Source organism: Taudactylus pleione, unplaced genomic scaffold (genome assembly GCF_031769625.1).
Source record: "Taudactylus pleione unplaced genomic scaffold, aTauple2 ptg000329l, whole genome shotgun sequence".
NCBI lineage: Eukaryota > Metazoa > Chordata > Amphibia > Anura > Myobatrachidae > Taudactylus > Taudactylus pleione.
The window spans coordinates 9847486-9919574 of NW_028284730.1; the positions used below are offsets into that span (position 1 = coordinate 9847486).

A 72089-nucleotide genomic window follows, 5' to 3' on the forward strand; every position below is an offset into this window, starting at 1 on the left:
AAGGGGTTAAGTATTATCCCTTGTGTAAATGTTATTGTATCCGTGTTTGTTATTTAAATATTTTGATGTTTAATTGTCTCTGACTTGGTTCCAGTCACTAGTTTAAGATTCATTCCTGATTCTCTGCTAGGAACTCAGGGTTTTAGTTGCTGCTTAGTAACTTAATAATCTGATACAATGTGTCTATTTACTTGGACACAATGTATCTCTATTTTTCTGAGACGGCAGAAGTTTCTTCAAAAATGAACGTGTCTTGTAGAGTATAGACATACAGCTGATTTCTATGTCTGATCACTTGATGTTAGTGTTTTTTTGCAGGTCTTATTTGTGAGAGAGCAATGTCACAGACTATAATGATCAAGTGTCAATCATCTCTGGTGCACAATCAGTTATACACCCTATAAACTAGCTAACAGGTATAATACTTATAGTGTAAATTCAAGGATTATTAGGACACAGGGTGTCTGTGTTCTCCCTGACACAGCAAAGGTTCCTGCAATAACGATCATGTATTATAAGATCGCATAAAAGGTTTATTAACAGATCGCCTGATGTTTCTGCATTTAGTTACTATAATGCTAATAAAGACATAGGAGCAGCAGTTTGTTTGCATCGCAACCTTGATGGTCAGTTCTCAAGAATCCCCAACACACAATCAATTATGCACCCTCGTAGGTCAGATAACGGGAGCTGTTTGTACATGCAATTGCCTGTGATAGGGCTAAAATGATGATAAATGCATGCAGTGATAGATGGCTATATTTTCTACAGTAATCACCACTCGTATTGGCTCAATATTATATCTGATGTACTACAACCTGCCTACTAACACTAGTGCCTGTTCATTCCCTATCATTAGAATGTGGCAAACAGTGGTTGTGCTGCTTGGTATAATATGTGCAATAGCCTAATGTCGCTATTGCACCGATGTGCACTTGTCACTACTTGTATTGTAGTGCTTAATTATGCCTGCTAACAAGTCAACATCCTTGTGAAGGCGCGATAACCAGCATTCTCCGACCACACAGTGCACTGAATTGAATAGCTCTGGGAGCTCGCTCCTGGCGCTATTCAATTTGCGTTGAATTGAATCGCCCCATTGTATCAGATTATTAAGTTACTAAGCAGCAATTAAAACCCTGAGTTCCCAGCAGAGAATCAGGAATACATCTTAAACTAGAGACTGGAACCAAGTGAGAGACAATTAAACATCAGAATATTTAAATAACAAACACGGATACAATAACATTTACATAATGGATAATACTTAACCCCTTATTAACCAGACGATGAGAAATTAATAAACATCTCAAAAGACGTTACCTGACTATAGAGAAACTTTCATAAGGAAAATTACAAATGGGTAACGTGGGGGCACTCCTCCCAAGTGGAAGATTTTAACCACCGTTTATGTTTAATTGGACAGTTATTGTTTTAATATTTCGCTATATTTTAAGAGATAATTTAAATAAAAGATAAGCTTTATTTCTAATATATCCACACATTGGATAAGATATATACTTGTATGTTATCAGGAGATAAGTGCACTAAATAAGTGAACCCCTTTCTTTTTCCCTTTTTTGTCTCTGAAGTAACTATTAAACCGGCATTTGTGGCACTCCTTAACAACAGGATCCATCAAAGGTATAATAAAAAATAAACTACATAAAATGACAGAATATCCCCGCAACACTTATACACTGTAAAGAAAAGAGAGTGACTAGTGCGGGAATACAACTTTACTCTTCAAATTATTACATTTAGCCCCAAGGCTGAAGAACAAACTGTGTTCATAAACTTCACAGATCTCTGAGGAGAGTCTAAGTATGTCCACAAGTGCTGTGTGAGTATGACATTTCTGACACTGTAATTGTAGAGAAGCCTCCTTCCATTTTTTCTGAACCCTCTGCAAATGTGAGGATGAGTAGTAGTAAAAGTAATGATGGTGACATAGAAAATGAAGAAGCTACTTTGGAAGTACAACTGGATGAGGAGATAATTGTGTATCTAACACTAATGATGATGTTGATGATGAATGTGTTGGACAGGAACAAGTTGATAATATTCAGGAGGATAATGTTGTTTGTGTCAAAGTAAGTCAGCCACCAGTGGCAGCAGTTCTTGACAGTTATAAGAAGAAGGACATTGGCATGCTTGTGCATATATCCTAACAACTTTTGTCAAGCCATCTGTAGCATTTGTGAAGCCAAAGTAATTAGAGGTAGGGACGTTAACCATGTAGGCACCACATCCCTGTTACACCATCTATCATCTGCAGCAAGTTCACCCAAATTATTTATCAAAATCTGGAAAATTATGTAAAATAATAACAAGCAGTCCAGCATCAGCCACCAGCAGCATGGATAGATCCCAGCACATGCAATCTCCACTGCCAACACCTTCATTATCAACCTCATTTAATCAACCTGCACCAATTTGCGATGGCAAACCGACTCCTCCTTTATCCAGGAGTCCCACGAAGAATCCTTGTGTGCTAGGGCTGCTACTTATGGGGGTGAATCTTCGTCATAAAAGGGGACCAAGAAACTAGTAGTTTCAAACAGCAATTGACTGTGAAACAATCATTTGCAAGAGGAACCAAGTATGACAGTCACCATCCTGTTGCTCAGAGGATCACTGAAGCCATGATGTCTATGCTAGCATTAGATCTGCGTCCAATATTCACCATCAATTAATCTAGTTTTAGACATTAAGTTGAGGTCATGTGTTCACTACTAAATTAATCCTCAATTGTATTTTACCAGTACAGCAATTCCTCAACTGTACATTAAAAAATAAATATTCTTTGCCTAGAAAATGCCATTGCACCAACTATCCACTTAACTACAGATATTTGCACAAGAGGTATTGGTCAAACTAAAGATTACGTAACCGTCCCAGCTCACTGGGTGGGTGTATTGCCTTTAGCAGATGCAGTATCTAACAAAATCACAGCTCATTCACATTAAGGCTACTTTCTGTATCACTAGCTTCATTGAGAGGCATACCACTGTCAGGAAAGATAAATGGCTTACCCTTGCTAAGACTCTCCTCAGGGTTTGTCCGATAATGCAATTAACTTTGTACGAACATTGCAACTGGGTCAATTTGAATGCGTACCATGTTTTGTGCACACAATAAACTTAATTGTTATTATTATTGCCATATATTTTTATAGCGCACATATATTCTGCAGTGCTTTACAGAGAATATTTGGCCATTCACATCAGTCCCTGCCCCAGTGGAGCTTACAAACTATATTCCCTACCACATGTACACTCACACATCACCTGGAAATTTTTGAAGGCTTGATCCATCTGGATCAAGCCTTGAGGAGCTGAACGCTGTATTATCTGAGAGAAAACTAGAGAACTTGGAGGAAGCCCACACAAACATAGGAAGATTATACAAACCCCATTCAGTTAGGGCCTTGGCGGGAATCAAGCACAAGACCATAGTGCTGTGAGGCAGTAATGCTAACCATTACACCATCCGTGCTGCCCGTTTCAGATTATATTTTTAAATGGATAGGTAAATGCAGGACATACTAAGTGTGGCCCATAAAATTTTTGGTATTCAACAACATAAGATTGCAGCAGCAACAGCAAGAACAGTTCCATTTGCCATGCTACCAGCTGAAGCAAAAGGTAGTAACCAAGTAGAATTCCACCCCTTATATGCTTCAGCAACTACAGGAAAAGCATCAAGCCATCTAAACATACACACAAAGTCATGTCATATGGAGAGTCGGATACAAGTTACCACCTTACTGCAGCTCACTGGAGAATACTCTTGGTTTTATGCAAGACACTGAAACCATTTCACATTGTAACCAATGAAGTGAGTTCAAACACTGCCAGCCTGAGTCAGGTCAGACCCTAATTAAACTACAGGAAAAGCAACTAGAGAAGCTGATAGAGGAGATGAAACAAAGCAAATCCTTCAAGTTCTTTTTTCACTTGACCAGGATCAAAGGGTTTGCAATATCTTGTAATTGGATCAGCACATTTTGATAACCAAGATTGAACCTAGGTTTAAGCCATATATAATGTCTTTTTTTCCAACCCACATAGATCTTAAGAGATGCAAAGAGCTCCTTGTGAGCAAGTTGTCAGTTAAAGTGGCACATGACACAACAGCGTCTCCAGGTTCAGTTTCTCCTGCAAATGCTGCTGCCAGGAAAAAAACTAACCTTTTCTAAGAGACCTACTGATGATGAGGATGAGTAATTTCAGCTCACCAAAATAAAACATTAACATGAAATCTGGTTAGGATTAAAATAATTTCCCACAATTATTGATACCTCTATATATTTTAATTATAATGTATAAATTAGCATATCACACAGTTCCTTTGAATACTTGGTAGAAAAAAAGGCAATTTGGAGCCCCTTGTACAAACTACTGTAGCTATAATTTACTTAAGCTGCCCACCCTCCAGAGTGTTTAGCACAGCCAGTAACATTGTGAGAGATTGGCATAGGAGACTAGTTCCAAAAAATGTGGAAAAACAGATGTTAAAATTCTATGAGGAAGACCTTTGTTCTGTAATGGTGGATTCCAGTAGAGATGATCTACTATTGTGTGATGATATATTAACACTGATGAGGGTGAGGATGATAATGACATCTTTCAAACTGTAGGGATGATTACCAACACTGTTAGCTGCCTTAAGCTCATTGGTAGCTTGCTTGCTGGGGCCCAAACAAACCAAGCACTTCAGCCACAAAAGTAACAGTCACTGTCGCTTTATTAAACTGTGCATGTCCTTTTTATATACAACATAAGCAAGGGTCCGAGGGCCCAAGGATAATTCCATCACGCACCACTTTTCATTATGGACTTTGCCAAGATTGTGTGTGTTTGACAGGCAGCATATATTACTGTACTTTACTTGGGCATTCATGTTCTTTTGTATCTTGTAAGGCCATCCATCACCAGCTTCTCATCCAGGTGTATAGGCACTGTTTCCTGCAGCTTCTCAACAGATACAGAGAAGAATCATCAAATCATATAATAATAATTATCAACTTTGACTAGGTTATTATGCTGTCTTGAATCTTTTGTATTGTCTTGAGGCCTGTGATTTACTGTTTGGATTTTGGAATCTTGTTTTTTTTATATTTTATCAAAGTCTTTGCTTTACTTTTCTTTATAGTTATTAGTATTGTTAATAATCAATCAATCCTTTATCTAGCTTCCACTAAATACTCCACCTCCATTTACCTGTGCTGGCCTAGATCTTAAATAATGAAACATTCTATAGGAACAGCCTTTGACCAATATTGGTGAACTGTGAGTGGGTGGAATGACTGGAAATTAATGTTATTGATTTTAATAATATTGTAGGAACATCAAACAGGACAAAATTACATGATTTTCGCTGTTTTTATAAATGTAAAAAAAAAGTCCAAAACCAACATGATGACGATATTGAACCAAAACATGGGGGTCCATACACATCTCTAATATATATGTCACCATACAATTTATAGTTATTTGTTATCAATAAATTGATGTCCAAATTTAATTCCAACTTTTGTTGTCTGTCTAGTTATATATTAAGCTTAAGGTTGTTATTACACTGTCTTGTAGTACATAGCTGGCATACGCCAATAAGGGTTTTAAGCAACTTATTTGGAACTTGTCATTGGAAACATCAGCTGCAGTATATAAGTGTAAAAAATATACACTGTAATATCAAACAGTGTTATTTGTTTAAGAGAACTGCCTGGTGAAAAATATGTTTTTATTACTTGCTATTAGCACCATTAACTATAGGCTGTTTCTAAGTCAGGCAGATCTCTCTGCACAGGTGCAATTGGTGAGTTTTTGCACACAGGGCCTCAACTACAATACTGTCCACAGCTCTATTTTCCCGGTGATATTCAGGAAAATGGCATATGCGCAAAAGAGAGCAAAAGCTTTACCGTAGTGCCAGAGTCTTTGCTTTTACCACATGGTACCATCTCAAATATATCATTGAGAAGGAGGCACTGCCAGCACTTCGTAGAGCTTGGGCACCGCCACACCCAGAAAGGTAGGCTGCCCTAGGTGCAGGGTTTCCCTGGACCCAGGACCTTGTGTGCAGCACACACCCTACACTCATAATAGATATGTCTATGCATTGGCTAATGCCTCTATAGACCAGTAGTAGTGTCTTCAATTTCCCCAACTCCTCCTCTTTGCCTGTGCAAACTGCTGCTTCTTACAGACAACCTGCTCTATAAATCTCTGCTGCTCAGGCATCAATCTAGGTACACTGTCAGATGAGCAGCAGGTACACAGCTGCCCATACACTGTCTAATGGCCATTGTGCACTTTGGGCCTGATTCAGACCCGCTCGTAAGGGCCGGCCGCTCGCAGCTAATTTTTTATTTATTTTTATTTTTTTTGTCTCCAGGCCACTCGCAAAGCTGTGGGTGTCCACCCACAGCTTGTGCGAGCGGGCTGGAGCCCATCATGTTTATCGCGACCATCGGGCTTGCAACGAGACCCAGGGGTAGGGTCTCGACTGCCGCAAGCCCGTGTGGACTCCCTGCTCTGATAGAGCAGGAAGTCCACTACTGACATCACTAGTGATGTTAGTAAGCCCTCCTACAAATGGCAGGTGTTCCTAAGGGAACGCTTGCAATTGTCCGGTCACCCCACTTACACACCCACAGAACGGGGCGAGCTGTCAATCAACATCGACAGCCATCCCGTCATGTTGCAAGCCCTGGAGCGACTGAACTTCAGTCGCTCTGCGGGGCTCACGCATGTGCACAATGGATGTGGCGCGTGCGCAGGGCTAGAACATCGAGCCGCTTGCGAGCGCTCTGCGCTTACGAGCGGCTCTGAATCGGGCCCTTTGTACAAGACCTCCACATATAGCATAATTTCATGAAGAGCTGTACAAATATCTTTAGACTTTGCGTTTGATAATGTTTTACACAAGAGCCTGGTGCTTATACTTGCTGATAACACTAAGTTATGAAGGACTATTACCACAAAGTAGCATTGTAATGTGTTAAAGAGTGATTTAGGTAAAATAGCAATTATACCAGATGAAAATAAGGCATGTAGTTAATATCCCGATGATCGGGTGCCAGCTGCCAAAATCCCAATCACCGAGAGAACACCGGCGCCGGAATCGCCACTGCTTGGCACTGTAAGGAGTGTTACTACTCTGCTTTCTGCCAAGTAGTATACATAAATCCATTTACATCTCAGTTCTCCCAAAGAGTATTCCTTTTAATTATTACCGTGGTCTCAGTACCTAACCCTACATTTATCTACATTTATTTTTGGAATCAGGGAGAATTGAGATGTAAATGGATTTATGTATACTGCTTGGCAGAAATCTGAGTAGTAACACACCTTACATTGCCAAGCAGAGGCTATAGTAGTTAGTACACTAAGGAGATGTATAGAAATAGGGTTAATTTCAGGTGATAAAAGTATAGTATTTCCATTGCGTAAGATTAATTAGACCACAAAGTGGGATATAAGTGAGGCTAAATTGTGGCCCACTATGTGGGTTTTGTTGGGCTTTCCCTGCTTTAACACCATAAGACAGTAACGAAAATATAGACCTGGGTGGGCCATTATAATGTACAGTGAGTATATAATATTAATGTTATTACTTTCTTTTATTTGTTTTTTTTTGTTTTGTAGTATGTGCAATATTTATTATAAAAATTAAGTATCCTTTTTTACGCAGTGACCTTGACCCCAGATAACTTCATAAATGCTAAAAAGTCTTCCTTATGTTTTTGGAAACCCTATGGTGAAAGAGGGTACTATTCCATCCAATATATACCCTTATGACTGTAAAAGAGCATATTTTCCTACATATGCTCAATATGACGCATTTCACAATATGTCCAGCTTTACAACAAAAGCATATGTGTTGTAAAGAAGTGTCTTGACAGTGTTAGTAGTAAATGGGAATATCGCATTACCCTACATTAAATACTAACATTTGTCATTTTCCTCTTTACAAATCTGCAAACATCCAATTAGTGGCACTGATTGTTACCAACTTTGCATCTATATATTTATATATTAGTCTAACTGAATCAAAATTATGAAAACATACATACCGTAATCAGAATATGTTTGCCTCCCCTTCCATCCGCATTACTCCTGTCCATTCATAAGTGTACTGTAAAAAGGATCTGGATGCACATTGTTTTGGTGGACATGTGAATTACTAAAAAGAGAGATGGGTTCAAATGAGATATACTGTATGTGTTTACTACCGGTGGCCTACATAATTATATATAATTTTGAATGGTCATATTGTTTCAGTTTGCACTGTACATAAAGTATACTGGCAAATTCCATTTTATTTATTGTTTATTTCCTGTGTCAGCAGTTACCTGGTCCTGTTTCACATAGAATGTTGAAGGTGACAAATAGAACACAGTCTGCATATTTTCAGCACCTTGGATAGAGGAAGTCATTAATGATTGCATCATCGGAACGCAACACATGAAAGAACGTCCGTGTTACTAAATGATCACTCCTAAACGTATTGCTATGGTATAAACTAACATTACTAGTCAACACCAATGAGAAAACAAAATCATACAATGTATATGGAGTTTATTTTGGTGGGGTTTTCCAATTTCACTGACCTACAAACTCCATTTGTTTTGTTTTTTATTTTCTCTTATGTTACCACATTGATGGCAAACTTGCTCCTCATCACGGTCATATACCTGAGTCCCTTACAGGAAAGCCCCATGTATTTCTTCCTGTCTAACCTGGCCTGCTTGGACATCCTATACACATCTGTCACTGCTCCAAGGCTAATAAATACATTCATTAATGCCAATAGCACAATCTCCCTCTCAGCTTGCACAACCCAATATACATTTTTTCTTGCTTTTACAGCTACTGAGTATTTCCTACTCACAGCTATGTCTTATGATCGTTATGTTGCTGTCTGTAGACCTCTACATTATTATATGGTCCTCAACAGGAGATTCTGTAGAGTAATATCCATGACTGTCTGGCTGAGCGGGTTTGTTTCTTGTATACCTATCGCTGTAGCTATATCTCAGAATGTCTACTGCTCCTCCAATGTAATTAATCATTTCTTTTGCGATGTTGCCATATTGCTTGACCTGTCTTGCACTAGCACAGCCATAACCCAGGTCACTATATTTGTTGAAGGTGTCTTGTTTCTGACAACCTGTTTCCTGCCCACTGTGATCTCTTACGTGTTTATCATTAAATCTGTTTCCAGAATAACATCTTCAATAGGGAAATATAAAACCTTCTCCACCTGCACCTCACACTTGACCACAGTCAGTCTGTTCTATTCTGTGATTTTTGTCTTGTACATGATTCCAAAATCAGCTGTTACCCAAGACCAGCGCAAAGTGATGAGTGTTCTGTATTGTAATGCCATTCCCATGTTGAACCCACTTGTGTACAGCTTTAGGAATAAAGACGTAAAGAGCGCATTGCGAAGTGTCTTGAGACAGAGAACATTGGAACAGCTAATCAAGTAGCTGATAAAAATGCCTGATCTAAAATATTGAAGATTGTACTATATTGTGCCCTCATCATTAAAATATATATCTATAAATGTTGATAGACACCACAGTTTTAGTGAATAGGGAAAGAAAATGGTGAAATATTAAAAACAAACATGATATTAATTGTTTTGGCACTTTATTATTATTATTACATTTTATTTATTTATAGGGCGCCACAAGTGGTCCGCAGCGCCGTACATACAGTACAGGGTGCACTGAAACTTACTTTACAATACAGTAACCAAAATATAAACAGAACACAAGTAACAATTAGCAACACAATTCTCCATACATAATACAGCTGGGAAGGTGAAGGCTGTCATTGAGTGCTAGAGAAGAGGGCATTGATAGGGATGAGCTTACAATCTGAGAGACAGACAGATGACATGAGGCATGAGTGTGTAGATGGGGACCTGAGTGCAGGAAGTAGGCAAGGTGGAGATGGTTGAGGCAGGAGGGAGAGCGACCACGGTTATGTGGTGGAAGGGTATGCTTTGATGAACAGGTGGGTTTTCAGTGCATGTTTGAAGCTCTGCAAGGTCGGGGAGAGACTGATCAAGTGAGGGAGCTCATTCCAGTGAAGGGGGGCTACATGGGCAAAATCTTGGATACGAGCATGAGATGAAGTAACCAGGGTGGAGGAGAGACAACAGTCATTGGCAGACCGGAGTGGGCGGGAGGGAGTATGTAAGGAGATGAAGTTTGAGATGTAGGGAGCAGTGGAGTTATAAAGGGTCTGGTATGTGAAGATGAGGAGTTTGAAGAGGATTCTGTAGGGGAGTGAGTGCCAGTTCAGGTTTTGGCAGTGGGGAGCAGCAGAAGTGGAATGGCTGGAGAGGAAGATAAGTTTAACTGCAGCATTGAGAACAGATTGGAGGGGAGCAAGATGGTAATGTGGGAGGCCAAAGAGGAGAAGGTTGCAGTAGTCGAGCTGAGAAATGATTAGTGAATGAATAATCAGTTTGGTAGCATTCTGGGAGAGGAAAGGCCTAATGTAAGCGATGTTGCATAGCTGGAACCAACAGGATTGAGCCAGAGATTGAATGTGGGGGGTGAAGGAGAGGGTGGAGTCAAGGGTGATACCCAAGCAGGGAAGTTGGGTGACAGGGGAGATGATGGTGTTGTCAACAGTGATAGCAAGATTGGTTGGAGTGGAGACTTTATTACGGGGAGAAATGAGGAGTTTGGTTTTGTCCATGTTGAGCTTCAGAGAGTGCTCAGATATCCAGGAAGAGATGGTGGAGAGGCAGATGGATACCTGAGAGAGGACAGAAGGGGAGAGTTCAAGAGAGGAGAGGTATAGTTGCATGTCATTGGCATAGATGTGGTATTAGAGGCCGAATGAGCTGATGAGTTCTTCTAGTGTGGAGGTGTACAGGGAAAAGAGCAGGGGGCCCAGGACAGAATCCTGCAGGACACCAACATGAAGGGTGGAAGGGGGGAGGTAGAGCCAGAGGCAGACACAGAAAAGGAGCAGTTGGTGAGGTAAGAGGTGAACCAGGTGTGGACGGTGCTAGAGATGCCTAAGGTCTGAAGGGTGAGGAGGAGGAGAGTATGATCCATGGTGTTGAATGCTGCAGAGAGGTCCAGGAGGATAAGCAGAGTGAAATGGCCCCTGGATTTGGCTGCAAGCAGGTCATTGGTGACTTTGGCCAGGGCAGTTTAAGTGGAGTGATGTGGGTGAAAGCCAGATTGGAGAGATAGCTGGCGAGGCAGCTGTAAACAAGCCACTCAAGTAGTTTGGAAACACAAGAGCAAAATCTACATATATAGAAAAATCTATATATATATACCCTCTGCGCTAATTAAAAATGAACTACAAATATGTGAAGTGACAGATGAACCACAACAACTATTGATGGTATATAAATTGTTCAGGACTCGATCAAAAAATTAATAAAACATTTAATCATACACATATAACCATTAGAAATATATCACATAATACATATGATGAAATCCATTTTGAAATAGCCTACAAATTGATAGCAATTGCTTAATTTTTACAATACACAGCACCTCAAGCGATGATTGTAATAATATTACTCAATTTGTTGTACAATTAATAAAATGTCCTGGCACAGTCCGTATTCCAGCATATAAAAAATATATATATCTCAGTGAGGACTTATTCTGAGTAATATTAGTACAATCATCGCTTGAGGTGCTGTGTATTGTAAAAATTAAGCAATTGCTATCAATTTGTAGGCTATTTCAAAATGGATGTCATCATATGTATTATGTGATATATTTCTAATGGTTATATGTGTATGAATAAATGTTTTATTAATTTTTTGATCGAGTCCTGAACAATTTATATACCATCAATAGTTGTTGTGGTTCATCTGCCACTTCACATATTTGTAGTTCATTTTTAATTAGCGCAGAGGGTAACTATATATATATAGATTTTTCTATATATGTAGATTTTGCTCTTGTGTTTTCAATTAGGGTAAGTTTATTCACAGACTCACCCAATCTTCTGCAGCTGAGGCTTTCATTTAGATTCAAGTATATATATATATATATATATATATTTATTTTTAGTATTAAGCGCCGGAGTAATTTTTTCTGTTTGTTGGTCAAGTAGTTTGGAGGTTTTTTAAGAATAGGTGTGACAAGAGCATGTTTGAATGATGAGAGAGATAAGTTGAAAAGGTGAGCAAGGTGGGAGCAGGCGGTGGTGGAGAGGGAGCGTAGAAGGTGACAAGGGAGGGGGTCAAGGGAGCAGATAGAGGGTGGAGAGGGCAAGATGATGGAGTGGACCTCGTCACCCATGGCAGCACCTGAAGGAGCACAAGGTGGGGTGGTCGAGAGATGCGGATGGTGGGGGAGGTGGGGTTGCAGCAGGGAGATTGGAGGATATAATGTGACTGATTGCCTCCTTTTTCTCTTCTAAAATTGAGGCAAAGTAAAATGCAGTGAAGGATGATGGGAGGGGTGGGTGAAACAGAGTGTTGAAAGTACCAAAGAGGCAGCAGGGATTGGAGGACTGAGAGGAGATGAGCAACTAGAATTAGGATTGCTTGGCGAGGGAGAGGGTTGAGCTGTAGGAAGAGAGGACTAACTTGAAGTGAAGGAAGTCTGCCAGAGAGAGAGATTTCCTCCAGAGGCGCTCGGCGATGCATGAGGATTTTTTGAAAAACTAGGTCAGTTTGGAGTGCCGGGGTTGGGGTTTGGACTGACGGAGGGGTACAGAGGAGATGGGGGCAATGGAATCAATTGCAGAAGTGAGGATGATGTTGTAGAAGGAGGCCACCTGGTTGGGGCAGGCCATGGTTGATAGGGGAGAGAGGAGAGTGTCAAGTGAGGAAGACAGGACAGCAGGGTTGAGAGTCTCAAGATTGCATCTGGTGATGGTGGCTTTGGGTGAGGGGAGGAGGGGAGGAGTTGAGAGAGTGAAGGAGAGTAGATGGTAGTAAGAGAGTGGAAAGGGAGAGTTGGAGAAGTCAGAGAGAGCACATAGATGGGTCAAGGGAGTGGCTGAGACAGTGGGTAGTGGCGGAGGTCCATTGAGAAAGACCAAAGGAGGAGAGGGCCAGAAGATTGGTGGATGCAGAATTCGGGATGTTAAAGTCACCAAGGATTATAGAGGGGAGGTTGAGGAAGTGGGGAAGCCAGGCAGCAAAGTTGTCGAGGAATTGAGTGGGGTAGCCTGGGGGATGGAGAGTAGAAGAGACGGATAGAGTGAACCTCAAAGGTGGAGAAAGAAAGGGAGGGCTCAGGTGGGATAATGCAAAAGATGCAGTTGGGGGATAAGAGGATGCCCACTCTGCCTCCTTAGCGGTTGTCAGGCCTGACAGAGTGGCTGAAGGAAAGGTCCCCATAGGAGAGGGCAGCAGGGGAAGCCCCATAGGAGAGGGCAGCAGGGGAAGCAGTGTCAGAGGAGGAGAGCCAGGTTTCGATGATGGTGAGAAGATTTACAGAGTGGGAAATAAAGAGGTCGTGGATAGCGGGCAGTTTATTGCAGATGGATCTGGTATTTCAGAGGGCACAGGAGAATAGGAAGGAGGGGACGGGGCATATGTGGATGAGATTGGCTGGGTTGTAGGTTAGGGGAGGAGGGCTAAATCTAAGGAGAAGATGTGAGCCAGTGGAGATGGTTGGTATGGGGCAGGGGCGAGAAGACATGGTGGCTGACTCAGGGTGGAGGTAGGAAGGTTAGAGCAAAGGATGGCAAGTGAGCAAATAGGAGGAGGGCAGAAAAGCACAGCAGAGGATGCAGGTATTTAGAGGGGAGGCAGACAATTAGACAGTATAATACATTGGTGGAATAATGGAAATGAGTAGGTAAATAGTGTTGGAGGAATAAAAGTCAAATGAAGAGTAGTAAATAATACACTGGTAAGAAGTACATTTAGATAGGGTAATCAAGTATATAAAAAGAAAAATGACATTGTTTGGGATGTGCATTCAGATGTTTCTCAGAAACTGAAATTTCAACAGCAAGTAGCTGCTGCTGAGGAGAAAAGTTTTGCAGTGTCCAAATCAAGGTGATCAGTGTAGAGTGTGCAGGTTATGCAGTGTCCAAACCAGGGAGATCAGTGTAGAGTGTGCAGGTTATGCAATGTCCAAACCAGGGAGATCAGTGTAGAGTGTGCAGGTTATGCAGTGTCCAAACCAGGGAGATCAGTGTAGAGTGTGCAGTTTATGCAGTGTCCAAACCAGGGAGATCAGTGTAGAGTGTGCAGGTTATGCAGTGTCCAAACCAGTGAGATCAGTGTAGAGTGTGCAGGTTATGCAGACTGCTGGAGTTATTTTTGTTGACTCACTGCGTTGCTTGAGTGTAGTCCATCTGTGTAAGTGTTGGCTTGCAGTTTGTTTCCTTCGGTTTAACGCCAGTATAAAGCTGATATTAATTTTAAATGCGCAATACACTTTAGAAGTAAACATTTCAGATACTAAACGCCCTAACGCCCTAACAGCCTAAACGGCCTAGCAGTCTACTCTGAAGTGAATATCTAAGACTACAATCATGAGTGCATCCTGATTTGGCTGAAATTGTATACAGTAGCTTAAATCAGGAATTAAAAGAGTGGAAATACTGATCAGTAAAAAAGCTAAGCAGATGAAAGAAAATATAGTAGAACAGACAAAATAATGCTAATATTGAGACAGATGCGGGGCTTATTGACAGTAAGCAGTGTACGAGCACAGAGCAGCTCAATGACCCAGGGATCAATGACACAGGCAGGTTCCCATGTGTTTGTTTTTTTCTGCTAAAGCCTTCCAGGAAACCAGGTATTATGTATCTCTCTCCAAATACAAGAGTCTAGATTTGTGTGTACTCTATTATAATAGGAGTGCATGCATTCTGAGACCTTGAAATACAGTTCTGTCAATGCTGCCTATTTCCAGTTGACTGGTTTTAATTTGGCAGAACTAGTTGGAACCATGGATGAGGATCAGGAGTTGAGCTGCAGATTTCAGACTCCTGAGAAGAAACATGAGCACTAGTGCATTCAAAGAAATCTCTACTTTAGCAAACAATAAAAAAGTTATAGGAACAAATAGACTCCTTAGGTGACTGCAAGGTGATAGCAGGAAACAGGAAGGCTGAAATTGTTCACTGTGGCTGATTATCATCGGTGTGGCATTGTGGGGGAGAAACTTTATTGTTTTTTTTAATGCACAATCCCTGCCTGACGGAACCGAAACCCAGGGACAGTGCTATTGGTGCATCAGCTGCAACAGTGCAACAGCTGTCCCAGGGACAGCTGTTGGTGCATCAGGCACCAACAGCTGCAGCTGTCAAAATCGATAGCTGCAGCTGTCGGAACGGTCAGTGCCACAAAATGAAAAGCCATCCTAAGTGGTATAAGTGCATATTTCGAAAGTGTAGTGGGAACGCTACTCCTGTCAAGAAATACACTAACCTCCTAAGGTCCTACATATAGATGGAAGTACCACAATAATATGATATGTAAACCCATGTGTATGATCAAATAGAAGAGCCTAAATTCTAATGGAAATCTAGTTCAATAGTTTTGTAAAGTCCTTCTGGAAGCAATGTATGGAGCGAATGAATCCAATAGGCTTCCCTCATACAGGAGTAGCGTTCCCACTACACTTTCGATATATGCACTTATACCACTTAGGATGGCTTTTGGTGGCTTGCTCCACATGAATAGAAGTAGAATAATATGCCACAAGTTTCATTTTGTGGTATTTTGTATAGGATTACATACTGGCTGTTCAATTCTAAAGTTATGCCACTGTAAATGATTATTACATATTTTCAAATGGTCTCTTTGTACAATTTCAGATATGCATTAATATATGACATGACGTTTTCTTCTACATTCAATGCACATACGTTCATGTCTATATAATACGTTTATTCTAGATGGCATTTTTATATAAATCTAATATATTTGATGCAAAATACATCTTACTCTTTTAAAATGAAACAAACATGTATTTTTTAGGTATTGGAGGATATACATAAGGGAGAAATAAATCTCATTAAATAAACTCAGAAACAAAAGAAAATATACACATTATATTGAATGAGCTTCTATGGAGAATCACTAGAAAAATGTTAGAAACATGCCACTTATTGTTATTATGATATATCTTTCTCTCCTTTTCCTTTTGTACTTTTTGTTGCTTCAACATATTTTAATCTTCTTATATAAACATGCGTTCTATACAACATTCCCTTCTCTGTTTATCTATTTACAAATAAATTGAGTAAATAATGAATTATGCATATTGCTTTAAATAACATTGATACCACTTATACGTAAAACAACATAGAGAAGTACAATTATTTCTAATATTTTATGCTATTTTAGTGAACTGATTAACACAAAGACTCTTTACTTTTAATCTTATTTTTAATTTTATTTTCAATGTAAGTTGTGCACATATAGTATCTTTTGTTAGATACTAATTATATATGTAGAGTAGTGCTATTGAATCTCACTGAAACCTGTTTAACCTACTGTTGGAAATTCACACTAATTAATAGGCAATTAAAGCCCTTTAAGTAGCCGCTACCAGCCAAGTGAGACCCATGCCTTCTGAGGAAACCGGGGTTGCCATTCCCGGAGAAACGCGTCAAGGACGGAGATCCTGATCAGCCCCAACCCTCCAGAATACCTTGCTCATAGACTTACCTGCTTCCACACCTCGGTACTGCTTGGACGGAGACAGTTATACAATGAATTCGCTCAGTGTGACTCCACTGAAGACATCAGTGGTCCCGCTGCTACTCTCTTACTCACCGTGCTATGAGTGACTGCACCAGACCACCCCGGATTGCTAAGAGGACTTAAAAGCCTGTCTGCACTCCCGCCGACGAGCGGTCGAGAGCATGTCTGCATAAGACTTCTATTAGTGAGTACACAATATAAAGCATTTATTTCACACTGTATTTTAAACATAACAAGTGGATCAAGTCCAATACATTGCAATGCATACAGAAGGTTTTCAACTGTCATCTGGGGTCAACATTCTTATTTAAGCGCTTATTGAAGAACAGGTACAAAATCACTTACCATACCCACATGTCAGTAATTGGGTATTTTTTTTGAGCCATCTGTTTAAGAAAGGATTCTGGGGACTGAATATAGAGCTTGATCAGATCACAGCACTGGATTGTTTCATCTTTTATATATTTTTTTTTTTTTATGTTTGTTACTTTATTTTAATAAATATATTGTTTTTATAATTGTGTGGTTATTTAAACCAGTGCTCCACATCCATCTATGTAGGTTGAATATATGCACTATTCTACAATCCAACTCCCCTGCTCTGCAGAGCATTGCAAAATGTCGAGGAGTCTTGGGAAGCAGCAGGAGATCCTTGCACCAGCCCTGGAAATATGGTGTATATACACATTGACCTCCTTATACACAGCATATTGTAGGTAATACAATATTAGCAATTAACACTGGCCAATAGAATAAGTTTTAGGGGAGAGGATCTTAGAAATTTACTTTCTGTATAAAACATATACTGTACATCTCATATAAAAGATATAAGTGGTCAAAAAAAGATTAAATATCCCATAATAAATAATAAATATACATACATAATACAACCAGTAGGAGACACAACTGAGCTTTCTAAGCACACAGGACCTCATTCAGAGTTGGTCGTTGCGGCTGCTCGGTTGTAAGGTAAAAGGGGCCGGATATGCAAATGAAGCGCTCGCAAGTTGCGTCGTTAAGTTGGGATCGTTAGCTGGACAAGCAAGGGAAGGATGCGGCCGTAAGACTAAAAAAACGCCCCCATCTCGTTCACAATACATGTCATCTCCAGGCATATAAGGATTAATCAAGACCATCGGGAACCATCGGAGCTGATCGTAGAGCTTAAGGTAGACCATACCCTCTCTTTAGCACTACGATCAAGTCAGTGTTAAAACCTCCCATGTCACATGTGCCATGACACTACTTAGTTAATTATGCACTCCCATAAAACGCTGTTTGCATAGTCAGGCACGCCTGCGTTCGGATCTCCACTCCCCTGTTCACAAGCACCTTCCCCTGTTACCACCCACAAACGCCTCGTCCTGTCACTCAAACTAACGACCTGGCCAAGTTGAAGGAGAGAGAAATTTGTGATTGTAATAGCTAGTTTGCGCACGCGCATTGCGAATTTTACGCATGCGCAGTTTAGCGAACATCGGTGGCGTACGACCGAGCGGCCGCAACGACCGCCTCTGAATGAGGTCCACAGTCTCCCACTACATTTTAAAATATGTGTCTTTTAATGGCCGGAACTCTCTGCAACACTGAATGAGCACTCAGATCCACAAACAGCAGACTTGCTAGGATAATCTGCTGCCACTGGGAATGTGCAATAGTTCCATTCCGTCCCTTATACTGCATGTTATGGCTTTAGCTATAGTAAAATCATATTATATTACACTGCTATTGTGGTCATGATTTGCTGGCTTGGGTGTGGGGTTCTTGATAACAGAAACACCCCCCCCCCCTGCATTTGCCTATGCAGTTGATCTTCCATTTTCTGTATTTTTAGGTCCTGTAAACATAAAGCCTTATACGCTGTCCTTGCTTTTCGTAGAGTATTTAAAGTATGTTTTCAACTCATTATTGTACACTATGGGCCAATTTCAAAGTTAGGTGCAAATTACAAAAAAAAAGAGCAATATAGCTCATGAATTGCTGCAGGAGCTATCAGTAGTAATGGACAATTGGCAGGTTTAAAGATCTGGGGAAATCTGAAAAGAAAATCTTTATACATCAAACAAATGGAGATCAAAAGGCTCAGAAATCAGTTTAATAGTCTACTGCTACAGACACATACATATAGCATCTATAGTTTTGTTTGCTTACTTACTTTGTATTGGTGAGTTATGCAAGTGATGCAAATAAACTATACTCACAATTAATCCATCATTCCATTGTTATACTTACACAGGCATTGGAATGGGATGCCGGCGTTTGGGATCCCGGCGGTCAAAATCCCGCCACCTCCATCCCAACAGGGTTAGGAGGATACCGACACCCTCCCTCCCCGGTGCCTGAACATAACCTAGAACCTAGTTCCTACACCTAAACTCCCCCTAAACCTAACCCACAAAGCCTAGTGCCTAACCCTTGCCCTAGTGCCTAACTATAACCCTCCCCCTAGTGCCTAACTATAACCCTCCCCCCAAACAACCTTTGGGAGGCCAACAGCCGGGATGCCGGCATTCTGAAAGAAATCAGGATTCCGGCGGCGGTATTCTAAGTGACATCATCCCCTGTGCCGGGATACTGAATCCATCCCCCGACACAAGGAAGTAGAAAAGAAATGTAAATGTTTTCATATTCTATTAAAATGATATGTGTAACACACAATATTTAATAATGTTTATTTCTGCAGGACTAACGATAACACTGGTCCTTACAATGATAATGGACCATAGAAATAACAGCAGGATGGGGGATTTCCTCATTGTTGGGTTCTCAGACTTTCCTGGATTACAGAATCCCACTACTTTTGTGTTTTCTCTGTGTCTATATTTTGACATTATCTGGCAACTTCCTCCTTATTATACTGATATGTTGGAGCCCCTCACTTACCACCCCTATGTACTTCTTCTTTATTGTGAATTATAACACTCATGCAAACTACAATGGTATACAGTATATATGCCCTGTTTGGTTGCAAATGTATTGACTTATTTTTGGACCATCAGCATGAAACAACATTACTCAGGCTTTCCAAATGTGTAGTGCAGAGGTTCCCAACCAGTTCAGGTTTTAGAGCTATCCATGGTTGGGCACAGGTGACTTAATTAGTACCTCAGTCAATGTGATTTAACCACCTGTGCTCAACCATAGATATCTCTAAAACCTGAACTGTTGGGGAGCCTTGGGGACCACATTTGGGAACCTCTGGTGTAGTGAATGCCTGATGTAAAGTTTCATGTGTACAAACCCTTTTTTTTTTTTTTGAACAATGAGCCAAACTCAGCAGGAGCAAAATTCTCCGGAAAAGTTTGATAAATATAATATTCAAGAGAATGTTTCTTTAAAATTCAAAACATCTGTACTGTAGTTCTGGATCATGTAGTGTTTAATATTTTTTTACTTTGTTTTTAATTCATGTGATCAGCTCGCAATAATCAGAAACAGGGTTTCCCGAACTGGGTTCTCAAGGCACCCTAACAGTCCAGGTGTTACAAGGTGTCCATGATTGTGCACAGATGGTATAATCAAACTGACTGAGGTACTAATTAAGTCACCTGTGTTTTAGGATGGATATCCTTAAAACCTGAACTGTTGGGGTGCCTTGAGGATCGAGTCTAGGTACTACTGGCTTAATGGACTACAGCAGGGGTTCCGAAATCCGGTCCTCAAGGCATCCTAACAGTCCAGGTTGTAAGGTTATCCATGATTGTGCACAGATGATACAAACTGACTAAGGTACTAATTAAGTCACCTGTGCTTGAGTATGGATATCCTGAAAACCTGGACTGATAGTGCCTTGGGGATCGAGTTTGGGAACCACTGGACTATAGACATAGACACACACATACTGTATAGACTCTGTAGTTAATCATTATGTTTGCCTCTTACTTTGTATTGGTACTGTAGGTTGTCTTACTGTACTACAAAAGCAGGACACACAAAGCTCATCCATCATCCCATGGCTATACACAGGAGATTAGCCAATAAATGTAAATATTTTCAACACTGGTCCTTACAATGATAATGGACCATAGAAATGACAGCAGGATGGCAGATTTCCTCATTGTTGGGTTCTCAGACTTTCCCGGATTACAGAATCCCCTACTTTGTGTTTCCTCTGTGTCTATATTTTGACATTATCTGGCAACTTCCTCCTTATTACACTGATATGTTGGAGCCCCTCACCACCCCTATGTACTTCTTCTTGTGTAACCTCTCATCCCTGGATATTGTCTACACATCCGTCACTTGCCCCAAGCTGATCAGCCTCTTCACCACCAATGACGGGAGAATTTCCTTTCTGCAATGTATCATTCAACTTTACTTCTTCATCGCGTTTGGAAGCACTGAATATTTCCTGCTCACAGTGATGTCCTATGACCGTTATGTAGCCATTTGCAAACCCTAACATTACACTGTTATCATGAGCCGACAGATGTGAATACATTTAGCCACATGTTGCTGGCTGGGTGGGATTATCGCCTCGATCCCTATTGCTGCCATCACAACCACCCTTGATTATTGCAGATCCAATGTAATTAATCACTTCTTTTGTGATATCATTGCCCTGATTAACCTGGCATGTGGTAACACCACATGCATACATGCTGCAATATTCATTGAGGGAGTGATGCTTGTAATGGCATCTTTCTTCTTCACTCTGATATCGTACAGGAACATTGTGTCTAATATAATGAAGATCCGCACTTCACAGGGGAAATACAAGACCTTCTCCACTTGTGCTTCCCACCTCTCTACCGTCAGTGTTTTCTATATTATGGTTTTCATGTTGTACATGACACCATCAGCTGTGGTTTCATTAAGACTGAGCAAAATACTAACCACACTCTATGTGTACATTATCCCCCTGATGAACCCAATAGTATACAGCTTCAGAAATGAAAATGTGAAAGTGGCTTTGCGACAGTTGTTCAGGGTGTTATTAGGGATTATTATTTCTTAAATTGAGTAATGAAAATTGTTGATAGCAGAAATGTTTCAGTATATAGGTGGGATGTACTAAGCTCAAAGACGTGGTAAAACCTTTCGGGGGGGGGTTTGCTGCATTTTTCATACGTACTAAGCATGGCCCGGTGGGTAATTCCATTAGAAGCCTACGGGATTCTTTTTGGGGCATCCCCTGAGAAAGACACAATCTGATCCCTCCCAGCTCCCCCCGTGGTGTGCGCGTCCTTCTGCACATGCGCAACAGGCAACCAGACGGACTTCTGGGTCAAACACCCGGAGGTCTCACTATCGCAAAGGGCAGCTTTTACCGGGAAAGTTGTCACTTGCAACTTTCTAGGTACATACCGGATATATTATCGGCAGTATGTACCCAAAAATTGGCAGCATGTATAGCATTGTTGATGTGATGCTTAGTACATCCTGCCCTGAAAACCAAGCCCACCTGAACATCATAGATCCAAGTGAATCCGCACGGCGGCTTGGGGTTTCCCGCCTTGGTCGGTGGATTCCAAATCAAGGCAAAACGTCATCATCCCGGTGTCAGATTCTCGCTGATTTTGAATACTATATAGTTCCCTTCTGTGGTTATTCGGGCGCCATTTCACACTGACTCCAGTTTGTGTGCTGAGCTGTGCTGTGTGTGGTAACGTGTCCAGTGCCTGCTGTGCTGGTTCCATCCTTTCCACCTCCAGTGGCTGCTGCAGTGCTGTATCCATCCAGTCCCTGGGTGGGACGTACTAAATGGAAAATGCGACAAAAACCTAATTTCTGGAGTTTTACCGCATTTCTATATGTACCATTGGGTGGCCGCCGGGGCTGGTGTTACCCTATAGAAGCCTATGGGCTTCTACCGCATCGTGCTGGCATGAGGGATCTGATCGGATCCCTCCCAGCATGCCCCGTTGCCGCTGCGTCACTCTGCGCATGCGCAGATGGACTCCCGGGTCATAAACCCAGAAGTCCAGGGAGTAGCGCTAATCGCAAAGGACAGATCTTATCGGAAGAGCTGGCCTTTGCGGAACTGATTGCACATGTTAGTACATGTGTGATCAGTAGGGATGCGGTGACTGGCGGTATGCACTCCGCAAGGTTAGTACAGTACATCCCGCCCCCCCTGTGTCCAGTGACTGCTGTGCTGTATCCATCCTCTCCACCTCCAGTGGCTGCTGCTCTGCTGTGTCCATCCACTCCGTGTCCAGTGGTTGCTGCTGTGTCCATCCACTCTCTTACTAATCTAACTGTCACACAGTGGTGCTGCACTGTGACTCCCCAGGCCATACCACACTGCGATCATATAAGCAGTGTGACTCCACAGCTATTATTTGCGGAAAAAGTAAAAGAATTTTTTTTTTGTTTATAGAACCTGTGTGCGCTGTCCCCCAATGCATTTGTTCACCTACATATAAATGTGCTGTGTCTCTCCACGCAGTGTCAGCTGAGCTGCATATTTATAAAAAGAAGAAAAATATTTTCTTCTATTGTTTGTACTATGTCTGAGCGCTGTCCCCCAGTGCATTTTTTGTTTTGTTCACTTACATATAAGCATTGTGACTGCACGCAGTGTCAGCTGACCTGCATATTTAAAAAAAAAAATAGAAAAAGAAAAATTCTTCTGTTGTTTGTACTACGTCTGTGCTCTGTCCCCCATTTCATGTATATATAAGCACTATGTTTGTACTCAGTGTTAGCTGAACTGCGAATTTAAAAAAGTAGAAACATTTTTTTTCTATTTTTTATACTACATCTGTGCACTGTCCCCCAGTACATTTTTTGTTCATGTACATATACTGCAAGTGCTGTGTCTCCACGCAGTGTAATCTGAGCTGCGAATTTTAAAAAAGTGTGTTGCAGTTGGTGGCCAGTTTTTTTATTTGTCATTTATCAAAATCAAATAAATTTAGGCCATGATACTGAAGGGTTTAGGAACACTAATGGTCAGTAGGTCAACGGCAACTACCTTAATATCTGCACAATGTGTTGCAGTCGGTGGCTAGGTGTTTATATTGGTCTTTTATCAAAATCAAAATAAAAATTATTTTGTGTGTGCCTTATACTCAGACTCTCTGGTGCACCTCATAAATGTGTTACCCTATTAGGTAGGAGGGGGTAATATGGCAGTAGGTCAGCCTCCTCATATATGTTAGTAGGCTGATTTGGAGTTAGCTGCTCTGCAGTGCAACTATTATGTTTCTTGGTTTCTCTTTCAACCCTTGTGAGGAATCCTTGGCTATTGACAAAGTAATCTTTTAGGACTTTAAGTTTAATTTTCTTAATTAATCAATCCTAATTAATTAATCAATGAATCAATCAATTAATTAATGCACCACTTTCATCCATTTTGGGTGCTTGTTTTTTAATAACATTTTCCACTTCACAGGATTGTTTCTTTTTTTTATAGCAGTAATAAAATAATGATTAATCAATCAATCAATTGCCCAATCAATCTTTCTTCCACTACATACTCTACCTCCATTTCCCTGTACTGCTCTTTGGCTTCTGATCTAGTTCTTGATTAATGAAAACAAACTATAGCATCGTATACTTTAGTTTACATTACACTACCATCCTAGCTTATACTGCAGTGCCACTCTGTTTCCTAGATATGCCATGTTTGAAGTTGAACTGCCACGTGTTTGTGCCACCCACTGCTGTCACTTAGCTTAGTCAGCTACAGGTAGCTAGCTCGATGCAACCTTTTGGTCTAAACTGGATGATAACAATATTGTGAGCTGTAAGGTGGTCAGAATTGACTGGAAATGACTGAAAATTAATGATTTGAGGTTAATAATACTGTAGGAACAAATCAGGTCCAAATTATTTGATTTTAGCAGTTTTTATTATTTAAAAAAAAAAAAATACAGATCAAAAACCAAAACACTGGAGTTGGCGCGCATCTCAACTTTTTTTAATCCGAGCAAAATACCATGATCATACAACACAACAGGGTTGAAATTTAACTTAAAAGATGATAAAATACATTTAAGTCCATTAAAATATTATAAATAATGTTTAAAGTATGAAAAGCACACATTGCACTTGCAGAGGCTGCCAGTGACTGACATCATAACTGGACGGGCACATATAAATGCCTTCACAGTTGTGACGTCAGGTACGACACATCGGGCTGAAGATTGGTAAGTGTGTATGCACTTACCAATCATCAGATAGAACTGTGGTCGTCCTAGTATGTACCTAGTTCAAGGATCACTGAAGGGGAACACAGACAAGGGAACAGGTCATTGGTGACATGGTATGTGCTAGGAACAAACAAGAGGGAGGAGGGTCCTGCCTATGAGCGCTCACATGCTAATTTAGGAAGCAAGTGACACCATGGACATAAATTTACTCCTTAGAATATAACAGCCACAAACAAGAAAGCCATCCATAAAAATGTATCATATGAGCTGAAATGGGGCTGCACAGAAGGAAACGCTATGATTCGGCCAGCGGTTCAAAGCCCGACAGTGGAAACCTGGCAGGGGTGAAAATCCCGAAACTACAAAAGGTATCACTAACCTTTTTTTACCCCCTATCCCTCCCTTAGGGGTGCCTAAATCTAACCTCCCCCCAAGTGCCTAACCCTAACCTCCCTCTAAGTTCCTGAAACTAACCCACCCTTCCCCGCAGCCTAACCCTAAATCTCCCGGGGGGGTGGGGGGTGCCTAACCCTAACCCCCCCTTCTCCTAGCCTAACCCTAACCTCCCAGGGTGGTGCCTAACCCTAACCTCCCAGGGTGGTGCCTAACCCTAAGTTCCCCCCGGGAGCCCCTAACCTAACACCCCCCCCCAGCGGCTGTCCGCACCCGGCTTACCTTTGATCAGTAAGCCGAATTTTTCCCGCACAGAAAGAGAAGAAGTTTATGGAAAACACTAATGCTTTAAGAAATGTTTCCGGAGCAGAAGTAAACAGCGATATAATGTAAAGTGACTAATGCTTAGACAACTGCCCTAATCCAGCAGGAGTCCGAAAGGGGGGCAAATTACATACTGTATTAAACTCTCTATCAGTTACTTCCTTTGCATAGGTGTCCACCTTTTAATTAAATAACACTAACCAACCAAAAGAACCATACAAACACAGGAGTTGGCATTTCCAATTAGGTTGGATTTATTTGAAATAAATTGAATAACATTTTCTATCATTGTATAGATGAATGATTAGGGGTAAATTTACTAAAGTGAGAGTTTTTACAAGTGGAGATGTTGCCCATAACAACCAATCATATTCTAGCTATTATCTTCTAGAAGGTGCTAGCTAAATGTTATGTAGATGATTGGTTGCTATGGACAACATCTCCATTTCTAAAAACTCTCACTTTAGTAAATATACCCCTTAGTGACAATATGGAGATGGACCAAGAACAGATGACAAACAATATAATAAAATAACATGAATACCATCATTCAGACAAACCAAGCATTGGTGTTCAACTCTCTGAAATCAAATAGTACACCCAGATGGGATTATGTTAAATTCCCGACTGGAATATTGGATGACTATCATAATCATTGGAGAGCACAGTAATCTAAATAACAATTCAAAAACATGCAGCTGTTCTGCCGCCACCATGCTAACACAGAACAACAAGACCAGGGAGGGAGGGAGGGATTTCCCGTAGAAAAGAGAAGGAGCTGCAACAAACGATTTTGGATACAGTAGTGTGCCATGTTATAGGCAATTCGTAATGCGCTAGTTCTCTCAAAACATGTTTTTCGATATACTGTATATGGAGTATTCAAGAAAATAACATTTTCAATTGCACAAAATTAGTGAAGAATTAGTATAACATTAGCCAGAAAGTAGCATACTATTAGAGAAAAAGTAGCATACCATTAGAGAAAAAGTAGCATACTATTAGAGAAAAAGTAACAAACCATTAGAGAAAAAGTAGCATACCATTAGAGAAAAAGTAGCATACCATTAGAGAAAAAGTAGCATACCATTAGAGAAAAAGTAACATACCATTAGAGTAAAAGTAACAAACCATTAGAGAAAAAGTAGCATACCATTAGAGTAAAAGTAACATACCATTAGAGTAAAAGTAACATACTATTAGAGAAAAAGTAACATACCATTAGAGAAAAAGTAGCATACCATTAGAGAAAAAGTAACATACCATTAGAGAAAAAGTAACATACAATTAGAGAAAAAGTAGCATACAATTAGAGAAAAAGTAACATACAATTAGAGAAAAAGTAGCATACAATTAGAGAAAAAGTAACAAACCATTAGAGAAAAAGTAGCATACCATTAGAGAAAAAGTAGCATACCATTAGAGTAAAAGTAACATACCATTAGAGAAAAAGTAACATACAATTAGAGAAAAAGTAGCATACAATTAGAGAAAAAGTAACAAACCATTAGAGAAAAAGTAGCATACTATTAGAGAAAAAGTAGCATACCATTAGAGAAAAAGTAGCATACCATTAGAGAAAAAGTAACATACCATTAGAGAAAAAGTAGCATACCATTAGAGAAAAAGTAGCATACCATTAGAGAAAAAGTAGCATACCATTAGAGAAAAAGTAGCATACCATTAGAGAAAAAGTAACATACCATTAGAGTAAAAGTAACAAACCATTAGAGAAAAAGTAGCATACCATTAGAGTAAAAGTAACATACCATTAGAGTAAAAGTAACATACTATTAGAGAAAAAGTAACATACCATTAGAGAAAAAGTAGCATACCATTAGAGAAAAAGTAACATACCATTAGAGAAAAAGTAACATACAATTAGAGAAAAAGTAGCATACAATTAGAGAAAAAGTAACATACAATTAGAGAAAAAGTAGCATACAATTAGAGAAAAAGTAACAAACCATTAGAGAAAAAGTAGCATACCATTAGAGAAAAAGTAGCATACCATTAGAGTAAAAGTAACATACCATTAGAGAAAAAGTAACATACAATTAGAGAAAAAGTAGCATACAATTAGAGAAAAAGTAACAAACCATTAGAGAAAAAGTAGCATACTATTAGAGAAAAAGTAGCATACCATTAGAGAAAAAGTAGCATACCATTAGAGAAAAAGTAACATACCATTAGAGAAAAAGTAGCATACCATTAGAGAAAAAGTAGCATACCATTAGAGAAAAAGTAGCATACCATTAGAGAAAAAGTAACATACCATTAGAGAAAAAGTAGCATACCATTAGAGAAAAAGTAACATACCATTAGAGAAAAAGTAGCATACCATTAGTGAAAAAGTAGCATACCATTAGAGAAAAAGTAGCATACCATTAGAGAAAAAGTAGCATACCATTAGAGAAAAAGTAGCATACCATTAGAGAAAAAGTAACATACCATTAGAGAAAAAGTAACATACCATTAGAGAAAAAGTAGCATACCATTAGAGAAAAAGTAGCATACCATTAGAGAAAAAGTAGCATACCATTAGCGAAAAAGTAGCATACCATTAGAGAAAAAGTAACATACCATTAGAGAAAAAGTAACATACCATTAGAGAAAAAGTAACAAACCATTAGAGAAAAAGTAGCATACAATTAGAGAAAAAGTAACAAACCATTAGAGAAAAAGTAACAAACCATTAGAGAAAAAGTAGCATACCATTAGAGAAAAAGTAACATACCATTAGAGAAAAAGTAGCATACAATTAGAGAAAAAGTAACAAACCATTAGAGAAAAAGTAACAAACCATTAGAGAAAAAGTAGCATACCATTAGAGAAAAAGTAACATACCATTAGAGAAAAAGTAGCATACCATTAGAGAAAAAGTAACATACCATTAGAGAAAAAGTAGCATACCATTAGAGAAAAAGTAACATACCATTAGAGAAAAAGTAGCATACCATTAGAGAAAAAGTAGCATTCACTCACTCACTCGCACTCACACTGCATACTTACTTACTGGAGCTGGTCGATCCTCTTCTCCATGTAGAATCCGGGCTTCAGCAAATAAGAAAAAATTCTGCCCTGAGCCCACGGATGGCCATACTGTATATACAGTATAAAGCAACACAAACGACAGATAACCCACTAGGGTTCCTGGTCCATAGCCATGACTGGCTTAGAGTTTGGTTGCTCTTAGCCAATCAACAGCCTTTGTCATAGTAACAGGACAATCATTGGCTAAGAGTCCAGACTCTTAGCCAATCTTGGCTACTGTGCAGGAAACTCACAAATTCGAAAACACGATTCCAAACATGATTCAGTCAAAGACGATTCTTTGTAAATTTGTGAATATGTCCCTGCGATGCCCAGCGTGTTTAAAACTTGAACAGACAAGATTCTTAGTCAATTTATCCCCTAGTGATCACTAGACAGGTGCCTTTTACAATGCCGTAATCACTCTATTAAAATACCAATTGGTTGAAGGTTTTTCCCTAATGTCAGCCACACAGTACATACAGAATAGAGTATTAATAAGTTAAGCTAAAATAATTAATCTGACATAGTGAGATAGATTAAAATAAAGCTCAACATTTATTTAATTAAACTTAGTTTAATTAAGGGGAACATCTATTAAAGAAAACTGTATGGTGGTAAAGAAAGGACAGCTATAACACAGCAAACCCCTACCATGTTCAACCAAACTAACAAACATGAACTTCAAAAATAGACTGCCCAGGTGCTGAAAACAACCAGAAAATGGGTATTTAACTCCTCCTTCTAAACTTGACTACCCATCCTGTGAGGTGGTGTAGCTCTAACTGTAGTCCCAAAGGTAAGTGAACCTCAAGCACATATATACAACTATAAACTTAACTTGCACCCATTCTGCTACACAATCATACTTTTCCACTATGACAAGAGCTGACAAAACCACCAACCAAATCCAACACATTAAAAAAGGGGAGGGAGGGAGGGAGGGCAGGTAAGACCCAGCAGACAAAATGGCCTAAGTCTAGCATGACAGCAAACTAATATGTTTGCTACCACTGCCTTAAAACCCTTATTGGCAAACTAAGTGTGAATGAGAAGAAGACCAGCCAGACCCCAACCTTGTGGTTTAAACCACTTCCAGCATATACTGCCCTCAGTTCCTCTTATTGTGTCTTGTAGGCAGTTTCAATATTATAGTCCTCAATATAAACCACCTGCTTATAACACTTGGTAGGACTGCTATATACTGCTCTTTATTTAACCCAATTAAGGATAGATTGGTGAGCTGTTAAATAAAATATAAGACAGTTAAACCATTAAATTAATATTAATTTACAAGTTTAGGAGGATTCATCTCTACCCACAAAGTACTATCCTTCTTTCATCTCTACCCACAAAGTACTATCCTTCTTTCATCTCTACCCACAAAATACTATCCTTCTTTCATCTCTACCCACAAAATACTATCCTTCTTTCATCTCTACCCACAAAGTACTATCCTTCTTTCATCTCTACCCACAAAGTACTATCCTTCTTTCATCTCTACCCACAAAGTACTATCCTTCTTTCATCTCTACCCACAAAGTACTATCCTTCTTTCATCTCTACCCACAAAGTACTATCCTTCTTTCATCTCTACCCACAAAGTACTATCCTTCTTTCAGGTATCAGAACTGGCAGCATGATTTAGGAGGCAACTCTGTCCTGACTGCACTTTTTGTATAAGAAAGTTAAAAGAGTAGAAAACTGGCCTATGGCAACTAATCAGCTTAGAGGTAGTACACTCTATAAAATAATAGGTACAAGTTGATTGGTTATGGGAAACTTCCCCATTGGTCCACTTCTCCACCCTTTTCCCTGCTAGATGCATCAACCCCACAGTATTCTGTATTGTCGATGCAGAAAGAATTTTAGGTGCAGTGCTGCTGAACTAAACAGGTCTGCTATTTGCATGTTGGTAAATAAAAAAATATTAATGGATAAAGTATCTTAGAGATATTTTTCTGACACATGGTTGATACATTTTCTGAAGCATAAGCTCAAGGAGCCTGTTTTTTAATAATAGCAGCCACTGCTGTAGTACTCATATTTATCCACTAGATGGCTCTACAGAGACATTAAAATACAAAGAAATACTGTAGAATTAGTAAGCAAAATAAGCAATTCTGAAAACCATTATTTAGCAAAAACAATAAATACGATACTACATTTTACATTATTTTAATCAGCCACAGAACCTGTGTAATTCATATGTGTACCTGATTTAATGGTATAATTTAGCAACCATACAATTAGTGCTACCCCTTAAAAGAGCCCTGGATACAGTACTTAATTTTGAAACAGGCTGTTGAGGACCCCTAAGTTTGGTGTACGGTTTCTCAGCCCCGCAATACCCAATTCCCAACCTCTCACACATCTATTACAAAATTGATAACACTTGCAATTCCTCCTCCTGGGTGATTAATAAAGCTGCGGAACAGAAATATTTATTCCTGATGTAGAACATTGTGTGGATTCCATAGTATTCCAGGGGCAAGTACAGTATTTTTCACAGCATTAGATTTAGGAACAAAGCTAAATAACAAAACAACTTTTGATGATTTGTTTGGACCTGATTTATCAGTAGTTTCTGGAAAATCATAGGGTTTTCTGTATTTTTTTTCTCCTCCAAGTTACAAACCAGTGGTTTTATCAACTGCAAACAGTTGAAGAATATGCAAACAAAATCCTTATGATTCTCATCTCTTACATGCCCACTCAGCCAGCGTATTCCAGTTATTCTCTCACATGCCCTTTGACACACAAGCTTTTCCCTCACATCCCCCTCTGCCCACTATCTTTTTTCTCACATGCTCCTCTTCCCACCAGTGTGCCCCATATTGCCTGATTCTCCAACAGAATGGCTGCACAGGAACCCTTGGCAGTGTGATAGTGTATCATGTAACAGTAAGAGTCATGTGAGGTTGAGGCAGATGGGCCCATTTCAGAGGTGTCATCGGGTGTGGTGACACCCTATGCACACTCTATAGCCTGTGTCGCACACGCCCAAAAGGGGTGTGGTCTAACAAAGGGGCATGGACTATCCGGGAATTCCGATCATTCTGGAGGTGTTTCCAGCATCCACGGAGATGCTAGGCTGCCCCCGGAGACCCGTGCCAGCACTTTTGGCTCCTCCTCTGTGACAGGAGCCAAGTGCTGCAGGAGAATGTGACACTACAGCACTCGACTCCTGTCACTGAGGAGGAGCCAGCATTTTGGTGTCACCCCCTCCGAAGGTGACAGCCTGGTGCGGCCTGCACCCCCATTGTGATGCCACTGGCCCATTTATCAAGTTTTATTATAAGCACTGAGTTTTAAAATGGTGCTACAGCCAATCAGCTCCTGACATCTGTTTGAAAAATGACAGTTAGGAGCAGATTGCCTGTAGCACCATTTATCAAATGCAATGAGTTTTCTCGTGGCCCTTAGACTGAACATCAGGAAGGACCAGGAGCATCACTGCAGCTCTATCCTCTTTATTGTAGCTCTCAGCCTCAATCAACTATTCAGGCACAGTCCTATTCAATTAACTCTAAAGACTGGATGCGGGAGATGGGGGAAGAGACACTCAGTAGCACCCCCAGATCCCAGGGCCCTAAGCAGTTGTCTCAGGGGCGTATCTATAATGGGTGCATGGTGTGTGGTGCACATGGGCCCCCGGGTCCAGGGGGGGCCTGCATCGCACACCCTGCACCCATATTATCTAAAACTTACCTCTCCGAGGTCCCGCGTCGGGTCTCTCAGCTCTGCTCAAGACGCTGGAAAATGGCCGCCGCGGCCATTTTTCCAGCGTTTTCTGCATACGCTGTGAGGATATCACCAAGAAAATGGTGGCCGTGCCATTTCCCCGGGGATCTGCACATGCGCAGTAGACTCTGGGCACACTCTAGTGCCCAGAGTCTACTGATTCTGTGATGGCCGGCAGCTGAAGTGAGAGGAAGGGGCCTTTGACGGGGGCTGCACATGGGCCCCCTCCTCTGTAATGACGCCCCTGAGTTGCCTAAAGCTGCCTAATGGTAGAGTCAAACTTGGGATCTTCTCCAAATTTAGCACCCACAAATTTTTTAACCTCCACACATTACAAAGTCCATTGAGATGAACATCACGGCCCCATGATAAATTGCTGCAAGAGGAGAGCCTGGGTTCAGGTGAGAGGATTGCAAGATACTATATGTAATGATATACCCAACCCACTACCATACCTTATAATTGTGCTGTCTCAGGCAGGACTGACTACATTTGAGCACAATTATCTAAAGTTTTTTTAAAAATATCACCATCCTTTATGGTGAATGGGTACTACAGTAATTCAATAATGTTTTTTGAGAGGGGGTGGCCTAGGGCTTTCAATGTGCCGTTCAATTACCTTCAGGACACAATGCACCTTTGTAGCTTTAAGAAGAGATGAAACATACAGTAATATGCAGGGCCGTAGCTAGGTTAGTGCGGCCGGTGCCATCGCACAGGGCACAACAGGACAGGGGGCGCTGTTTGGGCCTGTCAAATTTCTGTTTATTATCATTCTTTCTTGTAGCTTCCTCTTATTTCATCCCCAGCATCTCCTGGCTTCCCCTATCTCTTCCCTGGCCATTCCCCATGAGTACATTCCCCTTTTTTGAGTGCATTATGTCTCTTTGAAAAATGAGGCATGCGCCAATGCTCTTTCTGGTACAGGGCACCAAAAAGTCTAGCTACGGCTCTGGCATAAGTTAATCTGTATTTTAAACTTTTCTTAATGTACTTATTTAACCCCCTAATCCTCTGGTTCAAACAGACCTTCAAGGATGTTTTTAACAGAGGGGTTGGCCTACAATTTAAAAGTGGACAGATTTTACCCTCATTTCCGCACTGTGCTTTGCATATAGAGTTTACGTAACCATAAATATTACACTGCGTGCAGGTCACTGTGGTATGACATATTATCATTCTTTATGTCGACATTCTTTATGTCAACACCATAATGTTGAGATGGTGTGAATGCCGACACTCAGGATGTGGAATGTTCAGAATGTCAAAATGTGTCTACTGTGATATCTGAGCATTGACATATTTCACTAATATAGTATTTCTCAAAAGCAAATAATTTTATTGGTTATTTATGTGATTGATTTCATTTTGTGGTTTTTAACATTCAGTATGTCATCTTTAGTTATAGGTGCAATTTCATGAACTCTACCTTATTATATTTTAGCTGATATAATTAGTTTATTTTTAAATATTTTTTCTAATTTTAATTGTTGGCGCTGTCATTTTCTCTCTGGTATCCTCTTGGGTACAAACCTAACCTAGAGAAACACACAGTAACTATTGTCACAAAGGACTTTAGAGCATATAAAAGATTACATGCAGAGTAAGATACTTATCCACTATTATTACCTCTCCTGCGATGAATATGAAGCTCAATCTAATTGTTTGTTCTTTAACAGACTATTAAGGCTGTTGTCTGATTTATTACAATGTTTCAGCATATTGTGAGCAGAGGTAGGTGACCATACTTTACAGGCAAGATGGGAATCAGACTGGATAAAAAAGAAGGTAATCACAGGTCACATATAAGAAGCTGTCTTTTGGATAAACACATTTAAAAATCAAATTTCATTTTTTAATTAAGTATAAACCCTTATAATGTACAGGGTATAAAAAAAGAAGAATCATCTCATTCTTTTACTAATGAGGGAGATTTCCACAATATTTTATATAAGAAAATAAAAAGGATTCATATTGCATAATGCAGCCTCTTTCACATAGCAGAAACAGGACCCGGTACAATGTTCATACTCCTGCTATAGTCATTGCACTGATGTTAAATGCCTAATGCAAACTATTTTTTTTTTCTAAAGTTTTCGGTCACTGTTGATAGTGATTTACAGTCTGTAACAGACTTGCTGCTGTAATCCTTCAAGTCCCAGCATGCTTTGCCAGTTCTAGGCTTGACGGGACTTGCTGTTTCACAGCAGTAGGGGTTGTGTAGTAGTGAGTATTAAGCTCACCATTTTACTCAGAGTAAAAACAAGACAAATGTCATATCACGGTACCCACAGCAATATTAATACCTAAGTGGTGAATTTCCTATTTTCAAGTGAGAATAAAAAAAAAATTATAACACTGCTCTGCACAAAATCTTTTCTTGCCAGGATTTACTGATAATATATTTCCAGAGCAGCTGAGTGATAATTGGTTCATTGGAGATACTGACCAGCTGTGGTAAGAGGACTCTTACCAGTTCTCTGGCCAGTCCTAGGGCCTGATTCAGAGGCGCTCGCTATTTGCAAGTGCTCGCGCTGAATCAGGGCGGATATTTAAAAAAAAAAATCCGCCTCTAGGCCGCTCGCATAGCTGTGGGTGACCACCCACAGCTTTTGCGTGCGGCCTGGCGATGGTCACGATTATCGCGACCATCGGGCTTGCGATGAGACCCTTGTGGTAGGGTCTCGGTTCCCGCAAGCCCGAGTGAACTTTCTGCTCTAATGAAGCAGGAAGTTCACTACTGACATCACGAATTATGTCAGTAGGACCGCACACAAACGGCAGGCGTTCCTTCGGGAACGCCTCCGTTTGTTCAGCCATCCCCCCTCCCCGCCTACAAAATGGGGCAAGCTGTCGATCAACATCAAGCCGCCCCTTCTTGTAGCAAGCCCCGGAGCGAGTGAAGTTCTCACTCGCTCCGGGGCTCGCGCACACCGCGCGTGCACACTGGCCGACCATCTACCCGCTTGCGAGCGCTGAGCGCTCGTGAGCGGGTCTGAATCAGACCCCTAGTCCCCTCTAGGAATGCACATCGATGGTTGAAGTTTGATGTTTTTCATGCGATGTTAGTGTTTTTACCATCCGATGTCTTCCGCCATCAATTAGTAATCATTCAATGGTGTTCCGATGGTGGCTTCTGTTCTTAAATCCTATAAGCGATGCCTCCCCTGGCTGCTGTGTGCTGTGGGCCTGATTCAGACCCTCTCGCAAGCGCATTGCACTTGCAAGCGGGTCGATGGTGGCCCAGTGCATGCATGAGCCCCGTAGCGAGTGAGACCTTCACTCGCTCCAGAGCTCGCAGAAAACGGGGCGGCTGTCGATGATGATCGACAGCTCACCCCGTTTTGTATGCGGGTAGGGGGGGTAGCTGAACAAACGGACGCGTTCCCGAAGGAACGCCGGCCGTTTGTGGGGTGTCTCTACTGACATTACTCATGATGTCAGTAGTGGACTTCCGGCTCTATTAGAGCTGGAAGTCCACTCGGCATTGCGAGTGCTGAGACCCTGACTTAGGGTCTCCTCGCAATGCCGATGGTCGCGATAATCGCGACCATCTCCTGCCCGCTCGCACTAGCTGTGGGTGGGCACCCACAGCTTAGCTAGCGGACAGGAAAAAAAATTAAAAATACTCCCCACCCTGATTCAGAACATGAAAACCTAACACACCTGAACTGTGGCACAATGAGTCAAACCAAGACCCAACTTGGATCACTTTTGGGTTTCTGAGTATAGTCCTGACTCAGATCTTCCCACAAGTCAGATATCGGATCTAAAAAACTAATCTTGCATGTTTTTGACTGCATGTAAGTCTTTCCCTTGTGATTTCAGGTGCCAAAATTGGTGAAAAAATGACTGGAAATGTATGTTATTGATGTTAATAATACTACAGTATAGGAACAAAAACAGGTCCAAAATACTGGATTTTAAGGAATTGATTTATTAATCAAAACCCCACCGGTAAGCCCACCACTGCTCCTAATTATTGTATGACAACCAAAAACCATTAACCCCTAACCTACACTGTGAGTTCTGTCACCTAGCCTGGCGGTTTAATGTCCGTGCTGCACACATGATATGCCATCCGTCGTCATTTTGTAAATTAAACTATTAATGTATTTGAAAAAAAGGAATTTGGGATGTGCAGGCTCGGATTAGTTCGGATTTTCTTGCCAAGTTCTGATTTTTCCCGCCAAAATTTGGGTCTCAGAAAGAGGCAAAACATCTCTCATGGACAATATCATCATTTCTGGACAAAAGTCCATGAAGGTAAGACCCATCTGGTAAGATCACTCGAACTAGAAGCTAACAGACAAATGCCACTGAGATGGAGATTGTACCTGCTGAGCACAAAGTAGTTTGATCTGCAGTCCCCTCCGCCACAGAACAGCAAGAGAAAGAAAAAGGGGGGAGAGGGCCATCAGGATCAAAGAGGCATGAGCCACTGAGAGCTAAACCTATACAGATCCCTGGTGTCTAGCTGCACCCTCCTAATCTCTTGAATGGTTCAAACTTAAGTCATTCAACACAGTGTCATAAGGAGGTTTTTTTTCTCATGCCAAACAAGACAGCTCTGCGTCAGTGTTTATCCCTCTATCAATCTAATGTGAACTTCATTTAGCCCTCTCTCAGAAATCTATAAAGCGTTCTGAAAAGGAACGCAAGTCGTTCAAAAAAGTTATATATATATATTTATATATATATATATAAAAACAGAGAGACCTATGTATGTGTCCTGAAGACGGTCCCGATGTGGACTGAAACGTCGACCTGTCCTATGATTTAAAAGCTAAGTAATAAAGATGTGATTTTATTTTTTATATCTGCTGAGTGCCTTCTTTCTCTGTTTTTCTATATTGGGGATTTTTGTGGATCCTTGAGGAGCACCAAAACGTTGGCTTTGTTTGGTTTGGAGTGCGGACATTGTTACATTATATATATATCAGTCTGTCCGGCACTCAAAATAATCCAAATCAATTATACCCCAGTGTCCAAAGTCCAAAGTGTTGTTACTGACACTACAATACATCCAAGGAAGAGGGACGGCACTCAGAGGGTTTAATAGAAATATACTCCATTTATATCTTCATATAAATAGTCATCAACGTTTCGGTGCACAAGGCACCGTCGTCAGGATAAGCAAATAAAACAAAAGCAATGTATCACCTACAACAATGAATGTATGTGACTTGCCAAGCTTTATACAATACTTCAATCACCACACCTCGTGCAGAAACCGGAGCTCCAGCTGGTCGCATCTGCGGCGCCTGCCAGTGACATCACTGTGCAATCCGGGTCACCGGAGCCACGCTATACAGTAACCTAGCAAGTACCTAGTGTTGCCTGGATGCCGTCGGATGCTACCATGGCTCCACTCGCTGTATCTCTTCCAGTCTCTATAAAACATAATATAAAAATGAACAAATGTAATACCAACACCGCACCCATATGTGGATAAAGACATATAGTAACATATAATAAAACTCAGAGGGATACCACCAACTATATATGTCAAAGTACTAACCAAAAAATCTATGTATATAACTTTCAATCTATTCAATATGGGGAACAACGACTACTCAATCTTGGGTAATAGGGACTAATATAGAAACATTCTAATCCCCTACTATATAAGTCTGTTCCAGCAAATTTTTTCATTCAAGCCCCTAGGTGCTACTGTGTCTAACTGCAGGATCCAATTTGCTTCTACCCTCAACAGTTCTTTCTGTCGATTTCCCCCTCGTTTTTTCTCCAGGACATGATCAGTTATCATATATTTTACATTTGCCATGTTATGTCCTCTTTGGGCAAAATGGTTCGCCACCGGCTGGTCACTTGATCCATTTTTTATTGTCATTCGGATGGCTGATCGTGTTGAGCTGCTCTCTCCTTAAATGGCCGGATGGTTTTTCCCACATAGTACTGTCCACAGGGACACGTGGTGATATAAATCACAAAGGCCGTCGTACATGTGACCACATGTCTAATCGGTAGATAGGCTCCACTGTGCAGATGACGAAATGCTGTTCCAACAACCAGATGATTACAGGTTACGCAATTCACGCAACAATAACATCCCTTTTTACGAGCGTAGATCACCCTGGGTTTTTTTTTCCCCAATTCGAATATATCAGTTCTGACCAGCATATCTTTTAGATTTTTGCCACGTCGGAAACTAGTCATAGGGTTCATTGATTTAAAGCCTTTAAGTTCTTTATCTGTGCTGACAATTGGCCACAAGGCTTTAGTTGCCTTTTGTATAATGTTGCTACTGGTTGTATAATCTGTCACCCAGATAATGCGATCTTGTTTACTCCTAACATCTTTATTCATACCTGTTTCCAAGAGCTTATCTCGTGGTATATTCATAACCCGATTCTTATGGGTTACCAGGAGTTGTTCCGGGTATCCCCTACGGATAAACTTCAGTATCATCTGGTCTAATTGCTCACCCAACTTGATCTTATCATTATTAATTCTTGGCACCCTAAGCATTTGTGAATAGGGTAGACTTGATTTTAATGCTGTAGGGTGATGACTTGGGTATAGTTACAAATTATTTCGGTCTGTACTTTTCTGAAACAGTGTTGTAACCAATCAGTACATATAACATAGGTTCCCAAACTCCATCCTCAAGGCACCCTAACAGTCCAGATTTCAAGGATATTCATGTTGTCCACAGGTGACTTAATTAGTACCTCAGTTGGGATGCGGTCAGAATGCCGACACCGGAATCCGGACACTTATCAGAACACTGGTGCTGGCATCTTGACCGCCAGAATCCCGAAGGTAAGTATTGGGGTTAAGTGGAGGGTTAGGGTAAGGGGATAGGGTTAGACACTAGGGGAGAATTAGGGTTCGAGTTAGGCTGTGGTGGGGGGGAGGTTAGGTTTAGGGTGCGGGGAGGAAGGTTAGGTTTAGGCACCGGGGAGGGAGGGTTAGGTTAGGAGTACTTACCTTTAGGTGTTGGCATTGTAACCTGGTCAGGATGCCAGCATCGGGATTCTGACCGCTGGGATCCAGAGCACCAGCATCAAAACAAAATAAACTTTACTGCACGGGCCGGTACAATAAAGTTAGAGCAACTTCCCGAACTGTCCTCGTACCAGTACCTGCCTGCGCCCTGCAGTGTAGGCAGAGGTACACTTGTGCCCCTAGTCCCCGTTACTGGGCCTGTGTGTGTGGGTCCCAGGGCAACTGCCCCTGTCACCTCTCCCCCCCCCCCCTTAATCAAGTTCTGCTGATATATAAAACATAATATAATGAGCTGTGGTAAGAGGATATGTCTAATACAATGGATCTCAAATGCGACCCCAAACAGTTCACTTTTTTCCAGGTCATCCAGCAGGTCCACAGGTGTAGTCATTACTCACTGACACATTTTAAAAGATCCACAGGTGGAGCTAATTATTTCACGTGTGATTCTGTGAGGAGACCTGGAAAACATGCACAGTGTGGGGTCCTGAGGACCGAGTTTGAGAACCTGTGACTTAAAGATTTCTTGCTGAATATATTGTGAATTATAACACTCATGCAAACTACAATGGTATACAGTATATATGCCCTGTTTGGTTGCAAATGTATTGACTTATTTTTGGACCATCAGCATGAAACAACATTACTCAGGCTTTCCAAATGTGTAGTGCAGAGGTTCCCAACCAGTTCAGGTTTTAGAGCTATCCATGGTTGGGCACAGGTGACTTAATTAGTACCTCAGTCAATGAGATTTAACCACCTGTGCTCAACCATGGATATCTCTAAAACCTGAACTGTTGGGGAGCCTTGGGGACCGCATTTGGGAACCTCTGGTGTAGTGAATGCCTGATGTAAAGTTTCATGTGTACAAACCCTTTTTTTTTTTTTTTGAACAATGAGCCAAACTCAGCAGGAGCAAAATTCTCCGGAAAAGTTTGATAAATATAATATTCAAGAGAATGTTTCTTTAAAATTCAAAACATCTGTACTGTAGTTCTGGATCATGTAGTGTTTAATATTTTTTTACTTTGTTTTTAATTCATGTGATCAGCTCGCAATAATCAGAAACAGGGTTTCCCGAACTGGGTTCTCAAGGCACCCTAACAGTCCAGGTGTTACAAGGTGTCCATGATTGTGCACAGATGGTATAATCAAACTGACTGAGGTACTAATTAAGTCACCTGTGTTTTAGGATGGATATCCTTAAAACCTGAACTGTTGGGGTGCCTTGAGGATCGAGTCTAGGTACTACTGGCTTAATGGACTACAGCAGGGGTTCCGAAATCCGGTCCTCAAGGCATCCTAACAGTCCTGGTTGTAAGGTTATCCATGATTGTGCACAGATGATACAAACTGACTAAGGTACTAATTAAGTCACCTGTGCTTGAGTATGGATATCCTGAAAACCTGGACTGATAGTGCCTTGGGGATCGAGTTTGGGAACCACTGGACTATAGACATAGACACACACATACTGTATAGACTCTGTAGTTAATCATTATGTTTGCCTCTTACTTTGTATTGGTACTGTAGGTTGTCTTACTGTACTACAAAAGCAGGACACACAAAGCTCATCCATCATCCCATGGCTATACACAGGAAATTAGCTAATAAATGTAAATATTTTCAACACTGGTAATTACAATAATAATGGACCATAGAAATGACAGCAGGATGGCAGATTTCCTCATTGTTGGGTTCTCAGACTTTCCCGGATTACAGAATCCCCTACTTTTGTGTTTTCTCTGTGTCTATATTTTGACATTATCTGGCAACTTCCTCCTTATTACACTGATATGTTGGAGCCCCTCACTTACCACCCCTATGTACTTCTTCTTGTGCAACCTCTCATCCCTGGATATTGTCTACACATCCGTCACTTGCCCCAAGCTGATCAGCCTCTTCACCACCAATGACGGGAGAATTTCCTTTCTGCAATGTATCATTCAGCTTTACTTCTTCATCGCGTTTGGAAGCACAGAATATTTCCTGCTCACAGTGATGTCCTATGACCGTTATGTAGCCATCTGCAAACCCTTACATTACACTGTTATCATGAGCCGACAGATGTGTATATTTGGAGCTACATGTTGCTGGCTGGGTGGGATTATAGCGTCAATTCCTATTGCAACCGTCACAACCACCCTTCAATTTTGCGGCTCTAATGTAATTAATCACTTCTTTTGTGACATCACTGCACTGATTAATCTGGCATGTAGCAAGACAATAGTTATACAGACTGTAATACTCATTCAGGGAGTGATGCTAGTTATGACGTCTTTCATCCTCACTCTGATATCGTACATTAACATTGTGTCTAGTATAATAAAGATCCGCACTTCACAGGGGAAATACAAGTCCTTCTCCACATGTGCTTCCCACCTCTTTACTGTCATTTTTTTCTATATTATGGTGTTTGTATTGTATATGAGACCATCAGCCGCAGTTTCATTACGTCAGGGCAAAGTGTTAACCACGCTGTATGTGTACATTATCCCCCTGATGAACCCAGTGGTATACAGCTTCAGAAATGAAAATGTAAAGGTGGCTTTGAAGCAGTTCTTTAGGTCATTATTAAGAGTTTATTTTCCTAAAATGAACAATGACAACTTGTATTAACTAGAAATGACTTTGTTACCAAAATGTTTCAGTCTAAGAGACAAAAACATGATTTTCATGAAGCCAATAAACTAACTGTTGATCATTAGTGTGAACCCAACCAAACCTTTTTTGGGGCAGATTTATTAATGCTTTGAGAGAGATAAAGTGCCAACCAATCAGCTCCTGACTGTCATTTTACAGGCTGAGTTTGTTTGATAAATCTCCCCCTTCCATTCATCAAAATGTGCCATCAATGATAGATAGAAGAGAAGAGAGAATGTTATATTAGCTGCTGTAGTGTCTGTGCTGGACCTCTACGGTCTGGGTTACCATTGAGACTTTTAGGGGTTGATATACTAAAGCTTCTAAATTAGAGAAGTGGTTGGTTGCTATGGGCAACACCACCACTTTTCAGTTTTTAGAGACTGTAGCTAATCTCTCTCTTAGGGCTCTATTTACCACAATCCGCATTAAAATGCAGATTGTTATATTACCGACGCATTGCGAATCCAGGCAATATCACAGGGATTTATTAAAAATCCCTTGTAGGGACAGAGCTTGCGGTAAAGCTCTGTCCCTGCAAATCCCCGTCACAGCCTTATCACTGTATGTTTCAGAAAAAATACAGTGACAAGGTTCCGTGCATGCCCCAACCATAAAAATAATGTTAATTAATAGAGCCCTATGACTAGTTTAGTATGAAAAAATATATTACATAGGAAACAGGTGTAAATACTTAGGGCTCTATTTTTTAACATTATTTTTACTAAAATAAAGTGTAAAAAGATGTTTTCACACCCGTTTCACATTATTTTAGTTTCCCCTAAAGATACTAAAGGGCAATTGGAGTAGAATTCATAAAATTCTACTCCAACCCCTAAGTATCACTTATTTTTAGTATGCAAATTGCATTTCCCATAATTGTAATGGGAAATGTGATCTGCCTGGGATTTATTCAAATAAAATGTGAACAAATACCAGGGGAAGCTCAGTGATAATAACGCCACCAGAAGGTCTCCCCCGGTTACCGGACTCCTGCTCTGCTCTATCAGGCAGAGCAGAGCCCAGAGCCGGCCCCAGTGATCAGCTGTGTGGTCTAAACAGACCACAAGCTGATCACTGTAAAAAAAACTTACCTGAGTCTAGGGCCAATAATCGGGGCTCCAGTGATGTCCTCCTTGGCTCCGGTCAGCTGGTCTCCCATCCTGCACTGTGACCATCAGATGACCGGGTCATAGTGCAGGATGGGAGACCAGCTGACCGGAGCCACGGAGGACATCACCGGAGCCCCGATCACCGGATGTAAGTGAAATGAAGGGGGGGTCGCGATCGCACTGGGGGCTAGCGGCGGTCGGTCAGCGCATGCGCGGGCACCTTGACACTGTATTTTTTCTGAAAAACACAGTGATAAGGCCTCGGAGGGGATTCGCAGGAACAGAGCTTTATCGCAAGCTCTGTCCGCTCAAGGGATTTTTAATAATGCGGATTCAGTCGGAAATATCACACTACAATCTGCATTTTAATGCGTATTGTGGTAAATAGGGCCCTTAAAGTCTTGTTGTCAATGTGCACATTATCTGTACAGATGAATGCACATTATACTTTGCTCTTTTTATGACACTCAGCAGCTAGAACATGCGCAGTGGAGCCCCTGGTAAAAACTTCACAATTAGTTTTTATTTTTTCATAAAAAAATGTGTCCTCATTGGCACCTAAATTAGGAAACATACATTGAAATGCAGTAGCTCTGTGGAGGGAACTGCGCTGTTGGTGAGGCACATCCACTCCGCTCATCCACCTGCCGATCATCTTCAGTTGGCTGGTCTTGTGCATCATCCTGCCCCCTGTACACTGCAGTACAGTACAGGGAGTGCTGCTCCACTCCTTCCACTAAGTGCTTACAGTATGTGGCTTGAGGTTAATCCTAGAGACATGGAAGCAGGAGCCTTCGAAGCCCAGCGCACTGCGGAGATCCCCAAGGTGAGCAGCTATAAAGTGTACTTGGCACACTGTGTGACATAATTTGCGCTGGGGGCACTGTGTGACATGATGTGACCCGGGGGCACTGTCATGAAAAGAAATATTATTAAAGAGAACTGATGGTAAGCCTTAAAAATATGAGCATCTGGTTCAGTATGTTTTGAGTTGAAAAGGGTTGAAAACTTGCTCTAGTGCCCACCCTCCAGCTTACTGTACATGTAGAAGAGATTCACTCTCATCACGGAGGGGAGAGGAAATAACACCTGCCCTACTGTACATATTGAAGAGACAGACGTTCTAAGCACAGCTCCTGTGAAGTGGTTAAAAATCTACCTTGAATCATAAATGCATACTGTACCTCCCAACTGTTCCCATTTTGGCTGGGCAGTCCCGCTTTTTAGACACTGTCCCGTTGTCCCACCCACCAGCTGCAGTGTCTTGCTGTGGGAGAGGCTGAGCGGTGAATAGGTGCCATGCATGCAGCGCCTATTCTGTAAAATGAGGGACTGGGGCAGGGCCGGACAGGCCATCAGGCACTATGCCAGAAGGGCCGATGGCCAGATGGGCCGGTCTGGGTGAGCGCTGGCTTACCCGGCTGGGATCACCTCTCGCCAAGGCCGCATAATTGCGTGAAGATGTCATGACGCGGCCGCCTCATGACATCACTACGCGAGCGGCGGCCGGGTTTGAGGATGGCTGCTGCACACACATCACCACCGCGCGGCTGCGATGTGTGTGTTAATCAGCAGCCAATGAGAGTCAGACAGACTCTCATTGGCTGCTGCGCCCACTGCAAGAGCCGGGCTGGAGCTCACTCATGAGCTCCGCCTTCCGGCTCTTGCAGTGGGTAATGGGAGAAACGTCATGACATCATGATGTCTCTCCCATAATGCAGAGCTCGCCAGCCCGGGAGGACTGACGTGCAGCGGCGGAAGCTGTGGCCGGAGCGTGGATTCAGGTAAGTGCATTTTTTTTTTTTTACATTTTTGTATCTGCACTGCATTGAAGGGGGGGCACTTCTGGGGGCACCACTACTTGGGGCACTACTGGGGGGGACTTCTACTGGGGACTACTATTGGAGGAGCTACTGCTAATGCTGGGGGCACTGCATCGGGGGACCACTACTGGGGGGGACTTCTACTGGGGGGCTACTACTACTGGGGGGGGACTACTGCTGGGGGCACTGTATCAGGAGGGGGGACCTCTACTGGGGACTACTACTGGGGGCACAATATAAGGGGATTACTACAAGGGGCACTGCACTGGGGGCACTGAATAGGGGGATCACTACTGGGGGCCTGCATAAGGGGGACCACTACTGGGGGCACTGCACACGGGGGACCACACCTGGGGGCACTGTATAAGGGGCACTGGATAGGGGGATCACTACTGGGGGCTTGCATAAGGGGACCACTATTGGGGCAGTGCATGGGGGGACTACTACTGGGGGCACTATATAAAGGGCACTGCATAAGGGGAACTAATGGGGGGTTGCATAAGGGGGACCACTACTGAGGGTACTGTATAAGGGGCACTACTAGGGGCCTGCATAAGAAGGACCACAACTGGGGACATTGCATACTGGGGGTACTGTATAAGGGGCACTACTGTGGTTAAGTAGCATTCCCGCTAGGCTGTTTTAGTGGGGCGCGACGCCCTGCCCTTCTTCTGGAGGGTAAAATGCACCCTGCCCTCCAGAAGGAGGGCAAAAAGCGCCCTGCCCTCACAGCCTGCGGATGCCGTCTTCACCCGTGGGTCACAGTGTCTCGCAGGTGGGGAAATGTGCGGTGACCCAGTCACTGCCGGAGAATAGACGCTTGGCGCATGTGGGGCACTATATAAGGGGGCTGCCTGGCTTGTCAGTAAGTGCCAGGCACGCCCCCAAGAGTGATGAAAAGGGGACGCATCTTATTGACATGCCCCCTTTTCAATGGCCATGCCTCTTTTTTAGGCGCGCGCGCCTTCGGCGTGCGCACAGAAGTGCCCTCTCTAGCTCCAGTGCCCTGACTGCCGCCGGAGCTAGAGTGAGCACTAGTTAAGGTGCATATGGAAAGGCATGTTCAGAGTGACCAGAAAGGGGTGTGTGTCATGTTGACATGCCGAATTTTTGAGTGACCACGTCCATTTTTTTCACGCGCACATAGGGGGGGGTCTCCATTTTTAAATTTGCCCTGGGCTCTGAATACCCTTGTTACGCCACTGCTTGTATGTTGTTCTAATATTAATTATATTTGTATGAGCATAGACATAGAAGTGGGAGGGGTCATGAATAGTAAGGGGAGGAGTCTTTGCCTGGAGCCAGATGCTGACGCGTGGTGGGCCTGTGCGCTCTTGAAATGCCAGGGCCTCTTTTTAGTCCCAGTCCGGCCCTGGACTGGGGTCATGCCCAACGGCTCCCGGAGCGCTTTGCATGCCCCAGCATGATGAAAACAGGAGGCGGGGCTCACGGGGATGACACAGTGGAGCCATGCCCCCTGTCACCAGATCACACCCCATTTTTAGGCATGCACGCCTGGGGCCCGATTATCATATCTAAGAAGTTGGGAGGTATGCAAATGGGACTGAAGTATTCCAAATTTTAGGGTTGAATGAGGTTTTCAATGTAATTTCAGTATTGTTTAGAGCAGGGGTATTCAACATAAGGCACTCCAGCTGCTGTGAAACGCCACATCCCAGCTTGCCTGCCACAGTTTTGCTATTAGGGCATGCTGGGATGTGTAGCTCCACAGTAGCTGGAGAGCCGCATGTTGAATATCCCTGCTTTAGAAGAATTGCTAATACCTCTTTCAGACATATGACCCAGGAAATTTCCTGCTCAGACCCGGCAATTTCTCCTGTGCAAATTCCCGGGTATTTGGTTGAGACCCCCCCTTTCACATTACAGGATTGTACCCGGGAAATTCCCGGGTAGCACCATTCAGACATAAGCTGGGTTTTTCAGTTTTTAAGATTACCTGCCTCTCCTCTGCCCTTCCTAGCCTCTCCCCTCTCCGGCTGCTGATGATGATGTCATCATCAGGCAGCAGGCAGTCCACCAATCACAATGCAGCCATTATATTAATTTTATTATTATTAAATTATTTATTTTATTACCTATCTGACCTGGTGGTCCAGCGGGAGTGCGGGCGGCCCACTGTGGCAGAGACCCGCCTGCAAGTGTCCCCTGCGTCCGGCTGGGGTTCTCTGTGCCAGAGGTCAAGGTCGCTGACTCGGTGGACAGCTCCACATCCACCGGCGCAGGGGGGTGGTGAGCGGCAGCGCTGAGCGTCCCATAGGATGCTCTGCGCTGCCAACTCAATGTAAAAAGCTGCTTGGTGCAGCTCAGGAGTAAATTCCTGGGTAGCACCATTCAGATATGAGAAGGGTAATTTCCCGGGACTTAACTCCCGGGAAATTCCCTGGTCAATTGGAGGGTCGGCTACCCGGGAACGTGTTCCTGGGTAGATACCTTTCAGACATACACGAGATCCCGGGAATTTTGGTGAGGCAGGCCAAATTCCCCGGAGTCTCAGTATGTCTGAAAGGGGTATTAGTGATTTAAATAGAGGGTAAATTACTACTTCTGACTTTACTCGATTGAGGTTTTTAACACTTTCCCATTAAAGTGTCAATGTTATTTTGATGGATATATTTATGTGCAATTATATTATTTGTGTTTGTGTTCTAGCTCTTTTGTGAGGCATTATTTTCCACATTTTAGAGATTATCAACATGTAGTAAGACGTATTTAAATCTAATTCAATTTATGTTTTCTATGTACTTTTTAGTTTTTGTAAATGAGTTTCAAATTAGTTTTGTTTTAGTTTTACATATGAGGAGATCATGCCCGCACTGTGATGTTACCATGACCCCATAACAAAACCTGATGGTGCCACTGTAGTTGGATTCCCATCATTCCCATAGCTCCAGATTCCCCTACAGTACATCACATTAATTGGTAACCCTTTTGATATCTTAGAGCCAGCACTTTAATCCCCCATTGTACTTGTTTTGTCTCATATCTCCACATACTGTGCACATATTTTTTTTCAAAGCTGAGTGTCATCTCCATCACCAGTTATGAAAGATGTCTTTTCTATGGTACAACATTCAGATTTACTTTTTCAGGTTGTTTGTGAGAACATAGCATATATTTCTAGCACTGATGTCTTATGATCTCATATTTAAGCCATTACAACATTATTTTGAGTCAATTGCTTTTCGTGTGGTCGGAATTCATCTCCAAATTCAATTCCAGGCGTTTTTTTGCCTACGAAGAAAGACAATGCAATGTAAAAGGCGAAAAAGATTTGCCTAAGAATAGCAGGAGAAAATAAGTGCAATTTTTTTATTTTGGGGTGCAAACGTGGGGAAACCACTCAGAACCCTTGGGACAGCCCCCCCAAAGGACAACTGTGTAAAATAAAAAATCCTGTGGAAAAACATCCCAAAAAAATACTTTCATCTTCGGGGCAAAAAAGTACAAAGTGGGGGGACAAGCATAAAACCTAGCAAAATAAACTTCTTGGGGTGCCGTAAGGAGGGGCCAAGGTTTTTGGGATTGCAGGTGCATGTATGAGGGTGGTTTTTCACGTTTTTTAAAAGTTCACTTTAGATACATAAAAATATGCTTGCACTCATTTTCAAGTACCCCAAATTTGACAGTACTATTTATTTTCACAAAAAATACTGTGTGATATGACCGGGATAGGGAGTCCCTCTCCTGGGGCAGATGGACACCTCCCCACACACACAGCAGCCGGGAAAAAGTACACCAGTCCGGGATCTCATGCAAGCTGGTCGGAACCAGTTTTTATTGTACAAAATGGATAAACATAAACCAAAACATAAAAATAAATCCTAGCCTGTCTGGGCACTAACTAGACAGGTTACTCCCTCTCTACAAGTGGCAGGGCCTACTGCCTTACCACAAACACAGCACATTCAAATATCACAGTGCCTCTGAACAAACCTCAGTGTCTGTTCTCCCCAGGGTATGTGAGACAATGAACCAAACCTTGATCCAGCTTATATGAGCCACCTCCAGGTGCAACTACTAATCAGCCTGCTCTCAGACTGAAAGGCCCAACACCTGGAATGGCCTGTGGATAGAGCCCTCCCTCTCTTCTCACATCCACATCCCCAGGACCTATTATCCGTCTTTTACCAAAAGCCGACACTTCTGGTCTGTTTGGCATAACAGATTTTTCCTGGGGGTTTTTAAAACACATATGATAGAAGCACTGGAGAAGTCTGGGATGGCATTTATGTGTGTCCCAGATTCCTATCACAACTGCTTAATGCCATTCTTCACCACTTTTGCAAAGACGCTAATAAGAAGCTAATGAAACAACTTAAGTACCCCAAACACTTTTAGTAGGGCTACTCGGACACATCTACATTGATCCCCAATGTTAGTGCATCTTTTTGGGGGATTCAGGTGATTTTCCCAATTCTGACAGCATTTTCCGCCTGTTTTGTATTCGCCGCAAGCCGTTTTCACCTGGTTTGGAATTGAATACGGCAAATAGCGGGGACGCACACGATAAGTCTCCGCCTCCAAAACACACGATGTCGGTGAAAAGTCTGGCAGGTGAAACTTTTCTGCGGGTGCGAAACTAATTAAATACAGCCCTAATTCGGGAAAAGGAATATACAAGATGATCTGCCCCTGTGCTTTCCTCCTTGCTGGTGTGATCTGTTTCTACATTATAATATTTTATCTGGACTTATAGCTGTAGAAATAATATATTAAAATTGTTTTCAAATAATGAGGCTGTGACACGGATATAGATTTGTTGAAAGTAGAAGCGAATATATTCAGATAACAAGGAAAACCAGCAAATAATGCTAGTGATGCCATGCTGCTGAATGCATCATGGCATTCTGTATCGCTGTCCTGCATCGGCTAGTGTGTAAGTACTTGCCAATGCACGGTCACCATTGCCAGCTATGTTGGGCTGGGAACATCCTCTAGAGCTGGGGTGGCTAGACCTTTGGACTCAGTGATCTACTTTTAAAACTAATAACCTTTTGTGATCTACCAAGCCTGAAAAAAGGGGCACGACCTTGCGGTAAGGGACGTGGGGTCTGTCTTGCCAAAATTCACACATAGTATCCCCAATTCAAATTACTCCACACAGCAGAACTATCTTATTCACATTGCACCACATAGTAGTGTCCCTAATTCACATTACGACACACAGTAGTGCCCCTTATATGCAATGCCCCCAGTAGCGCCCCTTATGCTGTGACCCCAGTAGTGCCCTTATGCAGTGCCCCCAGTAGTAGGCTGGAATAGCCTGGCTGGAATTGCTCCATTCAGAAGTGCACTATTCAAAAGTGCATTTCAAGATTAATACTAGCGTTACACCAGCATTGAACCGAAGTGGAACAGCAGGGAAACAACCGATCTGCACTTCTAAAAACCTAATCTAGATTTGGAGAAAAACCATCAACAAAGGTGATTTTAAAATCTCACTGCTACAAACTCCTGCTGACTGCATAACCTGGACTTTCTACACTGAACTCTGGTTGCTACAAAAACTCTGGCCATCACTTGCTACTATTTGTGCTGCCTCCGTGCTTAACAGATAATCTTACTGAATACTGTTAATATCAGCTTAACTCTGTATTAATGTCTTTTTACATTAGCAATTTGGTCTAGTCTTACATGATCTAGCTACTGCTACTCTCTACTCTAATATTCTAATTCTGCGCCCATCTTATCTCCACTTTTTCTAAACTCTATAATATATTTTTGTTGTGCTGACACTGTACCTCATCCTTACCATGACCATGTTGTCTCCTCCCTTCACTCAGTTTCTAACTAATCTTTTGTTCTGCCCTCTGACTCCACCTCTATCCTTTCCCCCTGGTCTCCTCCACCTCCTCCTATCTCCCCTTCTCTCTCTGCCTTCCTCCCCCTCTTCTCCCATTACTCCATTTTCTTTCTCTTATACCCCCCAAGGATCCTACTACCCCACTGGTAATCTTTCCTCCCTTACTTATCTCCCTGTCACTTTGCCCCACTTTCATTCACGTCTCCTTAACGTCCCTCCCTGCCCACTTCCTACAGGGTCCCCTCCTAGCACAGGAGCACGCATGATCCCTACACTCTATTCATCTCGGTCTCCCAAAGTATTCTCATCTCCACGCTATTGCAACCCTGATAATCTCATTCACATCTCTCCTATCAACTCTGTCACTCTATCCTGTGCCCTGTGGAATGCCAGATCAGTCTGTAACAAACTGGCCCCCACCCATGACCTTTTCATCTCCAACTCCCTGAATCTCCTGGCCATTATTGAAACCTGGATTTTACCCTCTGACACCACTTCTCCTGCAGCTCTCTCTTATGGGGGCCTCACCTTCTCCCACACCCCCAGGCCTGGGGGTCGCCATGGTGGTGGTGTTGGGGTCCTTCTATCCCCTGGTTACTCATACCAACATATACCATCAGAACCATCCCTTACATTCTCCACATTTGAAGTTCATGCTATACACCTCTTCCAACCAGTACACCTCAGAGTAGCTGTCATCTACCGTCCCCCTGGCCCTCCCTCCAAGTTCCTTGACAACTTTGCTTCCTGGCTCACTCACTTTCTCTCCTCAGACCTTCCCTCTATTATCCTTGGTGACTTCAATATTCCTATTGATATCCCCACAGAATCTGCTGCCTCCAAACTACTCACCCTCACTTCCTCATTTGGACTCTCCCAATGGACCTCCTCACCCTCCCATGCGAGTGGGCATTTGCTTGATCTGGTATTCACTCACCGTTGTGATATTTCTGCTTACTCCAATTCCCCATTTCCCCTCTCTGACCATCACCTCCTCTCTTTTAACCTATCCCTCTCTCCTTCCCCTCCACTACCTCCGAAAGCCACCATCACTAAGCGTAACATTGAAGCCATCGACACTGCTTTCTTTTCTTCCCTACTTGACTCACTTCTCTCCCCTATCCTCTCTTTCTCCTGCGCTGAACAAGCTGCTTCCCTATACAATGCCTCCCTTACTTCTGCTCTTGACTCTGTTGCTCCGGCGATCACTACTCACCCTCGCAAATTCACACCTCAACCCTGGCATTCCAAATGCACCAGATACCTGCAAAAATGTTCACGAACCGCCGAGCGACAGTGGAGAAGATCACGCTCTCAGGCAGATTTTCTCCATTTCAAATTCATGCTGTCATCCTACAGTGCTGCCCTTTCCCTCTCTAAACAGTCATATTTCAAGAATCTCATCTCCTCCCTGTCCTCAAATCCCCAGCGTCTCTTTTCCACCTTCAACTCCCTCCTCTGTCCACCCCCTCCTCGTCTCCCCTCCTTGCTCTCTGCCACTGACTTTGCTACCTATTTCACATCTAAAATTGATTCCATATGTCAGGACATCATATGCAACCAGTCCCCCAGCTCTCCACCTCCTCCTTTCCCGGATCACCCCTCCCCATTAATTTTACAGACTCTGACATCCTTCTCCCCTGTGACTGGAGAGGAAGTTAAGGCCCTTATCCAGTCCACCCCCCCTTCCACCTCTCCCCTCGACCCTATCCCCTCCCACCTCCTCCGCTACCTCTCTCCTTCTGCCTGCTCCCATCTTGCCCACCTCCTTAATCTCTCCCTCTCATCTGTTACTGTTCCTTCTGCATTCAAGCATGCCCGTGTTTCCCCCATTCTTAAAAAACCTAACCTTGATCCTAACATTCTCTCTGACTACCGTCCAATCTCTCTCCTCCCTTTTGCCTCCAAACTCCTTGAGCGTATTGTTTACAACTGCCTCACCACATTTCTTTCCTCCCACTCCCTCCTTGACCCTTTTCAGTCTGGCTTCCGTTCTCTCCACTCCACTGAAACTGCCCTCACAAAAGTCAGCAATGACCTCCTTGCTGCCAAATCCAAGGGCCACTACTCACTGCTCATTCTCCTTGATCTCTCTGCTGCTTTTGACACTGTGGACCACCCTCTACTGCTGCATATACTTCACTCCCTTGCTCTACGTGACACTGCTCTCTCCTGGCTGTCCTCCTACCTCTCTGACCTCCTACCTCTCTGACCTTCTCTGTTTCCTCTCATGGCGACTCCTCCCCCCCACAGCCTCTTACAGTAGGTGTTCCCCAAGGTTCTGTTCTTGGACCTCTCCTATTCTCTCTCTATACATCTTCTCTAGGTAAACTCATCAGCTCTTTTGACCTCCATTATCATCTCTATGCTGATGATACTCAGATCTACCTTTCCTCACCTGATCTTTCCCCCTCTATACTGACTCGTATCTCCAACTGTCTCTCTGCTATCTCTTCCTGGATGTCCCAGCGATTTCTCAAACTTAATATGTCTAAGACTGAGCTGATAGTCTTCCCACCCTCCCACATATCATGTCCCACTATTTCTTTATTAATAGATGGCATTACTATCTCATCTAGCCCCAAAGTGCGTTGTCTTGGAGTCATCCTGGACTCTTCCCTCTCCTTTAAACCACACATTCAGAACCTCTCACAGTCCTGTCGTTTCCATCTCAAGAATATTTCCAAGATCAGACCCTTTCTCACCCAGGATGCTACCAAAACCCTTGTACATTCACTGGTCATGTCCAGACTGGACTACTGTAACCTTCTCCTAGCTGGCCTCCCCAAATCCCATCTCTCTCCTCTCCAGTCTGTGCTCAATGCTGCTGCTCGGCTCATCTTCCTCTCCAAACGCTGTACATCTGCCTCCCCTCTTTTGCAAGCCCTCCACTGGCTCCCATTCCCTTTCAGAACCCAATTCAAGGCTCTTGCACTCACTTACAAAGCCCTCACCCATTCCTCTTCCATTTACATCTCTGATCTCATCTCCCTTCACTCTTCTGTCCGCCCTCTTCGTTCACTTAATACACGCCGCCTTTCATGCCAATTGATTACTTCCTCCCACTCCCGCCTCCAAGACTTTGCCCGTGCTGCTCCTCACCTTTGGAACTCCCTCCCTCTCCCTATCAGACTCTGCACCTCTCTACCATCTTTCAAACGAGCTCTTAAGACCCACTACTTCATTAAAGCCTTCCAGCTCTCATCCTAACTTGCTGCTACATCTTCCTTTCTCCCGGCCCACCCCATTCTGTGTCACTCGTGTTTGTCTTCCCCTCCCTTAAAGAATGTAAGCTCTTTCGAGCAGGGCCCTCTACCCTCTTGTGCTTCTCCCTACTATAATTTAATTTATCTCTTACTAGCCACTAGGGCAACTAACAGTTGGCTGCTTATGCGGGCGTTAATGTCACTAATATAGCAATGTTTATCCATGTCCTGTATTGTATTGTAAGTCAATGGTTACTTTTTTGTCTATGTACTTTGTAAGGCGCTGCGGAACACTTGTGGCGCCATATAAATAAATGATAATAATAATAATTATAATAATAATACTCCCAATAGTGCCCCTTTTGCTGTGACCCCAGTAGTGCCCTTATGCAGTGCCCCTTATACAGTACCCCCAGTAGTGCATCCTTATAGAGTGCCCCTAGTAGTGTCCCTTAAGCTATGCCCCCAGTAGTGCCACTATTGCAGTGTCCCAGTAGTGCCCCTTATGCAGTGCACCCAGTAATGCCTCTATACAGTGCCCATTATACAGTATACCCAGTAGCATCCCTTATGCAGTGGCCCCAGTAATGCCCCTTTGACTAGGACTGTACACCTGTCAAACCGTAATGCAGGTGTCCTAAGGCAAGCTCAGGGAGGACAAAAACCTCCCATGGAGCAGAAGGGCAGTACTTATCTCTCTCTTCACGCTGTCCTGCACTGGGGGTTTTTGGGTGGGGTGCACACTTGTTAAATAAATGGTCATCCCCCTCGTCAATGCTCACAGTCCCTCCTCCTTCTCCTCCCTCCAAGAAACCACAAGCGGAGCCAGTGTGCCGCATGCGTGATGACATCACAGCGGATGGCATCCAGAGCCACACACAGGCACAGAGATTCTCTGTGCCTATGTGTGGCTCTGGACGCCGCCATGGTAAAAGAATGAACACCCCCGGCGGCGTGCAGAACAAGGGCAGTTTGTACAGACTCCAGCTCGTGGAGTCGGCGGTGGTGCCGGGGAGGGGGTATGCGGACGTGTCTGAGGAAGGGATGTGGCCCGCGGGTGTGAGTGCTGCTCTTCTTGGTGTCACCCCCTTGAAGGGTGACACCCAGTGCGGGCCGCACCCCCTATTGACACCACTGGTCAGCAGTGCTGATTAGAGGCTCCACAGGTGGGTCTGCTGGCAGAGGGTTATGGGCAGAGGCAGAGGGTGACAGCCAGAAGCAGCAGATGATGGTGAGAGGCAGAGAATGACAGGTAGAGGGTGACAGACAGAAGCAGACAGGGAGATGCAGAGAGTGAGAGGCAAAGAATGATTGGGAAAGGCAGAATGTGACAGGCAGAGGATGACAGGAAGAGGGTGACGTGGAGAGGGAAAGGGTGGTGAGCAGAGAGTGACAGGCAAAGAGTGATGGGGAGAGGTAGAGGGTGATGAGCAGAGAATGACAGGTAGAGGGTGATGGGTAGAGGCAGGCAGGGAGATGCAGAAAGTGATTAGCAGAGATTTTAGAGGCAAAGAATGATCTGGAGAGGCAGCAGGTGACAGACAGAGGGTGATGGGGAGAGGGTGACGTGGAGAGGGAAAGGGTGATGAGCAAAGAGTGACAAACAGAGGGTGATGGGGAGAGAAAGAGGGTGATGAGCAGAGGGAGAGAGGCAGAGGGTGACAGAGAGAGGCAGAGGGTGATGAGCAGCAGGTGATGGACAGAGGCAGACAGTGACGGGAAGAGGGTGAGAGGAAATTGCAGATGGTGATAGGTAGAGACAGAGGGCGATGAGCAGAGAGTTACGGGCAGAGGCAGAGGATGATGGGCAGAGGGTTATGGGGAGAGACAAACGGTGATGAGCAGAGAGTGATAGGTAGAGGGTGACGGGGAGAGATAGAAGGCAATGAGCAGAAAGTTACGGGCAGAGGCAGAGGATAATGGGTAGAGGGTTGATGGGTAGAGGGCGATGTGGAGAGGCAAAGAGTGATGGGCAGAGGGTGAGAGGCAATGGCAGAGGGGAGAGGCAGAGGGTAATCTGCAGTCTGAGCAGCAGCAGATAAGCTGGTCAGAGCCGGAGTACTGGAAGAGACTCTTTCCTCCTGCCTGTGGCACTCACAAGATCACCAGGCTCTCCGAGTCCCCAGCAGGCAGAGCATGCGCACCAGCAGCCCGCAGTAGCTTATCCAGGATTGCAGACAGTCCGGAATGCACAATAATGAAGAATGCTTACTGCATTGATTAGATTTGAAATGAGTACTGAAGTATAGAATTACCCCTCAAAAGTGCTCTATTAGATATATTGAATGAGGTTTTATACCACAAGGGGGTGCTACTGTAGACATAATTATAAGCTAAATATCGCAGAAAAGTACAGACACAGGGGGGTCTATATCAGGTGCACAATTAGCTGTGAGAAGGCTTGTAGCCAGCGAAACGCATGTACGCTTCTTCGATTGTGTGTGTCCTACTAACTAAATGTATATATTAATATAATCTCTGAAATTTATACTGAAATTATATAAGGGGACGTGGGCTGAATGTTAGCTCTGATGCCTAGATGGAAAAGAAAACTGGTTACATTTGTGAAGGTTTACAATAGTGAAATACCTACATTAGGAGGAGAAATGCCCAAAAATATTGCACATGATCTAATCAAATACCATTAGGTGTAATAAGGTGTCTGTTTGTCTAAACATCGGCATAATGAGAAATGTATCTGTGGTTTGGAATCTAATACAAGATTTAAAACAATAAATGAAACAAACAAAAGTATCTCTGTGAAAGCTTATTACAAATGAAACATTACTGCGTCCATCCAACATTGTATGTGATCGATTAAATGTCAGCACAACGAGAAATAAAACAGTGGCTAAGAAATAAAGAAAATAAGAAATAAACCAAACAAATTTAACCCTCTAATTAAATTATGTGTATATATATTACCATTTATATGTCAGGCACTGTTCTCTAAATATAAAGAATAAAGGAAAGAGTGGTCCCAAATCAGACATGAGGTAGATGTAATAATATTCCCTTCTTCTTTGTAAGACAGTGTTTATAAATAAGGCAATCATCCTTAATTTACACCACAATAATTATAACAACCATCACAATACATAATATCACTTCAGGAAATAATAAAAACGTATCTATGTGTATGCACAATGGGCCTGATTCTGATCTCTTACAGATTGCAGTTGTGAAAATATGCTAAACTTACCTAAGCATTGGGACGCCCACTGCTGCCTTCTTATATCCACCCGACGCGACGACGTGCATCAACGTAAATATCGGGAACATGGACGCATATCGGGCAGCCCCGCAGCTTCTGTGTCTGACCTGTCTCAAACACTGTGTCTCTCCTGACACTCAGAGCTCTCATGCTGCAAAGGAGATTGCAATGGCTAATTTATACACGCCCATTAAACGGTGTGTAAACGGTCCCAAAAGGCCTGTGTTACTATAACCACCCCCCGTTACCACCCCCAAACGGGATGCAGTCATTTTACCGCTGGACGGAATGCCGGCTGTTGGAATCCCGCTGTCAAAATCCCGACGCGGGACTAAACATAGGCATCGAAAATGCCGACGCCAGTTTAGAGACCACGCCGGAATCCTGACAGTCTCCTTAGCTGTTAGCTGCAGGGGGGGATAGGTTTAGGCGCCATGGGGGGTAGGCTTTGGGGGGGGGGAGATTAGGATAAGGCACCACGGGGGTGGGTGGGTTTGGGCTAGGCACCAAGGGGGAGGGTTAGGTTTAGGCACTTACGGGGAGGGTTAGGGTGCGAGGGTTAGTATATTTAACCGAACCCTGTAGGGATACAGAGCATCGGGATGCCGCTGTCGGTATTTTGACAGAAGGCATCCCGACTGCTGGAATTTCATACCGCTTCCCCCCAACATTGGACTACCTGTCACTCAGTTTGCGAGTGAATTCTCTGTGCGAATGTAATCTCAAACCATTCGCTGCGTGTGTGCAGTGCGGCTTACGTGCATGCACAATGGCTAACAATCAATCTCAGACTCAGTCATAGTGTGACTACTATACTATACAACCAATTCCCTGATACATGGTACTCTCTTTATATACAATGTATTTTTCCTAAAGCTACAGTTCCCAAAACCCGACCCTCTAAATACTAAATAATCCCCAGCAGTTCAGAGATTCTTTTTCAAAATGTTTACTATAAAGGAACAATAAATCCACACAGGCAGAAAAAGTGTTTATTGCACAGTTTCATCTCCTTCACACATTCATTTTTTGTTTTATTTTGTGGTTATCTTTTATCTGTTTTTATTGAAATTAAAAAATTTACTTTTTAACAGTCTAATTATACACCTGATATAGACACCTTTGTTTCTGTCCTTTTATGTGATAGTCCAGACTATTCAATGCAATCCACGACGGGTAGCAGTCGCCAACATCTGACAGTATGACGGCTGCTGGCGCTGTGGGTCAACAATGATTATGATCTAATCAGTGATGGGGGGCTCAACAAGCCCCCTACTACCTATGTGGCCCCGATGAGACACACCAGCTGCAAAGCCGGTCATTCTGCCACTGCTTCAGTCAACCTAGTAGCCATTTATTTTAAAAAAATGTAGTTACATATTTAGTCACCAGGTGGTGCTGTTAATACAGTAATTATATTTACACACACACTGTAAAAGTCATGTGAATATTGTTAGTGGTTTAGAGCTGATTCCTAGTAATTTGACAGATCAGTTACTGGCACAGAAAAAACAACAATAGTGGCATCTACGGACTATTACTGACATAGTATATTAAAGGTTCCTTATCAATGCACTGAGCAGATTTCCAAGACTCAGCACTTCCGATGACTATGCTATACTTAATGACATACTACGTCATGCTTTAGTTACTTAGACAACTGAATCTCCTTCATTGTAAAGACTACATATCAGAGGTTCATATTTGGTGTCATCATTCATTGAATGGCCATGTGACTGCATTTATTATTTGATAAGTGGCCCAAAACATGCATGCATGGACTTTAGCCTGTGACTATTTTATTACAAGGGGTTTTCTACATTATATTAAAGGGTATTTTTAACCATCCCTTCCACTCACTAATATTACATTGGTGGTCCCTGCAATGGGACCTCTTCCGGTGCATGGTATGGTAATCAGTGTGAATCTCTGCTGGTAAGATCAGTAAATGTCAGGAAGCACTGGCAGAAGAAAGGCTCCAACATACAGTAATAATTAGAAACAACAGCAAGCTCCTGATTGGATAGTGAACAATCACCTAATCAGGAATCTGTAGTAATTTCTAGTTGATGGGTTGTATCTATCCTTCCTTTATCGCTCAGGTATTTGCCAAATATGACCAGCAGAGGGCGGCAGTGATCATTGCCAACAACTGGTTTCCTAAAGAAAGGGCTCTCTTTGAAATTCTATTTTGTGGGAGACAGGAGTCAGAATAATTTAAGCCATATAATCCTTGCCAGGGTACCATTGTGACCTGATAGTGACACTCTATAATCTATAATAGCAAATGCACAGAGCCGGCCCTAGCCATAGGCAAACTAAGCAAATGCATAGGGTATTTGGATTGCCTAGGGGCATCCAAGCCCGTTTGGGGCAGGTATGGCTGGGCACCAGCTGCTGGGGTGATGGGTGCTGTGATAGGAGAGGGGTGCTGTGCTGGGTAATGGGTGCTGTGTTGGGAGAGGGGTGATGGGTGCTGTGATTTGTGCTGTGCTGGGTGAGAGGCGCTGTGACGGGTGCTGTGCTGTAATCTGTGCTGGGGGAAGGGTGCTTGGAGCACAGCACAATGGGGGAAGGGGCTACAGCATAATGAGACCATGCCCCTTCCGTGAGGCCATACCCCTTTTCAGGATCCCACCGGAGAGGGGGGCACCACCCGAAATCTTGCCTAGGGCACTAGTTTGGCTAGGGCCAGCTCTAAAAATATATGACAAAGACCAGCATGTATCCAACTTGCAATGCTTACTCTTTGAAACCTCTCCAAACGAATTACACATGCTTAGACTGTATATCCCATCATAGGATGGATTTTTCCAGTGAGAATCATATACAAGAATTAGCAAAAATTCCATCCAAAACTATTTAATCCAGATTTTTTTTGTCCACACTAAATGCATTGACAATAGTTATGTCACTTCCCTTAGAATAACATCATTTATAGATTGCGTGACATAATTCAGGTTGTTGGCATTTAGGACGGATATATTAATCTGTCCATTTTCACATAAGTATACGTGTTTTTTCTTAGCCAGGAAATCCACTTGATTTGCTGTCAGGAAAAATAGAAAGTGGCAAAGTGATTATATTCCTGAGGATTAAAATTTGCTCAGAAATGCTATATCATTCTATATATTTAATAGCAATCATTCCTTTTAAAAAAAAAAGTAGTTTGGTCACAGCTAAGAGTGGAAATGAGACCTACAGAATATACATAGTTAATATGCATTGGGACAGCATCACATGGGAGACACATCAGACATGAGCAGGATTATATCCTATCTTCTCTGCATATTAGAGAGAGGAGTTTTTCATTCCATCTCACATTGGAACTCGCCTGTCGCTGATATCCTCTGGTTCCTTAGAATCCTCCAATAATAGTTTTGAATGGTTCTTAGCTTTTAGAGTTCTGTTAGAGTAGATCTTCACCAGGTGTTCCTATGCTGGAGAAAGTGCCCTGTTTAATTAGACCTGGGGACATTGGGCCTGATTCAGGTCTGGGCAGTATTGCACAGACGCAAGGGATTGGCTGTGCAGTAACGTCCAGCAAATATTTAAATGCTGCAGGAGGTGTCTATAGGAAGCAGATGTCTCCTCTCAGCAAGGGCAATCTGAGCGCAACGCTTCAGATCACTATCGCGACCATCAATCGTGATGGCAGCAGCACCAAGCTTCAGCTTACTCAGACTGGCAGCCTGGGAGGCCAGGAAATCTGTATCCCACGCAGACCCTGGCCTCGGGACTCCAAGAAAATGGGGGCTATATGTATCCATTTCCGGGAACACAGCCAAGGCATGCCGCCGCTCCAGCCCCAAATGCTGCAGCATGTCAATCATGCTACGGCTTGGAGGATCTCTGAGCGAGACTGCAGGACCTGTTCTGCTCATGCGCATAATCAGAAAACTGCGATAATAACAGTACTCACAAAACCGTCCGTTCTACCAAAATGCTGCAAGGTAGCATTATGTATTGAAATGCTGTAACCTGAACTTAGGTGCCAATGAAAAAGAAGATTGTTTCATTATTTCCCCTCATGTTTATTTAATTACGAACATAAATAAAAATAATACAAAAAACCCCCACACAATAGGACATTTAGGTTGCTTGTGGGTCATAATACAGTCTCTAATAAAGTGTACACAGTTAGTCCCCAAAGAAACGTTACAAGTTTATCCCATTCAGTGCTAAGGATGAGTGGGACTCCTTCATAGCATGCACCCCCCATAGTCTCATTTTAGTCTTTAAAATCTAAAATATATGACTGGACTTTATTTCTCATCAAGTAGTCGATAATACTCAGACAATGAAAAATATGACATGCAATGTAGAAGCCATTGTTAGACTGAGTGATTTCCACATTATTACTTACAGGTTAATCCAGTGATAGCAAACAGGCCGGCCTGCTTGGTGATGTACTCCCAAGATCTTAATGTTCCTAAGAGTCTCATCCTCTCCCTTATCTTCTCTCTGATAATTAGGAGTCGTTTTACTGTTGTTTTAAGGCTGTCATTCCTAATGACAAAAATATCAGGGTTACACTGAGACATGACAGGTGTACGGGCTAAGATAATATGGACTCAAATGTTTGCGCTAAGGGCCTGATTCAGAGACAGGCGCAAATGCGATCGCAGATGCAATTTTGCATGCAACACAGCTGTGAATATATGCTAATTGTTGAAAAAATCACCCAAGCATAGGGACACCCACTGCTGCCTTCTCACCTGTAAATATCGGTAACATCGACACACATCAAGCAGCCATCTTGCCCTTGCGGCAGGTCTGACCAGCCACAAACACTGCAGCTCTCCTGGCACACAGAGAGCTCTCATACTGCGAATGCAATCACAATGGCTAGTTTTATGCACGGCCATGAAACGGCGCTCAAACAGTCAGACACTCCTGCGTTTTTTCTGACCACCCCCCATTACTATCCCCAAATGATGACTACCTGGCACTCACTTTGCGAGTGGATCCTCTGTGCAAGCATAATCGCAAAGCATTCATGGCACGTGCGCATTGTGACTTATACGCATGCGCACTGGAAAACAATCGCTTGACCTGTGTAAAGTTCGCCCGTCTCTGAATCTGGCCCTAAGTGGCACTGTGCATGTGGCGTGGTATTCTGCGATGTGCTACTGTGTTTTTAATGTGAATGGAGGAAGTGCGTTGGTATAAAGGACCTGTAGCGGCTTTATGCACTGTGTGGGGCCTGTGAAGTGAAACCACAGAGCACACCTCAGAGCAAAGCCTCAATATACCCAAAACAAAAAGTTTGCTATTTCACATTGTAGCATTGCCACCTAGGAAACATCAAAATACAAATGCTTGTCTAACAAAGAAATTGTGCTACTGCAAGCATTAATAGATATTTACTCATATATAAGAAGAACATAGGGCCTCATTTAGAGCAGGTCACAATTTTGCAGTCAAATTATGTGCTGAAAGTCATGACCTAATGCCTGCTTGAAACACTTGTGTAAGTTTGTAGCCACATTAATAGTGTCAATATACAAACAGCCAATCAGAAGGGTGATCAATACACACCAGCCAATTGGAAGCAAGCTACTCTGATTGTCTATTTTTTTGTACTATCCCATTCTTATTTGGTAATGTTGCAAATGGACGTCCATCAAATACCCTTCAATCATTTTTTGTATTATTATTATTATTTTTTTTTTACTATCAGACTGTTTAATAAGAGAATAAGATTATAGCAAATACTAAAGTGGAAAATGAAGGATTATGTTTTAATTTGAAATAAAATATCACAATAAACAGTGCGTATATATAATATATATATATTTCTATTAGGTAGTACTGTGAAACTACATTTCTAGCACGCCCTGGCTACCAGACCTTGCTGGTGCTTGTATTTGCCATAAACTATGCCCAGGGAGTCTGCCCAAGAGCTTGCTGGTATTTTTATTTCCTTCTAATAATCTAATCTATTGCTTTTAGCAGGGTGGGAACCTCCGGCCCGTGGGCCGTATACAGCCCGCAGGGTGAAATCATCCGGCCCAGCCGGCTGTCAGCAGCAGCAGCAGAATCAGCGTAGTGTAGCAGCTGTCAGCGGCGGCAGGTAGCGCAGCGGGAGAGCGGGGATGTCAGGATGGTCATCGGCGGCAGGTAGCGCAGCGGGGGAGAGGGGATGTCAGGATGGTCATTGGCGGCTGGTAGCCAATGACAGTCCTTACACACCCCATCCCCCCGCTGCGCTATCAGCGGCAGCAGGTAGCAAAGCGGGGGGAGGGTGTGTGTGTCAGGGCTGTCATCGGCTATCAGCGGCAGGAGGTAGCGCAGCGGTGGAGGGTGTCAGGGCTGTCATCGGGCGGATTAGTGCAGGGGCTCTCTTCCTATCAGCGGTGGCAGGTAGCACAGGGGGGGGATCAGGGTATCAGGGCTGTCACTGAGTGGCATGCAGGGCTCTCTCCCCATCAGCGGTGACAGGCAGGCAGCACACGGGGAGGGAGGGGGGAATCAGGGCTGCCATTGAGCTGGTTAGTGCAGGGGCGTGCAGGGTCTCACCCTAACAACAAGGGCAAGCAGGCAGTGGTGGCACAGCAGGGGGGGTGTACAGTCAGTGATGTCATCAGGCTGGTTAGGACTGAGCGGACCCCAGGGCTGCCTTATCAATCTGCCTGTCACACATCCATAGGGACTGCCCCTCCAGACTCGGCCTGGCAACATACCAAAGAGAAGCAGTTACTTACAGCCATCGCATTACGGGTGAGTTAATAACGTTTTTAACCAAATATAGGAGGCAAATTTTAAGTCAATTTTGTATGGCCCCCAAATGATTTTCTAAAAATCAAAATGGCCCTTGGCAGAAAAAAGGTTCCCCACCCCTGCTTTACAGCAACCAAAGCGCGTCCCAAGAGGAACCCCAGAGCTATTCAGGGTGTTAGGGGTGCATACTAATTTTTCAGGCGCTAAATCCCTTGGGTGTTCCAATCTGTGTTGACCAAGCTGGGGCTGGTATCACAGGGGACCACAAGCTCCTAGTCACTGATGCTGGCTAATTATTATAAGGAAGCATTTATTTAAGGGGTACATGTTAATTTCAACAGCAGCAGCATGTACAGTATCTTAATCCGAGCCCTTTGGAGTGTATTTATTAAACCTTGGATAAAGTGAACGGAGATAAAGTACCAGCCAATCAGCTCCTAACTGTCATGTTACAGGCTGTGTTTGAAACATGACAATTAGGAGCTGGTTGGCTGGTACTTTATCTCCATCCAAGGCATAGTAAATAGACCCCTTTGAGAGCCGCAAATAGTCCTCATGTCTAGAGGGAGTGACACTGTACATTCACATGTGCACGGCCGTACTGTATGTAATTTGCACGTGCACTCTCCCAATCTGATTCTACAGACAGAGGAGGCAGCATATTCAAGTTATGCGAAGCTCTGAACTACATTGTTTTTTCTGCACAAGCAGCGTAAAATACAGCAGACTTATTGCGCACAGTTGGACTTGCACCCAAATCTATATCAGGCCATAGAATTATAATCACAAATACAGTTTAACCAATAACTCACCATTCTGCATACAAAGTTGGATTATTAAGCACTGTTGCTACCACTCGTGACCCTATAGCTGGCGGTGATGACCATATGCCTTGCACCAGACACTCCAGGTGAGCGCGGACTCGGATAACATCTTCATTGTTCCTCAATACTATTAGCAGGTTCCCAACTCTCTCACCTGCTGGTCAGGAAAACAAAAACAGCTGAAACAAAAATTAATCTTCTAGTACCTTGACCAACTAAAATGACCTATTATAATCTCTGGGGGCACAACTGTAATTATTACTTGGCAATATATAAATAATATGCTTTCCTGCGAAGGTACAAAGTTTTATATTTCAATAAAGTGATTTTCCTTACAGTCATAATTTGCGGAGCTCAACAAATGTCCCTAGAATACACACCATACAATCCAAAATTTGCGGAAAATGATTGGGAGCAGAACAGCTCAAAGTCTTCAGATACAAAGTACCGCAGAGGCCAGGCATCTGCATCCAGATCTCCGGAGGCCAGCCCCTGAGCTGTCAGGTGGAAAAACGGGAACATATTCTTTTTCTGAAATGCATATAAAGATACAAACAGCTAAAAAAATAGCTTCAGATTACAGAGCTGTAAGGGTTAAATAAAAGTCAAATTAGTGTGCTTCGGGCCATAGGCCATAGTGAAAGCTTACATGTGCGTGAGGCAGCGTTGAGGTATGAAGAGAAAAGGAGATCATGGGGCTTATGCCATAGGTTGCGAGCTGCAGCCGCTGCGGGAACTCCTGCAAGACTTCTCGTATTTTTAAAGCGGCAATCATTTTAAAGGCAAATCCAGCTTGGTTTTGCCTTTAAAATGATTGTCATTTTAAAAATAAGGAAAGACAAGCAGGAGTTCCAGATACATGTTGCATCTTTGATTTTGCTTGTCGAAAAATAAAAGTAGCTCATATGAGCTTATACAGATGTGTCCTCATACACTGTGGCTTCAGTCGCGCCAAAAGGGCAAGTCCTGGGTGACCCAGCCACGCTGGGCATCTCTTTCAACCAAATTGTGCATCTTATTCACATAAGTAAAACAACTGTACTTTGCTAGATTGCATTAATGAATTTGATGTGCAACATTTGTACACCTGTCTGCGACTGAGTCTGAGGGGTCTATTTACTAAGCTGTGTTAGGAGATAAAGTGACCGGTGATAAGGTGCCAGCCAATCAGCTCCTAACTGCCATCTCACAGGCTGTTTTTGAAAAATGGCAGTTAGGAGCTGATTGGCTGGTACCGTATCACCGTTCACTTTATCTCCTAACACAGCTTAGTAAATAGACCCCTAAATCTGTATACGAAGTGCTACAATGCAGCGGCCGCAGCTTTTTCTCATGCCAAGTTCCATTGTACTTCATCTGCGACTTTGTACGTTTTTAAAATTAATTTCTGTGCAGTTAAAGTTGCAGCACAGATGCTCTAGTACACTGAGTGGTGTTTCGCTGCACCTGCGGTGCGAATAAGATGCAAAATGTAAAGAAAGATACGGTACACAACACTTCTCTGTCTCTCGCCGTATGGTGTATTGTGTACGAGGCAGGGTCGTAGGAAGGGCGGTTCTAGGTGAGCACAAGCTCCAGGCGCCGAAGGTGTGCGGAGGCCCCGCCCACTGTGTACCCGGCAGCTGTCTAAGCTGACAGCCTGGATTAGGCCGGGGGGCAGGGTGCCATGTGCCCCCTGGGCCGCGGGCAGTCTGTGTCTCTGTGACACAGCTGCACCGCGCATGTACACTGACTGGACGGAGTTCGGTCAGCATTACACAGTGACAAACACACAGCCATTGGTGCAGGCAGCTGTGTGTTTGTTTTAATTAGCAGCCAATGAGAGTCTGTCAGACTCTCACTGACTGCTGCTGCGCCTACTGCAGGAGCCGCTCCATCTTCCGGCTCCTGCAGTGGGTAATGGGAGAGACGTCATGGGGCCGGACCCAGACGGTAGGCGTTCCCATAGTGGGCGTGCTGTCACTCACCATCGACAGCACGCCCCCTTTGGTGCGAGACCCATAGCGACGACTTGGCCGTCGCTATGCGAGTCTCGCACATGCACACGTCGGAGCTCCCTTCGTCGTGCGCATGTGCACTAGGGCACCATCGACCCGCTTGCGAGCGGGTCTGGATCAGGCCCTCAGTTCACTGGTCATTCCAGGAGAGTATTCCTGTATGGGAAATGGACTGCATCCCCAGGGAAAATATAATATATCTGCACCCTCTGTATTCCCCCCACCTCTAGTGCCCAAACACTATGCATCAATACTCCATGTGTCACACCTACCTAGAGCCATGGGAATGCCTACTTTTGTTGACCAATGCAGAATCCAGGGAGCATTCTGATAAGCCCCAGCTGAAGGCTCAATGCTGCACTGTTGCTGGCGGTGATTCTCACTTTACATTCCATAAATATTACCGAGGGTTGTCCTAGTAACTAGTGTTTTAAAACAAGAGAGCACCAAATCTCAGGAAGAGGAGGCAGAGGGTCCAAACTGGGTGACTCATGGAGATGTCACAGGCCTGCCACCACTGACGTCAGTAAACATCGGAACTAACATTCTGAATGTTCGTAAGAGGATATTAAATAGTAGTTTTGATATTACAAATAGAAGCAAACACAGAAGTATATTTACTAAGCCTTGGATGGAGATAATGTAAAAAGGGGAAATGGTGGAGCGCTAAATTCAACCAGAGATCATCAGTGAATCACTGGCAGCTGACACAGGGGGATTTCTGCCTTACTAACCCCAAAACACCAAGGAATAAAAAATAACTGTGTGTTTGCGACTGAACTCATAGAAACATAGGTATCAAACAAAAAAGCTTTAGCTAGAAGTTCTTTTATTCATATTCAAAATGGCAACAATAAATCTAATATGAGAACTGCAGTTCCTAAAATCAACAAGAAAATGTTATATGACAAATACAATACAGCACTGTACATGAAGAAAATCTAGTGTAGTTCCCTATGGGAAAGAATAAATGAACTGGCTGTGATTAATCAGGAATAGATAGTTCAGCATATAAGGGAACCCATAGAGGAGTACATGCAAAATTGAATACTTAGTTGCTCAAAATAGAAAATCATCAGCGTCTCTCTCCCAATTTGGGGAACGGCCATGGATCCTCAGTGATGTTAAAGTCACTCACCACTCAATTTAAGGCAGTCTTGGGCATGGAGCAAAACCCAGGAGGTAGGTATATTGAGTCGTCCATCCTGGGCAGAAATGCAGACCGCTGTAAGCAGGCTTCCTGTTAGATATTAGCCGGAGTGAATACCCCGGCTGCTTGTCCTGCGTGAAGCCACAGTAGTGTAGTGCAGATGATTGCAGGGGGCGTGCAGCTCAAGCGCTGTGCCGCAGCTGGTTAAAGGAGGCTGTAACAGGAGGGCCCAGACAGCAATGGAATCTGTGTACCGTGGGCCTGATTCAGACCCGGTCGCAAGCACTGAGCGCTCGCAACCGGGTCGATAATGGCCCACAGTGCATGCGCACGACGGAGCCGGCTCCGCCGTGCACATGCACGAGACCCGGCTAGCGACGGGCAATCCGTTGCTCCGGGTCTTGCACCAAAGGGGGCGAGCTGTCAATGTTGAGTGACAGATTACCCCATTTGGTGGGCGGACCGGGGCGGTGGCTGCCCAAACGGAGGCGTTCCCGAGGGAACGCTTGCCATTTGGGGGCGGACCCACTGATATCACGAGTGATGTCAGTGGAGAGCTTCCGGCTCTGTTAGAGCCGAAAGCTCTCTGGGGCTTGAGATGAACAAGACCCTACCACAAGGGTCTCGTCGCAAGCCCGATGGTCGCGATGGTCTTGACCATCGCGACCATCATCATGGCCGCTTGCTATAGCTGTGGGTGGTCAGGTTGCGGCTCCAAAAAAAAAAAAAGCACTGATTCAGAGCGAGCACTCTTTCAGAGCGTCCGGCTATGAATCAGGCCCCGTGCTCCTTCCTCCCACACTGAGGTGTGTTCCGTGTCCCGGATAGAGACCCCCAACAGCAGCAGCAGAGAATTAGCTGGTGAAAGACTGGTGGGTCAAAAGAACGTAAGCAGTTCAGTAAAAGCATAAGAACCTTGATGCGTTTTCCTCTGTAACATGTATGGGTTCCCTTATATGCTGAACTATCTATTCCTGATTAATCACAGTCAGTTCATTTATTCTTTCCCATAGGGAACTACACTAGATTTTTTTCATGTACAGTGCTGTATTGTATTTGTCATATAACATTTTCTTGTTGATATTAGGAACTGCAGTTCTCATATTAGATGGAGATCATGTACCTGCCAACCAGCTCCTAACTGTCATTTTTCAAACACAGCCTGTGACATGGCAGTTAGGAGCTGATTGGTTAGTACTTTATACATCCACTTTATCTCCACCCTAGGCTTAGTAAATAGACCCCACATGTGAGATCTCACAAAATAAACCAATATCGATATGACCTGCTTGTTTAGTGCTAAAAATGCCAGGAAAATCCCCCGTTGCTAGATACTAATGTGACCGGTAATACATCAACAGTAATCCCGTTGTCCATTCATATACAGTACAGTAGATAAGGCAGACTGCTGCAGTGATTGCTACTTAAGAGTAAAGAGAACCATGCTGGAGTGATAGTTAGGGCTAAGAATGACGTCTAATAATATCTTTACTTGACATTTCAGGGTGGAAAAGCGCTGGCATTCATAGTGCATAATATCGCTCCCAGGTTGGCAGGATAATGTCAGCAGCTATCCCACGCCCTTATCACTTTGTTATTACTTTCTTTACAGCTAGGAAAACAATTATCTCTCACCTTCATTATATCTGCTATCTGCTTCCACTCACTGTTGGCAAGTTGTATTCCGGTTGGATTGCAGGACACGGGCAGCACAACAACAGAAGAGCCAGGAGAGTTCTGGCACAAGATAAAGAAATAACATAAGAAATAATCTGCACTTACAGTATAGAACCCTAGCCTATTAATATAATCACACTGCACAGCTGTGTACAGCTACATCATATTTCTGGCAGGTGATGAGATGAACTTAGCAAGACGTTTAGGGGTCTGTTTACTAAACCATGGATGGTAGATAAAGTGGATGGAGCTAAAGTACCAGCCAACCAGCTCTTAACTGTCATTTTTCAAACACAGCCTGTGACATGGCAGTTAGGAAGTGATTGGCTGGTACTTTATTTCCATGCAAGGCTTAGTAAATAGACCCCTTATTGTGAGGCACAAGTGAGCTAGAAGGGTTCTAATAAGCTGCAAAGAGCAGGGGGAACAAAATCTGTCCTATCAATTAAAACACACAAATAAATAAGAATAGCAAATTAAAAATAAAGTTATTAGTGATTACGTCACAATATATAAAAATAAATAAAATAACTGGCTCTACCCAGCACCTTACCTCCAGATCCTCTAGCAACTCAGGTAATGCCAGGCCCATATTTTTGCTGTCCCAAAACCGATAAGGACAGATATCTGCTACTCCAGCAGCTTCAAATATTCGGTGGTACCAGTCTAATGAGTACAATAAAGAGCAGGATTAGAGGATAAGTAACAGAAATGGCTCAGGGCAGCGATGTACAGTAAGTGAGGAATCTCTGCATGGAAGACTATCACTTTTTGTTTGCCTATATATTTAATACATATTTAGGGTCTGTGCACACAAGTTCATTCTTTATGCCTTCAGGTCCGCACCTTCAATAGGTTGATTAGGGGAGACAGAAGCTCAAAACAAAAGTAATCAATCTTTATTGAGATAGACACTGATGCAATAATGCAATGAGGATGGGGGAACGTAGCAAGACAGAGGACACAATGAAGGTGGTGGGGAAGTGATTACAATTTAAGTGATTTACATAGATAGATAGATAGATAGATAGATAGATAGATAGATAGATAGATAGATAGGCAGATATGAGATAGGCAGATATGAGATAGGCAGATATGAGATAGGCAGATATGAGATAGGCAGATATGAGATAGATATTAGATATATATATATATATATATATATATATATATATATATAGATAGAGAGGTAGATAAATAGATAGATAGATGAATGAGAGATATGAGATAGATAGATAGATAAATAGATAGATAGATAGATAGATAGATAGATAGATAGATAGATAGATAGATAGATAGATAGATAGAATTTGACCACAGGACATAGCCATGCTTAACAATTGAATAGACAAACTTGGCTATTCCTTAAATACATTGACGCCATGAATACCACCATCATTTCCCGATGGCATACAGTACACCCAAATCTATTTTGGAGATGATCTCTGTCCTATTTAAATTGGGACTTTTGGGAGAAATTCTTAATTGTCATTAAAACAAATAGGTATATATATATATATATATATATATATATATATATATATATACACATACACATTTATGTAGAAATCTACTACTCTGCTGCATGGTTATCTAGGCAGGGACAGAAGTCTTATGTGTCATTATGAGTTTAGTTAATGTGAAGTGTAACCTTTATTATAGATGAATAGTGCTTTCCTTAGAACATCACATCAATAGATGTTTTACATTTCAAAAGAAACTGCCAGTGCGGGAGATCACTTGCCTTACTGACTGCACCTGTAATTGCAGAACAAGCTAATATTTCTACGCATCAGCAATACTGACCGATAGCGGAGCATGCTCATGCAAACTTAGTTACATTTTACAGGCAAAGGAAAGACATTTGTACCATTGTAATTTACAGATGTAGTTTCCGCGTTGCGCACGCACATAGCGCTGCACTCGCTGGGTTGTGTCTAGGCGCAGCCAGCGTTCTCCCCATTGAAGTCTCAGATGTGCGCGTGCATACGCATACTATAGATGCGGGGACACTAGTCGCGCCATCCATGCCACGATGCGCTCGCATCACGGCAGCAATGACATCAGCTACATCTGTAGTACTTATTAATTAATATTTACTAATATAGTGCCAGCATATTCTGTTGCGCTTTTTTCATTTACTTACGAAACAACAATACAGTAGAACAGTAATAAAACAAGACTGACATAGGGGTAAGAGGGCCCTGTCCACAAGCCTACAGTCTATAAGGAAAAAGGCATCTGATACACAAGGATACCTATTGCAGATCGGTCCAGTCGGATTGCAGAGGTTCCTGGTGGGCTGTTTGCCTGGTGTCAGAAGGATGTGGGAGTGTACAAAGAGAATATATGTAAGTTTTGTGTGAACTGTGTAGAGGGCAGGTCATTAGAATTACTTATGGAGATTATGTGGGTTGTTCTGGAATATGATAAACTGCCTGCAGAGAGAAGTTTACAGTTAATGTTTGGAAAGGGAGAGTATTCTACAGAGTGGGTGTTAGAGTTCTGTCCCAAGGGCCGTCGAGAGCTCAGACGGGCTTGGGTAGTGGTGAGGCAAAGCCAAATCCAGGAGGCATGACCACATCCCCTCATAAGAATTTAAGAAACTACTATGTGTGGCACCGATTTTACTATGCTTCCAGCTC

At 42.9% G+C, this 72089-nt stretch overlaps 3 protein-coding genes and 1 pseudogene across 3 annotated transcripts in view; 3 read left to right on the forward strand and 1 right to left on the reverse strand.

Annotated features, from left to right (window-relative positions):
• Nucleotides 1-8575: 8575 nt before the first annotated feature.
• LOC148509343 (olfactory receptor 8D1-like) lies at nt 8576-9502 on the forward strand. Its single transcript, XM_088443467.1, has one exon. The coding sequence runs from the start codon at nt 8576-8578 to the stop codon at nt 9500-9502; it is 927 nt and encodes a 308-aa protein (XP_088299593.1).
• Nucleotides 9503-19401: 9899 nt separating this feature from the next.
• LOC148509344 (olfactory receptor 6C4-like) lies at nt 19402-30634 on the forward strand (annotated as a pseudogene).
• Nucleotides 30635-40901: 10267 nt separating this feature from the next.
• LOC148509345 (olfactory receptor OR9H1-like) lies at nt 40902-41870 on the forward strand. The gene has a single exon (XM_088443468.1). It carries the CDS (start codon nt 40902-40904, stop codon nt 41868-41870), a length of 969 nt encoding a protein of 322 aa, XP_088299594.1.
• Nucleotides 41871-58088: 16218 nt separating this feature from the next.
• LOC148509346 (aspartate aminotransferase, cytoplasmic-like) overlaps nt 58089-72089 on the reverse strand; it is a 23595-nt gene continuing 9594 nt past the window's right edge. The window contains exons 5-10 of the mRNA XM_088443242.1: nt 69998-70110; nt 69403-69504; nt 65001-65151; nt 64609-64774; nt 61440-61582; nt 58089-60122 (exon numbers count right to left, since the gene is read on the reverse strand). Of these exons, the coding sequence (XP_088299368.1) occupies nt 59980-60122; nt 61440-61582; nt 64609-64774; nt 65001-65151; nt 69403-69504; nt 69998-70110 (818 nt within the window). The 3' untranslated portion in view covers nt 58089-59979. The remainder of the gene's footprint in view (nt 60123-61439; nt 61583-64608; nt 64775-65000; nt 65152-69402; nt 69505-69997; nt 70111-72089) is intronic.

What these genes read in the sequence shown, in the direction of transcription:
- LOC148509343 (XM_088443467.1), top strand. Translation starts at nt 8,576, where the DNA reads ATGTATATGGAGTTTATTTTGGTGGGGTTTTCCAATTTCACTGACCTA.
- LOC148509345 (XM_088443468.1), top strand. Translation starts at nt 40,902, where the DNA reads ATGGACCATAGAAATGACAGCAGGATGGCAGATTTCCTCATTGTTGGG.